Source organism: Zingiber officinale, chromosome 8B, assembly GCF_018446385.1.
Source record: "Zingiber officinale cultivar Zhangliang chromosome 8B, Zo_v1.1, whole genome shotgun sequence".
Taxonomy (NCBI): Eukaryota; Viridiplantae; Streptophyta; class Magnoliopsida; order Zingiberales; family Zingiberaceae; genus Zingiber; species Zingiber officinale.
Genome location: NC_056001.1, coordinates 36,107,056 through 36,178,079, shown reverse-complemented (window position 1 = coordinate 36,178,079; position 71,024 = coordinate 36,107,056). Strand labels below are relative to the sequence as shown.

Here is a 71,024-nt window from a genome sequence, read left to right as displayed (position 1 = left end):
ATTTAATGATGTGTAACACCATTATTGGCCACTTAATGCCAACTCACAAATGAGGTGGCATATAGTCAAGTCAAACTTGACTTTTCTTCTTCCTCTCAAGTCAAGTCAAACTTGCCATTATAACTCCCATGGTTGATCAAATCCAACCAATTGATTCAAGCCAATTTAATATAATGGATCTAATTCATTTAATTAAATTGATTCAATGAGTCATAATCTAAATTAGACTCATTGAACACATGAATCAAATTGAGTCCAACTCAATTAGTTCAATTAGGATTACTCTTAATCCAATTTGATTCATCACATGAATCTAATCCTCTTGGTTCATCATATGAACCTAATCTCCATCTAATTGTCCTTTGTGTGTGACCCTATAGGTTCTTGTAACGTTGGCAATGCTTCTAAACCCATTTAGAAGCATAAGTAATGAGCGGTATCTAGCAACACATCATTACTACCCAAGTTGAGATCCAACATCACCTTGTGACTCCTCACAAAATACGACAAGTGTCCTTCTATCATTGACATCTAGATTAATCAATGTGAGACATAGACCGTGCCATCCTCTAATCAATCTAAATCTTGAACTCTAAGTAGACTCACTCAATCAAATGAGCTCAACATCTCATATTGACTCATTTGGGCATGACCATGCACTTAGTGGTCTCACTCTATCAAGAATATCGATGTCACTCCCGTCATATAGGAGGGATAGATCCCATCTACATCACTCACATCCCTCCGCATAATTTGTTACATACCCAGTAATCGCCTTTATAGTCCACCCAGTTACGGGTGACGTTTGACGAAGCCAAAGTACGTAACTCCTTATGTAGGGAATCATGGTGACTTCAGGTCCAAGGACTAGTAGTCATACTAATAGCCACATGAGAAAGTATATGACACTCATATAACGATCCATGATACTTTCTCATGGCGGGTCATTCAGTATACATTCTCTAATGCATACTCATGTGTCAACTTGATATCTCCATATCCATGACTTGTGAGATCAAGTCATCGAGTTGACCTACATGCTAGTCTCGTCGCATTAACATTGTCCCTGAATGTTAATACTCGACTAGGAATGATTAAGAGTAGTGTTCCCTATATCATCTCACTATCGATTCAACCAATCGATTGATATAGGTAAGAATCTTCTACTCAAGGACGCTATTATACTTAGTTATTTGACACTAATACAAGTAAGTATAATAACCAAAACAAATGCCTTTATTTATATAAGAATATGATACAACGAGTTCATACAACAATCATCAAATGATTGGCTCTAGGGCTCTAACTAACAATTCTAACTCAGCATTTAAATCATTTTTAACTCTAACTCAAAATAAGAAATTAACTAAAGCTTGAGTTTCAAAAGTGTGTCTAACCACGCAAGTAGAATTCAATCAATACTATATATTAAAAAATAAAATTCACTACATAAATCAAAATAAATCAAATAATTCACTCTTAAAATCAAAAACTAAATCTTCAAAAATAAACTTAAACCTAAAGAATAAAATAAAATAAAATAAATAAAAAATTAAACCTAAAATAAACAAAAAAAAAACAATTTGAACTCAAAATATAACCAAGTTTATTATAACTATAAAGCAAATCGACACAAACTTAAAACCTAAAAAGTTCAGTAATTCAGGGGAAGATTCTAGATTAGTTGGCACCTCCAAAAATAATAAATTACCCGACTGAGTGATTAGAACTAAAATAAATAAGGACAGAAGTTTAACGGGTTAAACGGTACTGGAGAAGTTTTGGATGATAGTAGGTTAGGGAAGCTCTGCCTATGTATGTCTAGGAAGATATGACTTCGACCTAGTGCATTTGGTTTAGTGAAACTAACAGAAGCTACCCCTTACTAATTCTAACTGGTTAGACCAAAGTTTTGTATTAAGTTCAGTGGATAAGATTATTTGAAAATTTTTGAAGGCGTGGTTACTCTAATGATGTCCAGATAACTCATTACAACTTAGAAATTTATCCAAAGAATGTCTATTTGTTAAACTCAAAGCTAAATTTGAATCTAACACAAGTTAAACCAAATCTTGAAACTCAACTTAACTCATCTCACAAAATTATAGAATTCCCTTATTGAAAATATAAATCGGGTGAAATGACTAAGGATTTAAATTCAAAATCAAATTAAAATTAAATCAAATTAAGATTAAAATTAAATTCAAAATCAAATTAAAATTAAAATTAAAATTGAAATCAAATCAAAATTAAAATTGAAATCAAATCAAAATTAACTCAAGCTCAACTTTAAAACCTTTAAAATAATAAAATAATAAAATAATAAATAAGCGCCACCAAAGGCGCCTTCGATACAATTGGAGGCACCCTTAGAAGGGTAGGAAAAATTCCGTCCTAACCGATTGAAGGCGCCTTCAACCAATCGGAGGCAGCCTCGGAAGGGTAGGAAAAATTCCACCTTGATCAACTGAAGGCGCCTTCAGTCGGTTGAAGGCGCCCTCCATAACACATGGAAGACGCCTTCCATCATACTAGTTTATTGTAGTCATTCGGTAAACTTAGATTTGTGTGTCTAGTTTTACAACAACCTAGTTAAGATCGACGATCTGACATACTTCACTAGAGTTGGTGGGAAGAACTTTAAATTCTCCCCCACTCTTTTGTATGATAGCTTAGGACTTAAGAAGTCTGCTTGTCCATTTTTGTGTTACCTTAGTAGGGATTTGTCAACATTACATTGAATACTATTCACATGTACTTTTTTGGGGGAGGAGAGAGACTACCTACTGTGACTTACTTTAGGTCACTCTCTCTTAGGATTCAGGATTATGTCCTGTATCGAGCCCTAATCACCTATATTTTGTCGATCATATTTCACGATATTGCGATGATGCAACCCTCCCACTGATTACTGTATGCACTATGCCAGCGTTTAGACATCGATATTTGCATTACACATGTTTCATAATGTCGTTCATGCATCTAGTCTCGTCACTAAGTGACATGTTCATATGTCTATTGTCATATTTTGACGTACATATTTTCGACCAGGGGTAGATTCCCAGGGTACGTCCACTTCCCTTAGCGCGTATAACGAGATTGGTCAGTGTAAGCTTGAATTAGTGCATATAGACGTCACCGCTCAAGGGGGCTGACTTGGAGAGTGGGACCATAGCTAGACGTTCCAGGCGAGGCCAAGGATTATTTTCCACCCATCATTCCGCCGAGGGGGAGGAGTTGCTGACATTTACGGTTGAGGAGCTCTTTGGACCTCTTTCGACCCAACCTTCGAACTCAACCCAAGCCCTTGACTTTATTATCCGTCGAGGACCGACTTGCTCGACTTGAGGAGTCTTCCGCAAAGATTCGGCAGTCAGTCTCGGACGGATTCAACGCTATTCAAGGAGAGATGACCATCGTATTCTCCTCTCTCCATGAAGGGATAGCCACTGGATTTCAGCTGATTCTTTGGGCTGTGCGAGCACCTAAGCCGCCACCTACTACGATGACCAGACATGATTATTTTTAGTACACTATTATATATTATATATCTGGTTGACTTGATCTATACAGTTATCTACTGTTTGCCCCTTTATTGGGATAATCTAGGAAAATCTTTTTTAGATTAGGGCTGCTATTTCAAAAATAAATCAAATAATTTATAAATTTTAGGAAAAATTCTTTACTTATATTTTCTAAAATTCTCATTTCCTTAGTATTTCAAAATTAATTTTAGCTTTAGTCTAGATCAAATTCATAGAAAGCATGTTCATGTAGATCTAGGTATTAAGCATCTCACAAACACACTAGGTATACCTTGATTGTGTATTTAAAAACTTAGAACGACATAGAATGCATAAGTCTATTGGCAGGACTTCAGATGCTTATATCAGTGTATCAACACAAGTTTGAGTGAAAAATTCCAAAATTACAGTGATCAGATTTTGTAATCCATTTTAGTCAAATGAGATATATTTACTTAACCTGATTAACCAAGTGAATACTGCTATCTTCTGATAGTTAATTAGTAACTAACGGTTAGACATTTAAGACCAATTTTTAAATGAATATTTTTTTAAATATATCAGGTTCAGGGGAGAACAATTGAAAATAATTTTCAAATTAATTTAATTCCTTTCCTAATACTTGTTGCAAAAATCACTTTCAAAATTCGTTGCAAAAATTATTATACTTTTTCAAAGTATCTGTTTTGAAAATTAAAATGCAAGTGTTTTTTAAAATTATATTTTGAATAAAATTTTGAAAAATATTTTCAAAAAACATTTTAGAAAATGTTTGAAAAGTTGTATTCAAAGGTTATCTTTTCACTTTGAAAAATATCTTTGAAAAAACCTTGAAATATTTTTATTTGAAAACTAGATTGTAAATATTTCCAAAATTATTTTTGGAGAAATTATTTGAGACCACTTTCACATTTATTTTACAATAAATTGCAAAGTAATTTCAATTTCTATCTTGACAACTAGTTTACAGTTTGACAAATGGTTTATGTTGCAAAATCATTTTCAAAATGTTGAGAATCTTTTTAAACAATCAAAACTTTATGTTAAAATACTTTTTAAAAAATACTAACTTCTCCCTCCAATCGACTTACAATTTTTTTTACTTTGCACAAATTATTACATGCTTGTCTATTTGCAATTTGCCTTACCTATCTACATTTTTTTTTATGAATGTCAAAGGGGGAGGGTAAGAGTTAAGTAAGAAAAAGACAAATCTATTGATAATCTTAACCTTAAAATGATCAAGAGAATAAAATAAAATTTACTTGATTTTGAGTTCTCTTGAATCATGTTTATTTCATTCTTGCATATCTTTTTCTAATTTTAGCCGAGGTTGTCATCGCATCAAAAAGGGGGAGATTATTGGTACAATTTACATTGACGGTCTAACTCAAGTCTTGATGAATGACAAGTGAATTAAGTTAGGTGTTATCATAATCTAATCTTGTTACTGAGTGTGCAAGGTTGACTTACTTGATGGGTCAAGAGAATTTGACACCAAGAAGGAAGTCCAGTAGGGATGTTCAATTCCTGAGTAACGAAGTCCGAATGTGTGATTCTGGTAGGAAGACCTGGTGGGTCAGATTGACGTCAAGGAGTAACTTGACACATGATAAGTAAAGGTGAGTCACTGGAGGAGAGTGACTAAGTGACGTCCCGATTGGGGGATAGTAGGCGTCAGTTCAATTTAGATCCATTTCAGAAACCTAAATTGAGACTCTAACTAGGTCCTGGTCTGGAAGACAGGGTCTAAGTCATAATTAATCTTATTATTAATGTGCTAGTGTCGTTTTTCATGTTAGATATTGTCATGTTGGACTAACCTAACTTATAGGGCAAAAGGAGCAAAAAGGTCTTGGGTGAATAGTACCTAGACGCCTTCAAGAATTGGAAGACACCTTCGTACTGTTTATGGAAGGCGCCTTCGGTGTTATGAAAGACGCCTTCTAAGGGATAAAATTTAGATTTCGTCGCAGATAAGGAGCAACGAGGTTCAGGATCAGATTTGACACATTGGAGGTGTCTTCAAGGCTAAGGAAGGCGCCTTCCACACTTTTTATAAGGGTGTCTCGAGGAGCCTTCAACACACAACTTCTATACGAGTTTCTAAGCGTCCGATCGACTTTTCAACTGCTCTGGCTTCCTATTGTTGCCTTGCTACTACTCTACTATGCCCGACTGCTTTCGAGAAGTCGTCCAATCACCAAGCTCGAGTCGACCATCTATAAAAGTGTTTAGTAATACAATTTAATTCATGTACTTAATTTTTATAAATGAAAAGTGTAACTTGTTATACTCTTTTAATTCTTGTGTATTCGATCCCCTCTTCAGATAATTTTGGAAGAGGTTTTTAGTGGATTATCCATCGATAGGTCCGTGGGACCTTGGCCTTGGAGTAAGAGTCACCGAAAGCTCTGAACGAAGTACAAACCGATCGTGTACTTGTGTTTTTTGCTTGCTTTCCTGTTTCTTTTTTTCCCCGCTGCGCATACTTTGTTTTTAAAAAAGAATAAAAGAAATTTTTTTGAAAACCATGTGATTCACCCCCACACTTCTCTCATGTACGTTTCGATCCAACATATTTTTAGTTAGATGGTAGAGATTTTAATATTGTTGCTAGCCCAAGTGAGCATTCTGGAGGTTCTCTTTCTAAATTGGGAGCAGTAAATGATTTTAATAATTTTTTAATGCTAGCTAGTTTGTTGGATGTTGGTTTTGTGGATGACAAATTCACTTGGACTAATAACAAGATTTAGAAGCATCTGGATCAAATTCTTATTTCTTCATCTTGGAATATTCAAGAATTCTCTATTCGGGTAAAACATTTAAGCAGTGCTACCTCTAATCATTGCCCTTTGCTCATTTCTTTTCCTAATTTCTCTAAACCGGTGGCTTCCTTTAGATTCCAAAATATGTGGATTAATCATTATAATTATATTCACACTATTCACAACTAAATTGGATGTTACTTTGTGTTGGGTTTGGTCTGCACAAATTCCAATTTAAACTAAAGAGGCTTAAAACTCATTTGAAGTGGTGGAATTCTGATGTGTTTGGCAATATTCATGATAACGTTAAGAAAGCCGAGAAGAGTTTTATTGCTGCGGAGAAAACTTTGGATTTAGATCCTTCTAAAGCAAACAAATTAAAGAGGGCTAAAAGTCAGGCACTCCTCTTTCATACACTAAATATGGAAGAAACTTTTGGAAGAAAAGGGCAGTGGTGAAGTGGATTGGGAAGGGTGAAAAGAATACCAATTTCTTTCATGGTTAGGTGTAAAAAAGAAAAATGGCTAATAGGATTTTTAGAATATGGGATGAGGGTGTTTGTTTAGACAAACAAGAGCTTATTCTTGCCTTAGGTGCTGATTTCTTTGTGAAGTTGCTGACGTGGGTAGAGTATATTTGTGATTCTTTGAATATTGGCAACATCCCTTCTTTGGTTGATTCTAGGGACAACTCTGCTCTAACTGCTTTGCCTACTATTGAAGAAGTAAAGCAAATCATTTGGGATATGAGGAAGGATAGTGTTGCTGGTCCAGATGGATTTTCGGTAGAGTTTTATATGACTTGTTGGGAGATTATTAAAGATGATGTTTTGGGGGCTGTTATAGATTCCTTTCAAGGGAGTTTCTTTCCAAAGGGGATGACCACCACCACCATTGTTCTTATCCCTAAAGTGGAATGCGCACAGTAGTGGATAAATTTTAGACCTATTAGCTTGTGCAATGTCTCAAACAAAATTAGTTCTAAATTGATTGCTACAAGGTTGAGGCTGATTTTGGATAAAATTATTTCACCTTCGCAGAGTGATTTTGTTGCAGGGTGGTTGATCTCAGATAATATTCTTTTATCCCAAGAGTTAATCACAAATTAAACTACCATGTAAGGGGTGCAACTTTAATCTTAAAACTTGATATGGCTAAGGCTTACGATTGGGTTCAATGGGGATTTATATTTAAAATTATGGATGCTTTTGGGTTTTCGGATGTATTTATTGGTCTTATAAAATGTTGTGTTGCAGATTGCTGGTTTTCTGTTAGGATTAATGGTAATATGGCTGGTTTCTTTCCTATAAAATGTGGATTGAAGCAAGGGGACCCTATTTTATTTGTTATTGCTGTTGAGTTCCTTTCGAGAGGTTTAGATGCCTTATTCAACAAGTTCCCACAATTATTGTTTGTTTCTGGTTGTGATGTTAAGCTATCTCACTTAGCATATGCCGATGATATAATGATCTTAATGAATTGATCTATCAAATATTAAACGAGTTAGAGATTTTTTGAATACATATGAGGTTTGTTTTGGATAACATATTAATGCCGCTAAGAGTCTATTTTTTTCCCTCTAAGGAAATATATAGTGCTGGCAGAAATATGATTGTTGCTTCTACTAGTTTTGCTGAAGGACATTGTCCTATTAAATATTTGGGTATTCCTATTTTTGCTAGAAACGGGAAGGCATGTTGTTTTCAGCATTATTAGAGAAAGTTAGAAGAAAACTACTTGGGTGGAATATTCGGAGGATTTCACATGGAGGTCGATTACTTTTTATCCGGAATGTGTTGTCCTCATTACCTTGCTATCTTTTACAGGTTCTTCTTCCCCACGTCAATCTTTCATAAATTAGAAATGTTGTTAGCTAATTTCTTTTGGGGATCATCGAAATCAAATAAGAAAATTTCTTGGGCTGAAATTTGTAAACCGAAATTGGAAGGTGGCTTGGGTGTGAGGAGGCTTTCAGATGTGGCCACAACTATTGCTATGAAGCTTTGGTTTTGGTTTAGAGAACAAAAGACTTCTTGGGCAGTTTTTTTGGCCAGTATGTATTGTGGCGCGGTGTCACCGAGTGTGGTTTCATTGAAGGGCAATATCTCTCCTTGTTGGCGCTGACTTATGAAACTTCGCAGCTCTACAGAGAAACATATTGGCTAGATTCTTGGTAATGGGAAGCTCAAATTCTGGTATGATACTTGGTTGGATATTGGTCCTTTGTTTCAGTCGTGTGTGGTGGTTGGGAATCATGATTGCAAGGTTACTAATTTTATGGAAATTTTGGGATGGGATGCAAATAAACTCCATATAGTAGTGTCGACAGACTTTGTTGAAGAGATCTCTAGTGTGCAATTTTCTGCTTTGGTGGAGGGATCTGTTGGTGCTGAGCTTGTAGGAGTTGCACAATCAAGTGTTCCAGATAGTATTATTTGGAAACCAGCTTTAGATGGTAGGTTCTAATTAAAATTTGTTAGGAATTGTATTCGACATGTGGAAGTGGAACAACCGGCTGAAATTTAGTATGCTTGTTGGAGTAAATTGCTTGTTCCCAATATTTTTGTTTTTGTATGGCGATTTTTGAAGCGGTGCTTATCTATGGATGCTATTTTACAATAAAGGGGAGTGTGTTGTGCTTCTAAATGTCATTGTTGTGAATTGGAGGGGTCATGGGATCATTTATTCTTTCATGGTGCCATGGTTGTGGAGGTGTGGTCGTTTTTTGCTCAATTGTTTGGTGCGGACAAATTTTTCGTCTTTGAAAGTTGGAAGGTGGGTTTTGCCAGAGCCGTAACTTCCATAAGGTCAGAGAGGCAACCGCCTCATGGCCCAGCTAAATGAAGGGCCCATTTTTTTTAATTATACCTAAAACAAAATGAGAGGCATGGACCCTAAATGACTGCTAAACCTATTCTCACGGCTTCGAGGCGCGCACCGATGCACGACTCTTCTTTGAATGCAATTTCTTCTCTAGTGTTGCTCTTCTTTGCACGTGATTTCTTCTCCATCTTTCTTTTCTACCGATGCATGGATTCACTAAACAAGAGGTAATCCTAATCTTCTTCTTTGACCTTCTTCATCGTCTTACAACACGCGACACCAATTGTATCCTAATCATGCCACAACGGTCGTTTGTGCGTCCTAATCATGTCCATTCTCGCAGTGGCTATCTCACGCAACACGGGCTGGTGGTTGTTGGCCTTTGCTTGTGTGACCTAATTGCACGGCGCGATGGCTGTCGCACGCTACCACGGTCGCTTGTGCGAACGACAACCTAATTGCATGGTGGTTACTGCTTGTCGCCTTGCTACTATCTACGGCCACCGTATTGGTCTCAGTGTTACAAGATACACTAAATGAACTATCAATGTTATAGATTGAGAAAGAAATAGTCCGACAATTGGATTATTCAGATTTTATAAACATTTTTACCTCTAAAATAACTAGTCAAGTAGTGTTTATAATAATATATTATTTTTGATTTATTTATGTATTTAGTATATATATTATTTGTAAATTGAACTTTATCAATATTTATTGTAGTAAAAGGGTCATTTTTTAATATGCGCTTCAGGCCCCGACAAATACAGGTACGGTTCTGGGTTTTGCTTGGTCCCATGGTGGGTATGTTAGGGAGATTTTATCTTTCTTGATCTTATGGTTTATATGAACTACTAGAAATGATGCTAAACATCGTGGTATAAAATCGGTTACGCAGAAAATTATCCAGAGCATTATTCAATACCTGTTTTTTGGTATGGATGTTGGTCTTATTAACCAAAAGCATTGGAGGGAGTTTGTTTATGCAGCTCATGGCTTGGGGATTCTTGTGCAGGTTACAACTATAAATACCATTTTAGTAGTGCGTTGGAGAAAGCCGAATTTTAGAGGGAATCTGGGTTTATCTTCTTATGGGGTTATTATTCGAGACCATGATCGACATTTTGTGTTGGCAAAGCATGGAACTATTGGTGTGGGATCGAATGTTAGGACTGAATTGTGAGCAATATTAAAAGGATTGGAGTTGTGTATGGATAATCAATTTTTTTCCATTTGGCTTAAATCAAATTCTTTAGTAACTTTGAAGATACTTCAGTCATCCTTCTTGTCGTGGGAGTTTCACAATTTGACTCTCAAAATCTCATGTTTATAGAAAAGTTAATGTAACAGTGGACTATCTTGCAAATCAAGTTTTTGATTTTTCTACTGATAGAGTTTTATTAAATAATGATATTGATAGGTTTCTTTTTGGTATTTGTAAAGTTTAGAATTGGTTTACCTTACATTAGAGTTTCATGTAAATCAGTCTAAGTCATTGAAATAACTATATTAGAAGGTTAGGTTTGTCCCCCTTCTAATATGGTTTATCTTTTTTAAATACGACATGTGTAGGACTTTAAATACGTTACAGGGAAGAGGGTGAATAGTAATTTTTGAAAATCGAGAGTGAATTACGTAGCGAAATAATAAAAGAAAAAGACTAGAAGGAAAAAGGCGATTATATGCTAACACAAGTAGTTTTTACTTAGTTTGGAGCCTTCGATGACTCCTACTGCAAGACCTACATTTGTTGAGTACTTTTGTTGGGCAATCCACTAATAGCTCGAATGATTACAAAAGTTAAGTACAAGAACTAAAAATAATGTTACCGACAACGGAGAAAATAAGATCTTGATCACTGGTTGTCGTAGGAGCTTTACAACGTCGCAGGAGCTTTTTTAGAGCAACACGCAGGAATGAAAGTTGTAGAAGATATTGTTCTGAAGCTGCTAGTTGAAGACTCTTATATATGTCTATTCTGGGTGACTGGAACCCCTCCGGGAGCTTGGACAATGCTGATGTGGCTTGGCCAATTGATGTGCTCCAACTCAACTCCTAGATAAGTCTTCTGGTCTGGACGCCTGGACCAACTCTGGACGCTCCTACCGCTTGCGTGCTTGCGACACCCACTCGGGCGAGCTGGTCTGGATGCTTGGACTCCCCTTTTCTTCAGCAGTTTCTTTCCTGCAAAAAAGGTTAGTCCAGGCAACAGAAAATATATTTACCCTGTAAAACAGAGTTATCACAACACAATAAAATAGTAGTGATTTTTTAGTCAAGGTCTCAACATAGATTTTTCAAATGGACCTAAGCTGGACCGACGCCTACAGTTCCCTTAACAGGGAACACGTCCACATTGGATTTCTCCTACAGTTGCTTACCTCCACTTACCAACTGTAGTCGCTTGACTAGCCTTTGACCCACCAAGTCTTCTTGCCAGTTGTCAAGTCCGCAGACCCAACTGGATTTCGGCTGGTTGTCAGGTCCCGCAGACCCAACTGAACTTCTTACTAGATATCGGGTCCCGTAGACCTATCTGGACTTCCCACCAACTGTCAGGTTCCGTCGATCTAGCTGGATTTTAGCCTAGTATTAGGTCCTTCAGACCCATCAACTACTGCACACTTGGTAAAACAATTAGATCATAAAACATTCTAACTTTAATTCCCTTGTCATTCATCAAAATTTGAGTTAGTTCATTAGTGTAAATTGCACCAACATGTCCTTTTGAATTAAAAAAAACTAAAGCTTTAAAAAATACGCATCCTAAATACTATATCCTAAATCCTAAACTTAAAAAATAATAATAATTATACACAATTAATGTCACGCCCTGAGGGTAAAGTTGTCCGACGAAAATCGGACAATACCTTTCCTATAATAATGACAATTGAAACCTGATACATGGCCACACGACTGAACAAGAATAATAACATCAGCCCACACGGTTGGAAATAACCACAACCACGCAAGATAAATAGCAGCCCACACAGCTGTGAGAAAAAAATACAACAGAAGACATAAGGTAAACTACATGAACAAAACAATGGATTGCGAGCTGGCTCGGCTTGACACAACAACCATCAAACCGAACAAAAGACCAACATAAGATAAAAAACCATACTCTAGTTAATTATTACATGAAATGTTCGAAAAATCAAAATATGAGTAAAAGCAATAACATAAACAAAACTCTCGATGTGACATGTGACTGACAGGTAGGATCCTCTAAGTAACTCCATACATATATCATCTACCTACTACCTGAAGGAAGAAAAATACAATAGATAGTGAGTCCAAATGACTCCGCGGGTAATAGAAGATAGTACATGATAATAACATAAGGAGAGCAAAGGTATATAGTCTCAGGAAAATACTTACTATAAAAGTAAGTGTGCCACTATAATTGTCTGCTAACTAAAGCATGACCGACAATAATAATTCTCCACTAACTTGCTTAATTAGGTATGACCAATAAATCAAGAGTAGTACATTCCAACCTGCACGAACAAATACATGACCGACATATAGCAAGTATATAACAAGCACTGACTGCAAGAGAACGCTCTACCGCGAATAATCCCATGACAATCAGGATAGACAAATAGTCATTGTCTGTAAGTGAATTCTCTACCACGAATGATCTCGTGGGCATACAGGGTAAGTAAACAGTCATTATCTGCGGGCGAACTCACTACCATGAATAATCTCGTGGACAGACAGGGTATATATGTAGCTGTCTAGCTACAGACCGTACGTGAACTCGCTACCACAAATGGTCTCATAGGTAGTCGTATATATCATGATCGCTAACGACTCTTTCAACCAAAATGAGAGACAATAGTCGATAGGATATAGCAACGATTACTGACGACGCTCTCAACTACGAATGAGAGACAATGGTCGACAGGGTATAACAATGTAACAATACGTAGAAGGGTCTAATCTCACTAGTGTTTAGGCATGAGCCTAAATAACAGACAAGGTTAAGTAGGATACCCGATATCTTACCCTATGGTATGATCTTACAAATATACAGGCATGAATAAATATCAAGCCGGTAACTTAGTTTAATATGCTACAACTATGGTACAGTATAATATCGCTAGCATAATAGTACGAGCATAAATGATCATAAATAATATGCATAATAATGAGCCTGCATGAATATCAAAATAGAATAATATACAAGATTAAGAAATAAAAGATCAAGCTCAAGAAGTAAAAACTAATAGAGTCAAGGTAAAGATAACAATTATCTAAACATAGATCATGCACTAAGGTCAAAGTACTAAAGAAGTAAGGTAAGAATTATCCACCTTAAACATAGATTGTGTTGGATATCTTTATGTCCAAAAGGCCGCCTCAAATCCGAATCCAAATCCTACAATGTAGAATACATATCATAGCTATGTTCTATCGTACATCAAATAGAAAAGCATAATTCTAATCCAATTAGATAACTATGTTTAATTCTACCTAATGATCAAAATCTAATTAGGAAATCTTAATCCATCCCCCCCTTTCTCATCTGGATATCAAATGTAACCAATTAATCTACAAATCCTATAATCCCTCTCAATGAAGCAATTAAATCAATGCCCTAACCAAATTGATTCAACATCACCGATTACAACATTAGATGAAACAAAACCCTAATTGAATCCATCTAATTTTCCCATATTTCATTCACATTCTAACCTACATTTCCATAAGCAAATTAAAGAACAAATTAAAGCATAGGAAGTAAAAGGTTTAGTTACCAATGCTTCTCCTTTCTCCGACGACAGTTCACAGCGACAACGAATCATATACGCAATCAATTGGTTTTGTCTTAGCCCAACATATCCATTCCCTTAAAATGTGTCATATGTCCGTTTAAATTTCAAAAATTTTCTTAAAAGTTTCAAAAAATTCTATAAGGTTATTTCTCGAATAACACTTATTATTTAATTATCATATCTCATAATTAATATTATATCTTAAATACTAAATCTAAACCATAAATCTAAAATTAAAAAAAATAAAAACAAATGACCTTAAAAAAACTAAAAGAAAAATGCAACCAATATCCACACGCACAGTTGCACACTGTGCGACGCACATGATATCACGTGGTAACTCTATTGACTGTCACATGGGCGCATGCCCTCAGGCGTGGATGCTACCTCACACCGGGGCAAACGCAAACGCAACCGATCAACCCCCATACCACGTGGGCGGTGTCCTCTCAGGCACGGATGCCTTATTGTTGTAGGCATCGATGTAGGTAAAGTATCGAGTCACTATATATATAGAGAGAGATCATGAATCTTTAATTATGGAATAGTACGGACTTGTGTGGTGATAATTTTTTTTAAAATTTATTTAGCCTGTGATTATGCCATTGAGGATGTTACCTTTATGATTTAGGATTGAGCTACCTACGTAAAAAAGAAAAAAAAAATTAAGTGTATACAAAATGTACGGGATAAAATCTATGACGTATAAACATCTATAAAATAAATAAATAAATAAATAAAAGTCATATATTGAGCATTTACTTTAAGGAGAGCAGATCATCTGGACCGCAAAAAGTGGTCCAGGGGATGGCCCCTTGATCTGGATTAGTTCAGGGGATGGCTCCCATTCATAAAATAGATAGGGACTATTCATTCTCACCAATTTAAATCAAGAGACCATACTCTGAATCACTTTTTGCGGTCCAAAGGATCTGAGCTCTACTTTAAATGGGTGCGCGGAAGGAATTTAATATATTGTATTACTTTAAGTTGGTGAACGGAAGGAATTCAATATATTATATTTCATTACTTCTTAACTTTATTATATCAATTAAATTAATTTTGACCATTTACTTTAGGTTGGCGAGTGGAAGAAATTTAATATATTGTATTACTTTAAGTTGGTGAGAGGAAGAAATTTATATTAATTAAATTATAAAAATACAAACATAATTACGTATATAAATATATAATTTGTAATCAACGAAAAAGTGCCAAATGTTCAGTTATAATTTGTTTGAGACAAGCCACCAGATTTGAAGGGGTGGTGGTGACCCATTCAGGAGACAGCATACACCAAACCTTAATAATAAACAGTGGGCAGTTAATTAATTAATTTTCTCATTCATGCATTTTTTTAAAAAAAGAAAGTTTTTTAATATAAGAATCAATATTATTAATATACTTCTCTTTATTACCACTAATAGTATCAAGTATTAAATGGCTTATATAAATTTAATTGATAAAATTACTCTTAGTAATTAAAAAGGATAATTGCATGGTTTATTCTGTGTCTAATCTTGAGAAAATTATGAACTTTAATATTAAACTTGACTTAACCATGAAGGAATTCAGAATTATGATAATTCCAAGCGATTTGAAAATAATAGAAAGGAAGAAATTTGTATCCAAACATACACAATTTAGCAGTTTATTTATTCAAATAAATTTACAAATGTTTGCTAGTAAACAACAGGATCAACAGAGGGAGTGAATTCCGTGTAAATCATCCCGAGCAGCAAAAGAATCTCCTTCCGACGATTCTCATTTCATTGGTCAAGTTCATCCCAGATGATGGTGGAAGACGAATTCTCACAAGCCTCTTAGCTGCATAGAGTAAAACTAAAGTTGTCAAATAGGTCGTAAAATTTGATCTAGGTAGCAGTTTTTTCAATCAAACCATCAGATTCCAATTCCACTAATTCAACTACTTGGACCGAAATTGGTCTTTGGTTGAATCGGTTAGCTCAGTTTCAAAAACACGGGTTTAGAATGCATCAAAATGGTGATAGGTACCTATTTCATAAAAGAGTTCGTTGATATTCTCTGCTGTTTTTGCCGAAGTTTCAATGAAGAACAACCCGTGTTCTTGAGCATATTGCAATCCTCCCTGAGACGTAGTGGATCAGAGTGCAAATCCACTAGTGTTAGGATGGAATTGAGAATGGAACACAATGATTATTGTATTCTTACATTTGATTTCACTGAAATGGAATGAGTTCAAAGACATCGAACAAAGAGAGTAGAGTATAGATTCCAAAGATGTATAATTCCTTTGAGTTTCAAGTCATTTCTAATCAACTCAGTTTCTTGAGTTGACCTCAAGTTCCAGTTTCGTTACAAGAATCAAAAGTAGTCACTTTACCTCAGTCTCCACCTTCCTCTTTGCTTCCAAGTCAACCTTGTTCGCCACTAGAGCCATTATCAGATATGGATTTCCTAGAATGAGAAAGCTTTATCAAGACAGAGGGATTTCAGATCGAATCAGTATTTTGATGTACCAATCTATTGATACAAAGTATTTCGGATGCTATAACATAGTAGTCGTTTGACAAATCATGTTTACATACCGAATGGAAGCAAGAAATAAGCATTACTGAAATTTGAAGTACATTGCACATTATTCAAATTTTCGTGTATAAGCCATGTCTTAGATGATCTGAAATTACCTTGTCTTTGAAGTTCCAGAACCCACTTTTGTGCCCTAATGAAGGAATCCTGAGGAAGAAAAAGTAAATGTCTACTTAACAGAAAGAAAAACAGTTCTTGATCTCACAAGTTTTACTTATGACAAAGCCAAATATGACATGTAAACCACAAGAACTAGAGGCAAAGTATGTGCCATTGCAGAATGACAATTGGAACACAAATTGATATGAACATGAACAAGATTACACAAATAAACAATTTTAAACTGTAATATTGTTTTTTTAAACCATAAATATAGATTGATATCTTCCTAGTAGTTTAAGTTTTTTGTAGGCCACCCACAAATCTTTTACTATGCATAAAAATGTTCACATGGTACACCAAACTCCTACCTGTTCAACACAGAACATGGATGAAGTTTAATATATCTTAGTACCTACAACCTAAACCAAGAGTTCAAGAGCACTCTTAGAGTATATTTTGATGAACTGTTTACCATGCTTGAGATATCATAGACCACGATTGCTGCAGCTGCACCGCGATAATACATTGGAGTTAAACTATGATATCTCTCCTGTCCAGCCGTGTCCCATATATCAAATTTTACAGTCGCCTCATTTAGTGAGATAATTTGAGAGAAGAATGCTGCTCCTATTGTTGACTCCTGCAAACCGAGCATTCAATTGGTTAAGCACATTCCCAAAATACTCAAGCAAATAAACAAAAATAGTGAAGAAGTTATAGACCTGACAGTCGAAATATTGGTCTTTGACAAACCGTAGCACTATGCTTGTCTTTCCTGTTCCCATATCTCCAAGCAACACCTATGAAGCGTCCATATAATGACAATTTTGATCATTTCTTACTAGAACAACAACAACTAAGCTATGTGGATCCTCCTATGTCATTGGGTTTGATCCTCTCATATATCATCATTTATATTTAAATGAATTTTATCATTGCTAATTAAGTCTTCTTTGGTCGATCAATTGAATGCTCTAGAATCATCCTCTCTCTATTGAGATTGACAAATCTTTTCTAAACTAACCATATTGGTTGAGATCTAATCTCCTCCAAAGGCTGAACGTGAATCCTTCTCCCAAAAGAAGTTCCTATCCTTCGGCACTAGAAGGATCCCCTATTTGAAACCAGAAGAAGATTCCCAGAAAGAACATTAAAGAGCTAACTCAACAGCTAGAAGGTTGGGCCGATTGGAACAATCATCTCCATAAGGTCAAAGTAACTCAAGTGGATCCTTGATGAAAGTAACCAAGACCTCTCGAAGCCTGAAATGTTCAACTCAAAGGATTCAAACGACCGATATGGGGACCTCTCTTCCCTTCTCTCCATATCCCAAACATATTGTTCTGTTTACGAATAATTTTTCCCCCTTTTGCTCATTCTTGTGCAGGAAAAGTATTACCCCCTTTTGTTAATATTTGACCATGCTTACGATCATGATCCAAACACATGGACCCTCTTGTTGAATCCGTAAGCAAAGCTAGGGCCAGAAGACGACACAGCAACTGCAAGATCAACTAAAAAGGACAACTTTTGGGGGTTCAAGAACGAGCGCAAAGGGAAGACATACCCACCAGCTTGGCTTGGATGCTGTTGTTGGTCGCCGTCCTGGCCATGGCAGAACTCCTCCGACACAGGACGAAGCTTCAAGGGATCATCAAAAGGAAGATGAGTCGATTGCAAGTAGCATGCAACGGGAAGGAGAGAAGGAATGGTAGGTGCGACTCCAATGTTTGAACGTCTGTTGCCATGCGCCTTTCCTTCCATTCCTACTCTTCTTTCTGGGTAAAAATTGAATCCCTTTGGCTTCGAACTTCGCCATTTCAAACCCTAAATTCAACCGGCCCGGTCTGCTACGAACCGTTAAATGTGATATGAACCGTTTGGTTTCAAATAATCTTTAGTGTTTTTAAATATTATCTTACAATATTTTTTCAACATTTTGTATTATTATTATTTGAATTGTTTATTTTATATACTATTTTATGTAGATATTTATTTGTAGTCATTAATTTCGGACTCAGTGAGCCACTCTTGAACGGCCCCAACAAAAAAACCGAACCGGAATGTTAACGTTAAAGAGTCACTGTTGGACCACATGGCTTTTGTGCCTGCCTTTTGCAATCTACTCCACTGACATCCCTTTATTACGCTTCCAGGTATTTATTTTTTGGAAAGCTAAAATTGAAAAATAAAACTTATCAATTACATGAATTCATATTTTTAAAAAAAGAAAATATAGGTCACAATTGTTTATCTTAATTTTCTCCGAAAATTATTTAATTCAGCAATAAAATTTTAAAAAGAAAAGAATGAAAGTTCTAAGTGGTGAAAGAAATTTCTTCAGCTCAAGTTCAAAATTAAAATATTTATGGATGTATATGAAATATACTCAAAATTAAATGACCAACTAGAAATAGTGGTTACACCAACAACACTATGAGCTGTTTTGTCCTCTTGCCGTTTCACTTCTTTAGTTGTTTTTCGTCTTCCTACTCTAACTGCGTATCCTCGCCTTCCTCCTCTTCGAATCTTTCCTGGGATTGCTAGCTACAGAGATCAGCAAAGATGTTTGATTGCTTGGTCGGAAGCAAGTTCTCCTTCAAATGGTAACCGTTTGTTCTTTAATCACTTTCTCGCGGTCATCTGGTTGCTATTTGTTGCTTTTGTTCTCGAGGGGAAATTTTTTTGTTTTGCTGATCTATTAAGCATGAGTTCGTACGATTTTCGCCGCGTATGATCGCAGCAAGCACGCGGTGAAGTGTACAAGGTCGCGAATCGAGGCGATCTGGAAGAAGAAGCAGGCCATGGTGAGGTTCCTCAAAAAGGACGTCGCCGACCTCATTGCCGCCGGCCATGAGTCCAACGCCTTCGAAAGGGTAATTCGTCTGCCAATTTCCGTTTTTTTTTGTCGCCCTCTCCACGGTCAGTAGTTACCAGTAGCTTTAGAGTAGGGAGTTAATGCGGTTTAAATGGCATCATCTGGCGTTTTCTGCTTAAAAAAGATGAAAAATTTTCACTGTGCCGGTGAAATAGGCTTTTCAGTGGATCGATGACATTGGGGCTTCACATCTACTTTTGCTTTTACTTTCTGCGTTTTCATCAAAATGGGGGCAGGGATTTACTAGGGTTCCACTATTCAAAAATTATCATTTTTCCTTATGATTGTCCTAAGTACATTGTGGGGCATGCATGCTTTAATGGAGGTCTGAGTAATTGTTTCTTTTTCTGCTGCGTGGAACAGATGGATGCACTGATTTGTGAGATAAATCATGCGTCTTGCTATGAAATGATTAAACAATTCGGTGAAGTTGTCTTGAATCAGCTCCCAAGCCTACAAAAGCTGAGGTACCAAAATAATTCTACTTGCTGTACAAATACTATGCTTTTTAAAAAAAACACAGTTCTACAGTCTTCAAATGCTAAATAACAGCTTTTGGCTTAGAATTGATTCGTTCGTTTGATATTTTACTTCGATGTGAATGAAGGTCATATGGTTATTTTTTCCAGTTTCTTCATCTTCAAAAAAGTATAGCATAATAAGAATCACTAATATATAGCTCATATGGAGTTGGAATTCAAATGTACATTACTTGAGCCTAAATGTAACTGCTTATTATAAATGTTTTTATATGATATTCTCTGAGGGCTTCCCTAACTTCATTTTTCTTTCATTTTATTGATGGGTGCTTATCAGAAGATGGTTTTTGTTATTTGATTTACAGAGTAAAGTCAGGTTGAACTGGTTGCATGGGATGAATAATGATACACTTCAGAAATTGCATAATTGAGTTTGAAGAGCATTTTGAGATGGCCATGGTCTCGTTATGTTAGATTATGGAGGAAACAATAACAAGAAGTTATAGATATTGTTAATTGACATAGTGAATACTGTCGACACAAGTTGTAAAAGTGATGGCAAGCTGATGAGCTTGAGTATAGGAGACAAATATTAGAGTGGCATAACAAGTAATCGGTGTGATATAAAATTGTTGGTTTATGTAGAAACTGTAAATATTGTCAAGCAAAACTACAATGATTTTGATCCGATAGAATTTATTTGCTAAAATAAAATATTTATGCACATTTTGCACACTATGTTATATAGATAAAAAATATTGAGTAACCGGGCCAAATAGCTCAAATGTCAACCTTTCAGAATTGAAGAAATTTGATTGCTATTTTCTACATTTCATCAAACTTTAGTTGATATTTATATTCATAGGAAATGCCCTCAAGGAGCAGTGGAAGCTGTGTCAACTCTGATTTTTGCTGCAGCTAGATTCTCTGATCTACCAGAACTATGCGATCTTAGGCGTATATTTACAAATCGATATGGGGGTCCTATGGAATCATTCGTAAATGCTGAGGTTCTCAACTCTTTATGCTTTTCTTACTAAATATGTTATATTGTGAATTATGTTCTCATAATCTAGAATGGTTTTTTTCCAGTTTGTTGAGAAAATTCAGAAGAAAACATTTTCCAAGGAAGACAAGTTACAAATGATGCAAAATATAGCAGAAGAGTTTTCTGTTAGATGGGATTCTTGGGCATTTGAACATAAACCATCTAATTCCCCTCCAAGGAAATATGTGAGTTCTGATAGAGTAAAAAACTATTTGCCTTGCTAATAAAACAAATATCTGTTACAGTTTTTTTTGTTGGTACATTTGCTGTTTGACGCAAATTGCATTCCTATAATTAACTTAACGCTGCTGCTTTACATTTCAGGAACAACCTAAGAAAGTTGTGCCTCTTCATTCTGTGAATAATGCAACTCGGATAATGTCGACTGAAGGTACAAAGGTCCAATCTTTACCTAGGAAAAAGTGTAAGCTAAAGGCTACGACCATTGAACAGTGGCATCGGCAAACAGATTCGAAGGATAATCATATGATTTCAACTGTTAGTCCTAGCAATGCTCCGTGTGAGAAGGCAAGAAAGGCAGAAGCTATTGAGATTGAGAATGTGAAGCCATATCTGGACGACGGGGTAATGCCTCTGTATGATAATAAAATAAGCAATCAGACAGATGGAAATAATGAGACTAAAGGTGTTTGGTATAATAAGACAGCAAAAGTGCTGGAAAAGCTGGACCCAATTGCTCCTGAGAAGGAAGGAGTTTACTTAATGAAGCCTTTAAATGAGAAACAAGTCATCCCTCCATATGCCAAATCGAACTGGAGTAATAATTACCTCCAAGTGGAGGAGAAGATCAGAAATGGCTCGCAGTATGATTCTTCTCAAAGATACGCCGAAATGGTGTATCCCGGTGAAAAGAAAAGGCAACCAGCCAGTTTGGTTCCACCTTATGTAAAACCATTCAATGATGTTAAAGCCATTCAAAAACTGGATTCTACTTGTCCGACCAAACCTTATGTCATTTCTGATGATCGCAAGGATGAAATTCTTGGCAATCCGGCAAGCACAGGTAATTCGTTGCAGAGGAAGTTGCAGAAATTAACAGTCAGTGAGGCTAATGACAGTGTGCTAACTGAAATAATTGATAGAGCCTTTTATGATGAGAAGAACAGAAGCCGGACCCCAAGAGATCGAAGAAGATATACAAGAAGGCAAAGTGCCAGTAGCATTAACGATTACTATGACAACGGGAAAACAATAAAGAGATATCATGGTGAACCTATTGAAGGTGAAGTAGACACCAGAAAAGGAGATCAAGGCAGGCACATTGCAGGTGCCAATGCCGATTACTATCATGACAGGAAGACCAGCGGTAGACATCCAAGAGAACCAATTGATGATGAGATGGACAACCCAAGAAGACATGCAAGCTGGAAGAGCGGTGGTTGCATTGAGGAGTACTATGATGTGGGGAACACTGTTGATAGACATCCAACTGTACTCATCGACAATGAGTTGGACACCCGAAGAAGACGACATAGAAGTAGGCATAGTTCTGGTAACGATTGTGATTACTATGATGACGGGAAGACCAGAATTAGGCTTCCGAGAGAACATATTGTTGGCGAGAAGGACAGCAGGAGGCATTCTAGTTGGAAGAGCGTTGGTCATAAAGTTGAATACTATGAGGAGAGCCACACCAGTAATAGGCATGGAAATGAACCCATTCATCAAGAGTTAGACAACCGAAGGCAGCACAGAGGCAAGAAGAATGAGGATGACATCTGTGTTTACTATGACAAGGGGAAGATCACAACTAGATACGCAAGGGAGCCTTCAGAGGGTCGGATGGACAACCAGAGAAGACGTACAGGATGGAGAAGTGCTGGCACAATTAGTGAGTTTTATGGTCAGATGGACACTTCCGTAGACCACTGCAAACGTGCAGAGAGGACCCGAACACCAACACCAACTAAGTCTCGAAGAAACAAGGACTGGCAAGATGCTGCAAGGTGTGATGAGTACGACAATGATGAAATGGTCATGGATAGGCTCTTGATTCACTATAGCAGAAAAGGGACTCCGAGAGGATGCACCCACAAAACATGGACAAACAGGAATCCTCTGAGAGATCATGTTCTTGATTCAGATAGACCAAGAGCATCTGCACCTCCTCTAGATAGAACCACCTCGACGCCACCTGAACCGGTTGGGCAATCTGAAGTAGTTTCCAAGGTCTCTGCTCGAGTCGAATCAATGCAGGGCAACATGCTAAGTTCAAATGGCATTCGAGTGCATCCGAGACTACCGGAATACGATGAGTTGGTTGCACGTTTTGCCTCATTCTAAAAGGTATGAACCTCAATAGTAGTACCATACAGTTCCTGTTTTACTCACGTTAACAAATTTTAGCAACTTGAAACATTTGAAAGAACTTATATATGGCTATTATTCTATTTGAAGTTTCAGAACTTAGATGATCCATTGTACTCTTTGCTTTAAATGATGTCCTATGATCAGAAAAGCATATTTTCAGATTCAGTGTGCTATTTAATTTAGTTCAAAGCTATCATGGAAGGATCCCTAAGATTATTTTCCTGTTTATCAAACAAATAGAAACAAAGAATAAGAAGAGAACTAATCCTTTTGTGTAAATATTTTGATAAATTGTCTATACAAGAATATCTTGGTTGAAAGAAAAAAAAAATTGAGTAGACAAAAGAGGAATGAGTAGATAGAGGTGATGGTGGTGACAGTGCAATATTTGTTTGGTCACCATGCAAGTGGGCACCCAAGCAACTTATGAAGGGTCCTTTATCATCATCACCACCACCACCCAGTGAGCTTTTGCTTTCACATCCACTATGGACAATGAGTGATCTCCAACTAAACTTTCTTTGATTATAGTCTGAACTATCATTCAATTTTTTGCATTTGATATCGTATTTATGTTAGCAAAATCTTCTCTTTTTTCTTCAAATTCAAGCATGATTGCATCAAATGTTTTTTTAATCTTTTATTAGATTCTATTCTGAATAGCTATCCTTGATACTTGGAAGGACAAAAATCAACAATCCATTGTTATGGTGTTGCATTTCAAAAATCAGCATCACCCTATTTCGAAAAAACAAAATTTGAAAGGGCTAAATGGGGAGACAAGTACGTTTAAGTGTGTCTTTTACAAATTTCATAATTTTAAATTCATCTTATGGTCCATTGTTGGGAGACTAAAATGGGAAACAAGTATATTTTTTTTTGGAAAATTTAAAAATTAAATGTACAAGTACGCTTTTTATCAATAGTTGAACTTGTAATTTTATAGATAATATTTTAAAAATAAAATACTAATTTAGCTTGTCATTTTTTTTATTCCAAATCTTAATGAGTAATTTAACCAACAAGGTGGGCCACCCCCGCACCCCACTTAAAAGGGTGGTCCCACCTTCAATCCTTTCCCTCTTCTGTTACACTGAATTTAGAATCCCCTCATCTCTACAGCTCTACTCCTTCCTCGATCCTCTGCTTTCCCTTCCTTCCCGCATGGAGAAGTGCAGGTCGTTCCCGGACTCCTCCTATTACTCCTCCGTCGCCGGCGGTGGATCCGGCCACGAGAACCTCTCCACCTCGTACAGCTTCAACGGGCCGAGCGGGAAGGGCGAGGGCTTCGCCAGCGCGGCGGACCCCGAGCTGAAGCGGAAGCGGCGCGTCGCCTCCTACAACTCCTTCGCCGTCGAGCGCAAGCTCAAGTCCTCCTTCAGCAACAGCTTCAAGTGGATCAAGAACAAATTCGCCGACGCCCGCTACGGAGTCTAATCAACAAAGGCACGTATCAATATATCAATCCATCCATCCATCCATCTATCCGTCTATACATGTGTCCTCTTTTCGATTGAATCTTTTTTCTAGGGATTTGGCTTGTTCTGTTGTCTATCCTGTGTGGAAGTCATTAGCTAGGGTTTGATGGTTTGGGGTGGATAAAAATTGGAACTTTGCAGTTGCTCATGAAGCCTCTGTTCATCTTTGAGCTGCCTTTGTTCATCTTCGAACATTTTCCCAAATTCCAAGTTTCATGAATTTCTCTGTTTGCTTCTGAAAATTTCTCGCCCGTTTCGATATTCTCCATAATAATTCGCCGATTGTTTTCCGTCGACTGAAATCCTTGTCTTTTAGAATTTGTAATGTCTCGTTCTGCCTTTAGCAAAATGATCAGTTGGCGTTGTTGCCTTTTGCGTTTTGGCGATCAAAAAGTTCAGCTTTTCCTATTGCTCATGAAGTCTCTGCTCATCTCCGAAAACTTTCTTCAAAGATCTCTTTTTTATCATGGAAGAATCGTTTTCTAAGTTTCAAGTATTTGTCTGTAAATTATGAAACGTTTACATTACGTTGCAAGGATAAATCTATATTTGGTCCTAAAGGTAAAAAATATCCTTTCATAAGAATAATTCCACAATCAATTAAAAATATTAATTTGAAATTTAGAGTGAAATTTGATGATCAATTTGCAGTATAATCTCTTGTTGGGCATCTGAAAAATTTATAATTTTAAATATTTAGTTTAATGTATTTATATTTATTGATAAAAAATATTAATTTGAATTATTAAAATAGAATAATTAGTATCAACAATATTCTTGGGAAAATTTAAAAGAGTGCCTTTTTATTTTAATTATCATTGAGGGCATCTCAAATTAAATAATTAAAAAATATATATATTGTATTTTTAGTTTAAAAATATCATATTATAATACTTTTAACTATATTAAAATATTTTAAAATTATCCAATAATGCTTTCTCCATCAAATTGCTTTGATTCAACTTGTTTCAGGTCAAATATGAACAACTTGACCAAAACTAAAATAGTTTTGATAAATATTAAAAAAAAAAACAAATTTTGACTAACAATTTTAATCATTTTATTTTATTAAGAGGAACAATTTAGGAAAAAAATTAGGATAAAAACATTCTTTTTATATTTTCAATATGGAGTAATTTTCACCAACATTGAAATAACTTTAGAAAACTGATATATTCAGTGAAAAAATTTTAAGTAAATAATCAAGGATAAATACATAAAATGATGTGATCCATAAGAAATGAAATGATAAATTATAAATTTATGTGTCTATCCTGAACATTTCTATTTTTTTTTTTTTTTGGCATATCATTGTTTTAATACTTGAATATTTTTTTTTTACCAAATTTAAAACAATTTTGATCGACAATGTAGTAATTTTGACCATTAATTTGGGAATAAAAATTTTGATGAGATGTTTTTTTTATGTTTTTTTTCACCACGATTCTTGCCTAAAGAAATAAAAAGCAATTTGATAATCGTGAACTAAGGGCCTTTTTGAAAAGTAGATTTGAAATTCTCCATTCAATTAAGTAAACGTCTCGCCGCTGTGGTAACGATGACGGGCGGATGTGCACATAGCGTAGAACGCCTTCGCTGCGTCCTCTCTCTCGTCTCCGCCGCCCATATAACCCCCGATGCGAGGCGGTGGGGATGCAGGCGGAGATGGAGTCCGAGATAGAGCGGCTCCCGGTCGACCTCCTCGCCCACATCTTCTCTCTCACCCTCTCGTTCAAGGATTTGGCACAGTAACGATCCGATAAGCCCTATATTTTGTTGTTGTTGTCGTCGTCGAATCGAATCTTTCTGTTTCATTGGGGGGTTTGAACTTGCTAGGGCGAGCGGAGTCTGTCGGAAGTGGCGGCGAGGAGTGGTGCAGTCGCTGGCGAGGAAGGAGCGACTCAGCTTCGCCGGGTGGAATGTCGATGACGAGTCCGCCTCCAGGGTCGTGCGGGCTGCCTACAATATCACGGAGCTGGATGTGTATCGTCTTCTCCTTCCCTTGCCTTGCTCTATTTCGATTGCTTTCCGTCTGCTATTTTGCTTAAAAACACTGATTTTGGTCGTCAATTGAGGCTGAAGAGATCAAATAGTTGTTATATTTGTACTTTGAAGAATTTGCTCTTCTTCTTAGAAATTTGGAAACTTTTGCCCTCTTTATATTTAGCTTTTTAATTTGATGGAAACTGCTTTTCTGCTGTAGTTCCAGGAGTTGCTGGGGTTGCCAGATAACTGACCTAGGGCTGTATAAGATTTCACAAACAAAATGCGTTGGTAATCTATTATCAATATCGCTGTGGGGCGTGGCCGGAATCACTGACAAAGGAGTAATTCAATTGGTTAGTACTTCTCCCTTATGATTCTTGCAATATCCCATGGACCATGATTGTGTCTGAAAGTTCAAATATACATAAAACCATGTTTTCCTATGATCGTTGAGATAGTAGAAATATGCTAAATCGGTTGAGTGAAAGGCTTCTGCAAAAGATGAGTAGCATTTTCTTTTTTCTGGTTGTATCTTTAAGGTCATTTTTTAAGCAATGTGAGCAATTGCTCAAGTTGGACAAGTAACCTTGGAAGAACTATAGGTCAATTGTCTATTTAAGTGGTTCTGAGTTGTACGTTTCCTTATGTTGTTCTAGTTGACCCATCTTATTTTAGCTTACTTTTCTCATCAGTTGACTTTTTTTCATCATCATCAAGTTATCTTCCTTATTGAGATACCTATTGCTGGTACCAAACCATCTTTAATTAGGAAGATGTTGAGCAAGTTTTGACAATGTTCTGTGATCAACTAATAAGTTGATGCCTATCACTTCCATTATCCTGCTAGCCTCTTTCTCCATGATGTTACAATTCACAAACTCGAAGTTTGATCAGTGACCTGTAATTGCGCCATTTCAGTTAGGTTATGAACTCAATAAGGCAGACAACACAGATAAATTCATTGTTATTGTGTATGCTAATGCAATTTGTTCTTTCAAACTGACAGTTCATTTATTCATGTGAATCATGTCACATACCATTAGCATGATTGTTTTGAGTTCATGAATGTATTGTTTCGCCATACACATGGACATCCTGGACAATCAAATCTCAGCTACTAAAAGCATGACTTATCCAATGAGGTGCTCTCATTCTTGCAAATGTCTTCCATCGTTATTGAGTAATATTTTCTTTTGGATCCAATTTCTGACTCTGTGTTTTTGTAAATTGCATAATTTGAACCAGTAGTATCTTGCAAATTCTATCTGCGATCACTTATATCTGATTTTATTCAGGTGTCAAGAGCTAATTCCTTACAACACCTAAATATTGGTGGTACATTTATCACAGATGAATCACTGTATGCTGTTGCCCATAGTTGTCCACATATCAAGGTATTCTCCTAAATGCATTACTTGCTACTTGGCTATTTCATGATTCTCAAAATTACAGTTGGGAACTTAAGATCAGCTAAAAATTATTATCCTATCAGGTTTTCAAATCCACTGATTGTTTAAACCCTATTGTCATTATTTTTTCGTTCCTTCCCTTGTCTTACTGAATTTGCAACATCTGCCTTATGATGGATGGATTATACAATTGTGTTCTTATCGATTTGCTTTAGTTTGATGCCTTAGTTCCATTGTTCCATGAGTCCTACATGAATACATGCAAAACTAGTTCATACTAAACATGTTCTCCCACATGACTATCAGTACTTGAAATACAAAATTTCAATAAACAAGTCAAGCTGAGCCAAGTTTTGTGGTGTTCAAGCTTGTTTGATAAGATAATCGAGCCGAGCCGAACCTAAAATGAACCAAGCGGTTAAAATGATTGTTCATCTTGGCTTGGTTTCTTTTTTTATAAGTTTGAGCTTGGCTTAAGCTTGGTATAGATGTCATCGATCTCTCAAACTTTTTTGATTATTTGAAATTTTTACATTTTAAATTTGTATGATTAGTTATTAAGCTTAATAATACAAATTTGTTTGTTCATTTTGAAAGCTTCTTTATTTATTTAGTAAGTTGATGAGAGTTTTATTGATGAACGTTGTTCATGAACGTTAACGAGTTGAGCACATATGTGTTCAAGTTTGTTCCTTTAGTTAAAGGAGTTGTTCAAGCTTGTTCATTTAATTGATTTTGTGTATATTGAACGAATATAAACAAACTCTTATGAAACCAAACACCACGAATGTTCAGTTCATTTACAACCCTAAGCACAACGGTCTCATACAAAATTTTGATTCATTTCCTAGTTTTTCAGCGAGATGGAAACCTTGTTTTCTTTGACCAGCATATCATTCACAGGGAAACTAAATAATGTCTATGCAATCTAATTTTCGTACTCCTAATGGAATGATATTCATAATAATGGTGATGATTACTACTTTCCCTGACTATGTTTCCTTAAATTTTAGACTATTGTTCTATGGAGTTGTCGCCATGTCACAGAACATGGCCTCATCGAGCTTGTCAATAAGTGTCGTAAACTTGAAGCGATCAATGTTTGGGGTATGAGGGTGCCCGTGGATTGCTTTGTGAGCTTGCTTGCCATCAGCCCTGCTTTGAAGATAAAGCCTATCACCCAACAACTTGGAGTTGGGAGGATTTGGCCAGTAGCATAAACAACTTGACTAGGGTTGTTCATTCATTTGTTAGCCAATGTGCATAAATAAGTGTAATGTTTATTTGACATTCATAAATAAATACATTGTTGTAATTGTGAATAGACAGAAATTTAATGACATTGAAAAAACTTAATTGGTATAAATGGAAAGAATATATGGAGATTAAACACTTCAAGTGGTTTAATGGTGATTGTTCTTGCTATGTCGATCAGAATGCTCAACGGATAATAATGGATATAACAAGTAAAAGGTTAGTGTTTTCTTTAATAGATATTTGATGTTTTATGCTTTTGTCTTTAAATATTAGTTATGCTTCTTGTTTCTATCCTCCACAAATTCATTATGAAATCATGGAACAAGTATCTAGTTCTGTAGAGAAGGAACTTACAGATCTCGCTGCCTCAAAATGCCAACAAAATCAAATGATCTTACCCTATGTTTGGGAGGAGGTGAGTAAAGGGGAGGGAAGGGTAAACATGGGGAAAAAGAATTTTTATACTTGTTTGGAAGAGAGTGAGTCATGGAGGGGAAGGGGAGAGAAGGGTAAAGCTTCTCCTTGCATGCTCGGGAATCAGCGAAATTTCTTACACCCCAATTTGGGGTGTAAGGAAGGGGAAGAAGAAATTATTTTAATTTTATCCTTTTTTATTTTTTCACATGCAGATTTATTAAAAAAATAAGAAGATATTTTTGTAAATTTATATATTTAATCATCATTTCCATCCCTTTACTCTCAAATGAACTTTCCCTCCCTTCCAAACAAGGATAAGATAGATATATTACTTTCTCCTTCCTTCCCTTTCCTTTCCCTCCCTTCCCCTTACATTAATGAACCTTGCTCCACTCCATCCAAACAGAGGCTTAGTATTCTGGATCAAAACACACCGATAGTTCACTTCCACGGGAGGATTTTAGCTGTCATTTCTTGAACCAATCACGAAGATCATTAAAAAATTTCACCATGCTTAATCTCCCAAACCGTAGTTTTTTCCATTTGTTCTTTAGTATACAAGGATGCAGCCCAAGTATATGCTCCGGCATAAAATCATGCCTTGTCAATATGCCAACGATAGGCATCCCCTGCAAGAGTTGAAAAGGACATTGTCATATAGCAACATGAGCATCAAAAGACTGAATATAATCGGCGATACACTAAATGAAAGCTAGCATAAGTAACCAAACTCAAGAAACATACATAGAAATAGGCAGAGGCAAAGAGAGTTTAAGTGAGACGCATTTCGTACCGAAGTGGACTTCGGAATAACCAAGAGATGCCTCAGGCCGACTTCGCGGACAAGTATGAGAGCTTTCGCCAACGACATCGTCTCGACAACAGTATAAGGTGAAGTATTCGTGAACTGATGCAAATCAACATACATATTCATCTCTTCAGCAGTCAGCTCAATGGCATCGATGAGCTCATTTTTACCAGAACCACGCTTAGCGAAATCATCAGCTGAGAACTCTTTTGTAGTGTCAATACTCGAAATTGCTCGAGTATGAACAAACTGCTTCTTCTTCAACAGAACGAGTAAATGCGAACGGAGAATGAGGCCGAGAAGTACAGGTGAATCAGAAATGGGAGGCTCATCTACCACAGGGAAGCCATGATGACCAGTGGCCTTGAGCACATGAACTATGTTGCCGACTTTTTCGACACTGTTGAATACTTGCAAAGGGCCTCCAACCACATCACCGACCGTGAGCTGCCTCATATATGGCTCGGCATGTGATTCAAGGTAAGGCAGACCCTTCAACTTCACGATCAGGTCGTAGATGTTGGCAGTGAAAGCATCAGCTACGGTCTTCGATATCAGTGAAACCAGCATGAGCAGAGGAAGAAGTAGGAGATTGTTGGTTAGTTCTAGCATAATTACACAGACCGAAACAGTCATTCTCATTGTACCACTAAGAAGGGAAGCTGAGCCAATGACCGCAAAGAGACCATTGTTAAGAGTTGCATGTGAGCCCATGAGCATACCGGTAAGACGTCCTAAAGTTGCACCGGACAAAATAACAGGCACGAAAAGCCCGGAGGGAAGTGCCAAGCCATAGCTGATGATGCTAAGAAAATAAGTTGTCACGAGGAATAGAAAGACCGAAGATTTCTGGAACACAGTGTCGGTGTTGAGACTGTAGAGGTTTCTTATCGCATCATCGTTTGTGTTGAAAAATAAACTAGCTAAATCATTGTAATGGCCGGGAGCACACTGAAACTTCTTGAAATTTCCAGACCTGCCTATTGATGGACAAGCTTCTGCTAATCCAGCCGGGCAAGGCTTACAAGATGCGAGCCAAGGTAATCCAAATAGGCAGCATGAGGTGAATATGGAAACTGAAGCAGCTAGAAGAAATTTGTAGACATGGCCTTTCCTGAAGATGAGTAGAAGATATGGATGAATCTTCGCAGTCAAAGCAGAAGATCGAAGTGTACAATGTGATCTGAGAAGAGAGGAATACATACTGATGAATAAGAGTGTAGAATCTAAGAACCTTGTCGAGGAGGAAATTGTACAGGCTTCCGAAGATTCCTCCTATTACTCCTAGAATGACGACCAGAGTTAAGTCGACTAGGTGATAAGGGACATCCTCTGAAGTGACATCAAACATGATAAGGCCACCCTTCCCAAATAACCCACATTTTCCGCTTCTACAAATATTGATTAGCACCCTGAGCACAACCGCAACGACTGCTGTAGTGAAGAAGGCTCTCCATAGCAGTGCACTTCGCCACCTTCACAGACAAGTTATCACTTATCTATATATCAATTATGAGAATAGAACCAAAAGGCAGGCAATTGAAATTCTAAACTGATAATAGCACTAATGTGCCTAAAATTTTTATAATCCTTCATCAAATTATATGTATGACATTTGATCAGGGAGATAAAATCTTAATCATTGCACACAAACCTCAACCTATGTTTATCAACTTCTAAAGGAAATTTTCAATGCAAGCAAAGATAAAAGGCGGCATAAGGAAGATATGAAGTAGCATGATACCATGATGATACACATTCCAGCGCGAACAAAACACCACCAACTGGTGCGCGAAAAGCAGCAGCCATACCAGCACCAGCTCCGCAGGTGACAAGATCCCGTCGGTCTCTGTCGTTCTTAAAGTACCTCAACCATGTGCAAGTCAACTTGTACTTCCGAGACCCGCCCTGTCCAAGTATGGATGCAATGCAAGCACTCGTGTGCACCATGGGACCAGCCTTGCCCACATAGAGAGATGAGGAGACCGCAGCAATGCTACCTGCTACCTGTTGATTCCAGTGTTGCTCAATTTTATGCATCAGCAGGCTTTCAACAATGCATCAACAAAAGTGGACTTTATCTCATTAATAACTTCAATATGTCTCCCTTGATCAAGATAAGAATGCATCAATAAAACTCAACTTTTTGAAGCACCAGTGGATCAAAGTGAAAAAAAAAAATAGAAGACGTGAAGGTCAAAGTCAGAATAGTCAGAGGCCCCGATTCAAGAAACAAACCAATTAAGTCGAGCGACAGCATAGTCTGTCCGACCGGGCACAACCACCCGGTCGGCTCCAGTCAAGCCCGAATGCCGCTCTGGGAAAGCTCTCAATTAAGGTTGATAGCCAAGCAACATCTCCCCCAAACCGCTACTCCCGAGCAGGAGACATGTTCGGCTGGAGCAAGGATAGCTCTCCAACGATAGTATAGCCGAACGAAAAACAGGACAATGGTTCTATGCATTATGTCCAGACGGGGATTACCCGATCGAGAAGTGATTGATCGGCCACGTGTAATCCCACGAAATATCCCATAATATCCTCGTCCTCTTGGGAGTTTGTGTCGCTGACAGCAGCACATCGTACTTTAGAATCTTCTAGGCCGTCACATCAGAAAGTTGCACGACTGCTTAAGGAATAGTGTCAGGAATACTTTTTAACTTATCTTTTCCTACGACATCTAAGAAAATATGTCTACGCTTTGAGATGCGATCACGAACACTACAGTGACACTATAAAAGAGGGTTCCTATCTACATGTAGAGGTATGCGCAACTTCATTTTCTACACGCTCGTGCTACAGTTCTCCATTTTTCTACTCATCGGAAACTGACTTGAGCATCGGAGGGTCATCGCCGAGAACCCTTCTCAGCCCAACACTAACGACTTTGCGTTACAGGCTTGCATGGAGTCTTCGCTTAGTCAACTTTCCTGCCACATCCCTAGTTTGCCACCATCTCCGTTTTCGGACAGGATCACATTTGGCGCAGTCTATGGGAAGTTTACCTGAATCCGAGGCATGAAGATGGAGGACGTTGGACGACTTACTACGGTGACGCTAACACAAAAAGACTTGGAGTTGTTGATACAAGCCCGAGCGGCGAAGATGATGGAGCAGCAGTAGATAGCGGCTGGACGCTGAGCAGACGATCCCGCCGCATCAGGAACGGTCAACACGCTGAACCCAGAGCTCGAGCGAAAGGTCAAGCCGGCGGGAAGCAAAGCAGCAGGCCGACCGGCATCTCCCGAGACGCGCCCATCCCTTACCATTGTGTGTTATTCCGCACGCCATCAGAAGAGCAAGACCAAGCGGAACGAACACCCAGCTCCTCATCAGATGACGCGCCCGTCCAAGATGAGCGAAAAGTTAAAGCACCTCAACTCGATACCTCTCCCGAGCATATTAACCAGCAGTTCTCCCAAGAGATCCTCGATGACCAGTTGTCGCACCATTATAGGCCTTTGATGATCGGGGAATACACGGGGGCAACCGACCCTGAAGATCACTTCATCAAATTTGATAATGTGGTGACGCTCGACCAATACACTGATGGAGTCAAGTGTCGTATATTCCTCACCACGCTATCCGAATTCGTGCAAAGGTGGTTCAAGAGGTTGCTGATCGAATCCATCCAAAGCTTCAAAAATTTCCGATCGGTGTTTTTGCAACACTTTGCGAGTAGTCGTCGCCATCAGAAAACAAATGTCAATTTATTTGCAGTCAAGCAAGGGGCCAAGAAAGTACTGCGAGCCTATATCAAAAGGTTTAACCAAGTGGTAATGGAAGTTCCATCAGCCACACCGGAGATCTTGATAAGCTCCTTCTCCCAAGGACTCGTAGAGGGAAGTTTCAAGCCGAATCCTCGCCGAGTGGCTTCATCGAGATTTTCCCGCCAATCCCCCTCGCCCGATAGACACCATCACCGTCGAGTGGAAGGGCGGTGTGAAGAAAGGAGGTCGACAATTGAAGAGCACCGACAATGGCATCAGCATGGAGACTATCAAAGGCCTGCCAGAGTGTCTGCCGAGCGGGAACGCTCGTCAGCTTGGGAGGAAGAAAGCCGTAACAATGCCGCTTGGGGCATTAGGATGATTGCAGGAGGACCGACTAGCGGTGACTCTAACCGGGCTCGGAAATCGCACGCCTGACGATTAGAAATTCACGCCGTTGGATGCAGCAAAGCAGTGGCGGAAGGACTAGAGATCAGTTTTGGTCTCAAGACCTGGAGGTAGTAGAGGTCTCGCATGATGACGCCCTGATCATCAAAGCAGTAATCGCTAATTATAATAGTTCGGTGAATATCATTTTCAAAAAAGCTTTCGATCAACTGCAAATCAATCGGAACGAGCTACAACCCATGACAACTCCCTTATACGGGTTCATGGGCAATAAGGTATTGCCGATCGACCAGGCTAGATTGGCCATATCCCTCGGAGAGGAGCCATTCAAAAGGACGAGGACGATGAACTTCATCGTGGTGGACGCCCCGTCCGCCTACAATGTTATTTTGGGCGGAGTGGCGTTGAACAAGTTCCAAGCTGTCGTGTCCACGTTCTACCAGAAGATCAAATTCCCCGTGGATAACTTGGTCGGGGAAGTCAAGGGCGCTTAGCTGGCTGCTCGGCGGTCGAGATGGTAAAAGGCTGAGTCACGAGTTGTGCGGAAGGCTCCACGGCTCGAGGTAAATGCAAATCCGGAAGAGCCTCCTGCCCTAGTCTATGACGAGAAAGAAGAAGTCCAAGTGCACCCCTGCCGGTCAGAAGCTACGACTTTCATTGCAGCCGACCTGAGTGCGGAGCATAAGGAGTTCGTTGCCTATCTAAGGCAGAGTCACGATGTGTTCGCATGGGCAACGCATGAGCTCGAGAGCATCTCACCGCCCATCGCCCAGCATGACCTGCATGTCTGGTCGGTCGCAAGGCCAGTGAAACAAAAGAAAAAGGACTTCAGTTCGGATCAAAATCAGATAATCTTAGTGGAAGTAGAAAAGATGGTGGAGGCCGGCCACATACGCGAGGTACAATTCCCAAGCTGGCTGGCTATTGTGGTGCTAGTTTCCAAGATAGGCAATAAATGACGGGTCTACATTGACTTTCAAGATTTGAACAAGGCCTGCTCGAAGGACTATTATCCGCTGTTGCGCATTGATCAGATGGTGGACCCGACGACTGGATGTGAACTGATCTGCATGTTGGATGCATATCAGGGCTACCGCCAGGTCTGACTCACTAAAGAAGATCAGGAGAAGGTCAGCTTCATCACGACCGACGAGACCTTCTGCTACAATGTGATGTCGTTTGAATTGAAGAACGTGGGGGACACCTACTAGAGGATGATGAATAAGGTGTTCCGTGAGTAGATTGGTCGGAACATAGCGGTATATGTTGACGACATTCTAATAAAATCCCTCCGGGCCACTGATCTTTGTGCAGATGTCGAGGAGACCTGTCGTACGCTGAGGAGGTATGGAATCAAGCTCAATCCAAACAAGTGTCTGTTCGGAGCGAAGAGTGGACGTTTCCTCGATTACAGTGACCGAGCAGGGGATCGAGGCGAATCCAAATAAACTGAAGGCGTTCCAAGGCATGTCTCGCAACCTCAAGGAGGCTCAGCGGCTGACCCGGCGGATCACAGCATTATCAAGGTTCATCTCTAAGTTATCTGACCGGAGCCACCAGTTCTTCAAGGTTCCCGCCGAGCTACAAAATTTCATTGGGACGCTGAGTGTGATAAAACGCTGGAGGAGCTTAAGAGTTATCTAATCTCCTTACCTGCACTGGCAAAGCCCATCGCTGGTGAACCACTCTGGATGTACCTGTCGTCCACAGAGCGGGCGGTTGGCTCATCTTTGGTGCGACAGAACGACACTGAACAACAGTTGGTGTAATTTTTTAGCCATATATTGAAAGATGTCGAATGTCGCTACACCTGTCTCGAAAAACTGGCCTACGGGCTAGTCCTCACCGCTCAGAGGTTACGTCTATACTTTTTATCGCATCCTATAATTGTAATAACCAACAGCGCTCTAGAGTGGGTTCTTCTCAATCCTAAAGCGTCCTATCATCTCATCAAGTGAACCACGGAGCTGAGCAAATTTGAAATACAATACAAGCCCAGATCGGCGATTAAGATACAAGCCTTAGTCGATTTTATGACAGATGTACAGAATGTCGAGCCAGAGGTAACCTGGAAAATCTATATGGACGGATCATCCACCAAGAAGGGCGGCAGCGTGGGCATACTTCTGATATCACCACGGGCCAATCGAATGCAACTATCCATTCGGCTGGACTATCGGACCACAAAAAACAAGGCAGAGTATGAAGCATTGATCGCCGGTTTATAGGTGACTTGCATGTAGGAGCCACCCGAGTCCTTATCCATTCAGACTCTTAATTCGCACCACAGCAATTGTCGGGGACTTTCGAAATAAACAATGTCAAGCTAAGGTTATATGCTGAGGCGTTTGAAAAGTTGAAGGCCAGATTTCAAAAAGTAATTATCTAAAAAATTCCTTGAGCGGAGAATCAGTACGTGAACGGGCTGGCAAAATTAGTAAGTTCCTTGACCCCGTATTGCTGGATAGGCCGATCGAGCAGGTATTGTTGGTGGCTCATATCGAGAGGCCAACTGAAGGAGGGACCTCGAATGACTGGAGGACATTTTTGATCGAGTTCCTCCAGTTGGGCAATACACCAACCGACCGTGAGCAGGCTCGGTTAGTCAAGAAGAAGGTCGGGCGGTTCACACTAATTGGAGATTGCCTCTACAAAAGGGCCTTCTCAAGGCCCCTGCTCAAGTGCGTTAGAGCGAAAGACATCTAGTACATCTTACAAGAAGTGCATCAAGGTTCCTGTGGCAGTCATCCGAACTGTCGTTCATTGGCAAGAAAAAATCCTACTAATAGGGTATTTCTAGCCTACCTTGCAAGCAAATGTCGCTCGGGCAATGTCCACCTGCTTCTCTTGTCAAAAGTATCAGAACATACTGCACCGACCAACTGAAGAATTGAAGGCATCCATCGTGTCATGTTCGTTCGACTAGTGGGACATGGACATTGTTGTTGATACAGTCTGACCTGAATGTTATTTTGATGTTGACACTGATTTAAGTTTGAATCAGATATTAAATTAACTCAGATTAATTACTAATCAAGGTTGACTTGGTTAACCTGATTGACCTGATTGGGAAAAGTCCAAGCGAGGAGCTTGGCACGGGAAAGTCCTGGTGAGTGAAGCCAGGCAGTGGGAAAGTCCTAACTGGGATGTTAGGCAGTTGGAAAGTCCTGGTGAGTGAAGCCAGGCAGTGGGAAAGTCCTAACTGGGATGTTAGGCAGTTGGAAAGTCCTGGTGAGTGAAGCCAGGCAGAAAAAGTCCCGTGAGTGAAACCAGACAAAATCCAAGTGTGGAAGCTTGGCATGTATGGTCGGAGAGGGTTCGGTAGCGCTTGACCGTCGAGTGAAGCTTGGAAGCTTGACTCGAGACTCGCGACTTTGGATCGGTGCAGACGATCCGGTGGCACGATGTACGGTGATCGGTGCAGATCCGATTCTGATCGATCTGCGATCGAGGCACACTCGAGTGTATCTTGATCGGTCCGGGGCCGATCGAGTAACTCGATGACATCGGTGGATACCGATCGGTCCGGGACCGATCGGATGATCCTCGAGGCGAGTGGATATCGATCGGTCTTACGGACCGATCCAGCTGATCGGACCGATTAGGCTTCGATACCAGATTCGCGTGAAGGGGTGGATCGGTCTTGGGACCGATCAGACAGCACCGATCGGTCACCGGACCGATCGGTGACGATAAATAGGCGTGGATCGGTCTGCCGACCGATCCACAATAATGCGCTTTCTCTTATTGTTTCGATTCGCAATTGCTTTTACCTATTTCGTTTTAACCATCTGCTGTAAGCTTTCTCGAGTTACAGGTTACTGATTACTTGATGTTGGGTGAATTCAAATTAAGGATCATTAGTAGGCGACGAAAAAGCTTTCTTTGTGTCTCACAAACCAGTTTTGGTAGCGTCTCGTTCGATCTGCCGTTTGGTGAATCGACTTGACTTGTCGATAGTTCAAGCTCGAGGTACCGGTGGAAGCGAGGATGTCGTTGGTGGGGCCGAGACAATCGACAAGGAAGAAGCGTGATTGGCGGCGTCGTGGACGATTGCAGGATTCTGCGAGTTTGGCGGAGATCCGTTCTGAGCGAGGCGTATGAAGGTGGAGAGGAGAGGCTCTGTGATGCTTTTGTGCTCTTCGTGAAAACACATGGAGAAGAACTCTGGAAGATTGAAGCAATGTGCTTGTTCTTCACTGATTGTGGTGTGAGCTTCCTTTGATCATTTCACTTGAGCCACTCTTGTAAGTCTTGTGCTTAATTTCTTCCTGCTAAAGACTTTGTGGAGAGGTTACTCCACCGAGAAGGAGAATCCTTTAGCGGGATAGCTTCGGGGTGTGATCTACCGAAGATCAAGAGGATTCGTCCACCTTACAGACACGCCGAGTGAGCATTATCCCCTGAACCACTACTGTAAGTCTTGTGCTTTCTTGTTTTAGTTTTCTAATTCACTGTCTAACAAAGTTCTTGAAGAAATTTGTGTTTAGTGTTTTCAAAGAGGCTATTCACCCCCTCTAGCCATCTAAGGTCCTAACAAGTGGTATCGAGCCGGTGTTTCATTTCGCTTAACAACCCAAAGAGCAAAACAATGGCCATGAAGGAGGGATTTAGCACCAACCGTCCACCTTACTTCGAAGGAGCAGATTTTCAATATTGGAAGGGCCGCATGGAGTACTACCTCAAAACCGACATAGCCATGTGGTTCTCAGTCAAGGAAGGTTTCACACCACCAAAGGATGAAGAAGGTAAGGAACTCGAGTCGTCAAAGTGGTCTACCGAACAACTCCGCAAAGCACAAGCCGATGCCAAGGCTATGGTCACCTTGCAATGTGGAATCGCCAAGGACCAACTCGTCAAGGTAGGTCCGTTCGAGTGCAAGAGACCCATGGAACAAACTCATCGAGCTCCAAGAGGGAACTCGAGATTCTCGGATTGCCAAGAGGGACCTATTCTTGAATCAGCTCCAAAATCTAACCATGAAGGACAATGAAACGGTGAGTGAACTTCATGGGATGAACGGTCTCCACTCCGTGGATGAACGGGTAGAAAACCGTGACCTAGTAAGGTACGCTCTTAAATCTTTTCCTAGGAATGCCTTGTGGTCATCCATGGTAGATGCCTACAAGGTATCCAAGGATCTTTCCATTGTTAAACTAGATGAATTTTTCTGTGAGATGGAACTTTCTAACAAAGGTCAAAAAGAGAAGGGTATTGCTTTATTTGCGGGACCAAAGAGCGAGGATGGAAGAAGGAAGAAGGAAAGAAGAAAGAAAGGAGATTTCCTCATCCACCTCTTCTTCGAATCCGATGATGAAAGTGGATCATCATCAACCGAGATGGCGTCTATGAGGATTATGAAGAGGTCAAGATACAAAGGAAAAGGTAAAACTAATGATCAAAATTTTGATAAATCTAATGTTACATGTTATGAGTGTAGCAAGAAAGGACACATTCGGAGCGAGTGTCCGAAACTAAAGAGGAAGGAGGAACGAGCCAAAAGGAAGGAGGAAAGAGCCAAGAAGAAGAAGGCTCTCAAGGCCACTTGGGATGAGTCCTCATCAAGCTCATCGGAGGAAGAAGAGAAGATGGAAAAGAGCACTCATGGCAAGGGAAGAGTCAGAATCCGAGAGTGATGACTCAAGCGCTTCAACCACGGCTTCATCATCTTCGGATGATGAAGAGGTAACCTCTTCTCATATAGAAAAGTGTTATAAAACTATCACTCACTTATCTACATTGCTTAAAAAGTCAAAAACAGAAAATAAATTGTTAAAAGAAGAAGTAAAAACCTTAAGGACCCTTAGGGAAGATGAGGTCGATGACCTACATCTAGAAGTCCTTGAGGATGAGAACAAGGCTTTAAAGGGTGAGGTTGAGAAACTCAAGAAAATGCTTGAGAAATTCTCAACTAGCTCTAAGACTCTAGACATGATTCTAAATGCCCAAAGGGCAGTCTACAACAAGGCCGGGCTAGGGTATCAACCCAAGGAGTCGAGTTTCATTTCTCTAATGTCTAGAACTCAAAATAGTAGATCACATGTTTCTAGGGCTCATGGAACTAGGAAAGGTATGACCAAGGCATGGGTTCCTAGGTCTTTCGTTGTAGAAGCATTAGGTCCCAAGATTTGGGTACCTAAAACCTCTATCTTCCGTGTCTTGTAGGCATTGGTCGAGGGGGAGCATCTATCAACTTGGTTTGTTGATAGTGGATGCTCCAAGCACATGACCGGGAACAAATCACTGTTTACAACCATTCAAAACAAAAGTAGAGGTAATGTGTCTTTTGGTAATAATGGTAGCCTTAAGGTTGTAGGAGTTGGAGACATTCATATATCCGAATGTCTTCATATCAAGAATGTCCTTCTAGTCAAGGGGATGACTTTTAATCTCCTAAGTGTCAGTCAATTGTGTGATACGGGTTACACAATTGAATTTCATTCAAGTCAATGTTTGGTTAAACACATTGACACACTTGACACGGTACTAGTAGGCACAAGGGTTGACAATATTTATCAAGTATCATTTAAAAGTGCTACTAATGCTTTGATTAAGTGTTTCATATCGAAAGAAGAAGAGTCTTGGTTATGGCATAGAAGATTGGCACATGTAAACATGAAGAACATCTGGAAGTTGGTCAACCAAGGATTAGTGCGAGGCTTACCAAGCATCAAGTTCCACAAGACCAAACTATGTGATGCATGTCAAAAGGGTAAGCAAACAAAAGCTGTCCATAAAGGTAAAAGCAATGTAAGTACATCTACTGCTTTAGATTTATTGCACATGGACCTTTTTGATTGCAGTAGTGTAATATCATTGAATGGAAGTAGATATTGTTTGGTAATCGTTGATGATTTTACTAGATACACATGGACTTTCTTCTTGAAACATAAGGACAAACTATAGATATTTTTATTTCCTTTTGTAGAAGAACTGAAAATGAAAATCGACAACAATTAAAACCATTAGAAGTGATCGTGGTGGGGAATTTCAAAATCATAGGTTTTAGAGTTTTGTCAAGAAAAGGGATATAGGCATGAGTTCTCTACTCCAAGGACCCCACAAAAATGGGGTTGTGGAGAAAGAACCGAGTCCTGAGGTGCATGAAGCATGCTTGAGTACTCACTACCGAAGCTACTTGGGTCAAGTGAATCTGACTTGCTATGTCAAAATCGAGTTTTAATACATAGGTTTTAGGAAAGACTCCCATGAACTTTGGTTTGGGAAACCGCCTACAATTAAACATCTTAGGGTGTTTGGTTGTAGCGTGTTTATCTTAAACACCAAGGACCATCTTGGGAAGTTCACGGCTAAGGTTGATCGAGGGATATTGGTCGGGTACTCTCTTACCAACAAAGTCTCGAGTCTACAATGAGAGGACTAAATTGATTGAAGAGTCCTCGGACGTAGCATTTGAAGAAATCCCTAAATCAAATGATCGATCAAGGGATGTAGGAGAAATTGATTCGAACTTAGAAATCTAAGTTTGAATGATCAAAACATTGGAAGAGTCGAAGTTGACTCGAAGATGATGAGCAAAGGCAAGGAAGGGCTCAATCGATCTCTTGCCTGTGCCGAGTGAGACCACTCATGAGGCACCGCCACTCCAAGGCAATCTAGGATAGTCTCTAGTCATCCACAAGACCAGATTGTGGGAGACATCCAACAAGGGGTTAGGACTAGATCATTCTTCAGAAATGAGTCGAATGAGGTTGCTTTGATCTCAGAAATCGAACCTAAACTAGTTGATGAGGCATTGCATGATCCTGATTGGGTCATAGCTATGCAAGATGAGTTAGGTCAATTTGAAAGAAGCCAAGTGTGGGACTTGGTTCCTAGACCTAAGAAGACCACCATTATTGGAACTAAATGGGTCTTCAAAAATAAGTTAAATCAAAAGGGAGAGGTAGTAAGAAACAAGGCAAGACTAGTAGCCAAGGGCTATAGTCAAGTTGAAGGCCTCGATTATGATGAGACCTATGCTCCTGTGGCACGATTGGAGTCCATTCGTTCAATGCTAGCTTTTGCTGCACATAGAGGTTTCAAGCTCTATCAAATGGACGTTAAATCGGCCTTCTTAAATGGTTTCATTAAAGAAGAAGTCTACGTTGAACAACCACCGGGGTTTGTGAATACCGAAGCTCCAAACCACGTGTTCAAGCTCAAGAAAGCTCTTTATGGGCTAAAACAAGCACCTCGAGCTTGGTACGAAAGGTTGTCGACTTATCTATTAGAAAAGGGTTTTGTAAGGGGTCAAATAGACCCAACACTATTTCTTCGTCGAGATGGTGAAAATATTTTTGTAGCCCAGAGATGACGTAATTTGTGGCTCAAATAACAAGGGCTATTTAAATGAATTTATCACTCACATGGAAAGTGAGTTTGAAATGAGTCTTGTGGGAGAATTGACATTCTTCCTTGGACTAGAAATCAAACAAACTAGAGATGGCATTTATGTCCATCAAGCAAAATACACTCAAGAGATGCTTAAGAAATTCAAAATGAGTGATTCTAAGGAAGTATCCACTCCTATGGCGACGAGCACTCGTCTTGACAATGATGAGTGGAAAATCGGTTGATCTAACGCATATAGAAGCATGATCGGTGGTCTTCATATCTCATTAGTCGATCGGACGTACTCTTTCTTTGTGGGCGTATGCTGGAGTATCAGTCTGTGCGAGGAATCTCACTTAATGCGGTTAAGAGAATTGAGATACCTTAAAGGCCTGATTAGAGTAGGTCTTTGGTACCCTCGTCTTGAATCATTTGACTTGATAAGTTATACCGACTCAGATTATGCTGGGTGCAAATTGGATCGGAAAAGTACAAGTGGGGGTTGCCAATTTTTGTTCATGTTTAGTTAGTTGGTCAAGTCGGAAGCAACATTGTGTTGCTCTCTCAACGACCGAGAGGCGAATATATTGCCGTGGGAGAGAGTGTCACGGTTGTTGTGGATGATACACACCCTAGAGGATTATGGACTCTCTTATAAGGGTGTACAAGTGCTATGCGACAACATTAGCACAATCAACCTAACTAAAAATCCAGTCCATCATTCGAGGACCAAACACATTGAAGTGCGTCATCACTTCATAAGAGATCACGTAGCTAGGGGAGACATTGTGCTCACATATGTTGAGTCAAAGTCAAACCTAGCCGATATCTTCACAAAACCCCTTCCGGAGAATGAATTTAGTCATTTAAGGAGGGAGTTGGGAATGTGTTTGGCTCCTTAGGTCATTAGAACTTCACCATGATCAATAAGGACTATTAAGATGACAAGAGTAATTGGGAAACTGATTTGGGCAATTTGGGGACATCTCACACAAACGATAAGGTTTAACAAATTATTTTTGTTTGCTAGAAATGGGGTGAGATGCTAGGAACAACCAATTTATTCAAAATGTACTATGCATCCCTTGAATAAGTAGGTTGAAGAGACATAAATTGAGTATGGGGAAGGTCATTACATAATTCATGTGTATTTGACTCCTAGATCTTACTCATATATTCCAACCAAGGAATCTTGGTTGGACTTTTGTCTAGAAATTATCTAATCATGATTGATGTGTTGATTGATACTTTGGATTGGTATCTTTAATGATAAGATGAGTTGATAATGTAAGAATAGTAATTTAGGATATATTTTGACAAATTTGAAACTAAACATGACAGGGTTGGATATTTCAGGTTTTGAAACTCTGAAATGTCTGAAACTAACTTGTAACTTAATAAAAAAAACCTAGAATGTTAGGACTTTCAGAGCTTGCAATTAGGAAATGTTCTTGTTCGTAGATGTTTAAGTTCTGTGTTCTGAATTTGAGAAGTTCTGAATTTTCAGAATTCTCGAGAGAAACGACTGCGAAATCAGTTGCTCGAATTCAGATATCAGAAATCTGAATTATCAGACACTGATCGGTCTCACGACCGATCAGGAGACTCTCTGATCGGTCCACAGTCCGATCAGGGGTCCTCCAGATATCTTCGTGCTTTCTGTTGGCTCACTGATCGGTCCAGGGACCGATCAGGAGGTTCTGGCACGCGACAATCACAAATGATCGGTCCAGGGACCGATCAGGAGGATCTCACGCGACGATTCACACCTGATCGATCCGAGCACCGATCAGAGGGTTTCCTGATCGGTCAAGGGGACCGATCAGACCCTTTTTGTGTGCATTAAAATCGATCCTGATCGGACAGCCGTCCGATCAGATTACACTGTTGATGAGGATGTTGGCTGACATTCTCTATGTTTTGATTGTTTTGTTGATACTATGTCTTTGATACATTTATCTGAACTGGATGTTAGCTGTGTTTCTTATATTCATGCTATTTATGATGCTTCACTATTCATGATACACTTATGATGTTTCATATGCCATTGTTTTTCATATACCGTATTTTTTTATGTGGATTAAGATTGAGGCGTTATTGGTTAAAAGAGGGAGGTGCTTGTCAGTCTTATTCATTATTTTACACATTTTCGGTGTTTGACAAAGGGGGAGAGAATAATTAAGTTTAGAGACGATTTGACCTCTTTGAATCAATATAAAAAAAAAAGAGGAGAAGGTAACTGAGTTATATCCATCTTAGGGGGAGATCTTAATTTCCCTGAAATTATGGATATGAGAGTTTTTCTGATCTAAACTTAAATTGTGTTGTCAAACAACAAAAAGGGGGAGATTGTTGATACAGTCTGACCTGGATGTTGTTTTGATGTTGACACTGATTTAAGTTTGAATCAGATATTAAATTAACTCAGATTAATTACTAATCAAGGTTGACTTGGTTAACCTGATTGACCTGATTGGGAAAAGTCCAAGTGAGGAGCTTGGCACGGAAAGTCTCAGTGAGTGAAGCTAGGCGGGGAAAGTTCTAACTGGGATGTTAGGCGGTTGGAAAGTCACGTGAGTGAAGCTAGGCAGGCCTAACTGGGATGTTAGGCGGTTGGAAAGTCCCGGTGAGTGAAGCCAGGCAGTTGGAAAGTCTGGTGAGTGAAACCAGGCAATTGGGAAGTCAGTGTGGAAGCTTGGCATGTATGGTCGGAGAGGGTTCGGTAGCACGCTCTGGGACCGTCAGGGGTGAGGGGCAAGCTTGGAAGCTTGACTCGAGACTCGCAGCTTTGGATCGGTCAGGCCGATCCATACGTTCAGATCTCTTTGTCGATCGTTACTGATCGATCTGCGGACCGATCGAGGCAACACTCGATAACATCGAGTGTATCTTGGTCGGTCGGGGACCGATCGCAAAACTCGATGACATCGAGTGTATCTTGTCGGTCCGGGGCCGATCGGATAACACTCGATAGCAGTGGATACTTGATCGGTCAGGGGACCGATCGGACGATGCCTGATGGCGGATACCGATCGGTCTACGGACCGATCCAGAGTATTCTCGATCGGTCCGCAGATCGATGCCAGATTCGCGTGAAGGGGTGGATCGGTCTTGGGACCGATCGAGCCACTGATCGGTCACCCGATCGGTGGCGATAACAGGGGCGTCGGACCGATCCACAGTATGGCTTGTTTTGCATGCGCTTTCTCTTATTGTTTCGATTCGCGATTGCTTTTACCTATTTCGTTTCTAACCATCTGCTGTAAGCTTTCTCGAAGTTACAGGTTACAGATTACTTGATGTTGGGTGAATTCAAATTAAGGATCATTAGTAGAAGGCGACGAAAAAGCTTTTGCTGTGTCTCGCTGCGGACAAACCAGTTTTGGTAGCAACGTCTCGTTTGCGATCTGCTGGCAGCCGTTTGGTCGAAATCAGCTTGACTTGTGCTGATAGGTTCAAGCTCAGAGGTACCAGTGGAAACGAGGATGCCATTGGTGGGAGCTGAGACAATCAGACAAGGAAGAAGCGTGATTGGCGGCGTCGTGGACGGTTGCAGGGATTCGCGATCCGTTACAGAGCAGAGAGGCATATGAAGGTGGAGAGGAGAGGCTCTCGCAACAATGCTTTTTGTGCTCTTGCTGTGAAAAACACTGTGGAGAAAAACTCTCTGGAAGATTGAAGCAGTGTGCTTGTTCTTCGCTGATTGTGGCTGTGAGCTTCCTTTGATCATTTCACTTGAGCCACTACTGTAAGTCTTGTGCTTAATTTCTTACTGCTGTTAAAGACTTTGTGGAGAGGTTACTCCACCGAGAAGGAGAATCCTTTAGCCGGATAGCTTCCGGGGTGTGATCTACCGAAAGATCGAAGCAGTGTGCTTGTTCTTCGCTGATTGTGGCTGTGAGCTTCCTTTGATCATTTCACTTGAGCCACTACTGTAAGTCTTGTGCTTTCTTGTTTTAGTTTTCTAATTCCGCTGTGCTAACAAAGTTCTTGAAGAAATTTGTGTTTAGTGTTTTTCAAAGAGGCTATTCACCCCCCTCTAGCCATCTAAGGTCCTAACAATTGTAGGACCTTTTCCCATGGCGATCAGTCAGAGAAGATTTCTGCTTGTGACAGTAGATTCTTTTTCTAAATGGGTAGCGGCCGAACTGCTCGCCAAGATAACAGAGCAGATGGTTATCAAGTTTTTGTGGCAAAATATCGTATGTCAGTTCGTCGTCCCTTATAAACTAGTCTCCAACAATGGAAGACAGTTTCAGGGAGGGAGGCTTAGAGAGTGGTGTGCCGGCTATGACATTACACAGGTCTTCACTTCAGTAGCTTACCCCCAAAGCAATGGTCAGACGGAAGTCACCAACAGAGAAATTCTAAGAGGGCTTAGGGCTCGGCTAGATCACTTGGGAGGAAGCTGGGTGGACGAGCTGCCAAGAGTATTGTGATTTTATCGCACGACTCCCCGAGAGGTCACTGCATTACTCAATTTCACTTGGTGTACAAAGGACAAGTAGTGGTGCCAATCGAGGTGGGCATAGAGTCCGATCGACGACAACTATACTATGAAGATAATCCCGATCGACGACTTATGGAGTTAGATCTGATAGACGAAGTAAGAGATAAGGTTGTCGTCCGGCTAATGGCGTATCAGCAGATGATGAAGCAAAATTATAATAAGCGAGTTATTCCTAGATCATTCTAGGTCAACAACTTTATCTGAAAAAGAGTAAAGTCGGTCGACGACGTGACCAAGCTGAAACCACCATGGGGGGACCCTAAAAGGTGTTACAGAAGGCTAGCTCGGGGGCATACTATCTGCAGGACGAAGAAGGAACAAAGCTTGATCGACCATGGAGCGCGAACAATCTGCAGCCTACCGGATGGGATAGTAAGCATATGGTAGAATCGATGTAAATTGTAAAAATCATTTATTCTATGAATGCAGGAAGGTTAAAACAAAGATTTCCTAAGTATCCCAGACTCACGAGTCGTTCGGCCGTGTTATAAGCGAGCGTAGATCTCACGCCAAGTGTCAAAAGACTCTCGACCTGATCGGGCGAGTTATAAGCGAGCATGCTCTCACGCTTCAAGAATATTTACCACGGGGTTTAGACCGGGTGTGTTAAAGACTCACAAGCCGTTCGACTGTGTTATAAGCGAGCATAGCCTTCGCGCTAAGTGTCAAAGACTCTCCACCTGATCGGGCGAGTTATAAGCAAGCATATTCTCGCGTCTCAAGAATATTTGCTACGGGGTTCAAACCGAGCGTGTCAAAGACTCACGAGTTGTTCAACTGTGTTATAAGCGAGCGTAGCCCTTACGCTAAGTGTGAAAGACTCTCGATCCAATCGGGTGAGTTATAAGCGAGCATGCTCTCGAGCCTCAAGAATATTTGCCACGGGGTTCAGACCGAGTGTGTCAAAGACTCTCGACTCAATCAAGCGAGTTATAAGCGAGTATGCTCTCGTGCCTTAAGAATTTTTGCCCTGGGGTTCAGACCGGGCATGTCAAAGACTCACGAGCTGTTCGGCCATGTTATAAGCGAGTGTAGCCCTCGCACTAAGTGTCAAAGACTCTCGACCCAATCGGGCGAGTTATAAGCGAGCATGCCCTCACATCTCAAGAATATTTGTCACGAGATTCAGATCGGGCGTGTTAAAGACTCACGAGCCGTTCAGCCGTGTTATAAGAAAGCGCAGCTCTCGCGCTAAGTCTCCAAGACTCTTGACCGGAGAGGGCGAGTTATAAGCAAGCACATTCTTGTACCTCAAGATTATTAGCCACGGGGTTCAGACCGAGCGTGTCCCAGACTAACGAGTCGCTCGGCCGTGTTATAAGCGAACAAGCTCTCACGCCTAAGTGTCAAAGACTTATTAGGCGCTCAGCAGTGTTATAAGTGAACTTAATTTTCACATCTCATCATTCTTGAGTCGTTAGGCTCGGTATACATGGTAGAGCGGGCAGTATTGATTGCTACTTAAATTTTTTACAAATTGCTTTTAGGGAGCATACAAAAAGCTGGCGAGAGGGTGGCAAAGGGAACTAAACAAGGTAATCAAGCACGTCATCCATAAAGTGACTCGGTGATATGCTCTCTCTTTATAATCTTGCAAGGCAGATCAGGTGAGAGGTAGTCACCGTCCTTCAGCTGGCGGAAGTGTTGTCGATGCCCTAGTTGAAAAGGTGGGCGGTCCGGTCGGTAAGTATTTTATTGAAGGCGTCAGAGCGGAGATAATTTACTCTGAAAGACTCCAACTGGCAGAAAATGCTGTCGATGCCCTAGTTGAAAAGGTGGACGATCCGGTCGGTAAGTATTTTATTGAAGGCGTCGGAGCGGAGATAATTTACTCTGAAAGACTCCAACCGACCGAGTTCCTCCTCTTGATACCTATTGAAAGCCGCCCGAGAGGCTCACAACTTGGCTTTTAGAGTAGCCAACTCGACATCTTTCTCCTCGAGCTGGAGCTTGCTTGTTGCCTGCTCGGACATTCGGCTAGCCTGTTCGGCCTTTAATGAAGCTTCCTCCTCCTTAAGATTTTGTGCCAAAACTCGAGCCTCTTTATTTTTGATGTCGAGGTCTTCGATGGCTCGGAGTTTTTTGACATTGGCAGAATTTATTTTTGATTCAAAGTTATAAGCCTACTTGGTTAGCCGATCGAGTTGGAAGGTCTGCTCATGATTGTTGTTCTTCTCCATGTTGAGCACCCGTTCGGAGCCCAACAGCTATTCGGAGCTTCGCTCCAAGTCATTCTTTAGCTGGGCAACCTCCCCGGTGAGCTGCTCAACCCGAGCACGCGAGGTGTAGGCTTGGCCGGACGGGGCTCACAGTTGTTGGTTCTCATGCTCCAAAAATGCCAGCCGCTAGCAGAGTGCCAAGCTCTCCACCCGGAATTGCAAGACAGAACAGGTAATAAGTGTCGATCGGGGAACGCAGAGAAAAGACTTAGTTAAAATTTACCCATGTAGATTTCTGAGTAAAGTCGTCAGCTAGCTCCCCGGGCGGAAGGGTTGCCACTCTTGCCCGGGCATTTGCCCACGTTTGGGCAAGGGGACCTTGAATAGTTATTTGGTGGCGAGGAGAGAGTGACTAGGCATCCTCCGAGTGATGCCACTCGTCAGTAGGCAGGCGAAGGATGTCCTTGATGCTTTGCCGACCGTTCGGGGCTGATGGCTCTGAAGTGACCGGGCCTTTGGACTTAGATATGGGAGAGGAGCGAATAATGGATATCTGGCCGACTAGGCTGGTGGACGAAGGCGGCAGTAAGACAATCGGTGATGCACATACCGTCCCAGTCGGCAGCGCGGACAATGAAGGTGTCCGATCGGATGATGGAGGTGTAGGAAGGGAAGCCTCTCTCTCAGTAACTGCTGAGGATGAAGCTTCGCCCTGATCGAATGGAATGCGGGAAGTTGAAGGAGCGGAGGGTTGTAGGGCCGAAGTTGCCGAGCGGGAAGAAGCCTCCGCTCAGTGCCTCTTGCGGCGTTGGATTAGCAGCTCACCGAAAGTGGCCGACTCCAAGGGCACCGCGATCGGCGCCATAGATTGCCGCTAGGGTGGTAGCTCGCCAGTGGTTGCCACAGCGTCACTACCGGCCACGTGACTCCCTGCTTCGCCGGCCGGGTCATCCGAGTGCTCGACCGGTAGCAAGCCTTGACTCTCCAGCTCAGTGACGCCTTTGGCATTAATCTCTGCGTCGGTAAGCTTGCTCTTGCCGCTCAACCGTGCCCTCAACATGATTTGGGCTGCAAGAAAGTACGAAAAATCAGTTAGATTCAAGGACGACAGGAAGAAAAATGGCATACCTAGGGAGAGGGGCAACCGTGTCCAAATAGGGCTTAGCCCAAACACATACATGACCCCCTCCAATAATAGCCGTTGTATGTAATATTTCTGACTGGCCCATCTCACGGCTACTTGTAGGTAGTCCGAACGGTCTCGATATCAGCCGACAGGAGGAGACTTCGCCAGTTCTATTTGTCGGTAGAGAATTCGGGCCGAATGGGGAGACGGATGTAGAAGTAATGCTCTCTCCGGTGCTTATTCGAGGAAGACATTTTATCGAAGTAGAATACACCCACTCATGCTTGAAATAGAAAGGCGCCCGACTCATATAGTTTGGGGTAGTATAAGTAATGAAACACACGCGGAGTCAAAGGAATATCGTATAGGCGGAACAGTACGACTACCCCACACAACAGTCTAAAGGAGTTGAACACTAATTGATACAAAGAAATATGAAAATATTTATAAACTTCGGAACAAAAGGGGTGAATGGGAAATCGCAGGTCGGCTAGAAACTAGTCCTTAAAAAAGGGCAGAAAGTCATCGGGAGGTGTATGAGGACGATCGTAGGCAGACAGGATGATAATCTTATAGCCCTCGGGGAAACGATATGTTAGCTGCATCTGGTCGACCTCGTCGCCGTTGAACTTAGATTTGGTGGAGGTATACCAGAACCCGGGGATAGCCGAAGGAGGACGAGGAGATTCAACCATAGAACAAAGAAAGGGAAGGAAGGCAATGATTCAACTAGAAGAGAGGGCTTACTGCAAAAGCAGATCGCCGACGGAGAAGAAGAGAAGACGACAGTAAGCACGAGGGAAACGATAGGGCAAAGGAACAAGATGAAGGCGTAAAAACCTGAAGAACGATCACTTTGAACTGTTCGATCGAGGTCTTTGGAAAATGGGCATTCATCGCAACCGTTGAATTCAAAAAGGCAGCTGTCACATCAAGCCCAAACAGTCGTCTGCCATATCTCACAGGCGGCAACATGCAGAGGTGACACGTGGCATTCTATTACAATTGGCATTAATGATAAGGCAGAAAGCATGATTACGAGATATGAGCAAGTGTGCTTAGCATTAATGGGTGAAGATTTGAACGACTCTCGAGAAATTATGATGACAACAGCAACAATTAAAAGGCGTTACGGTCAAAGCAAAGATCAACGACAAGTACGAAAATTGGCTAAGTGTTGCGCACGATAGAGCTGAACAACAACTATAAAACCGTGTGGGTTCGACATCAATAACCAAACGACAGTTATAAAACCGTATGGGTTTGGCATCAATAGTCGAACAAAGACTATAAAATCGTATGGACTCAACATCGACAGCCGAATGACGACTATAAACCCTTGAGCCAAAGAATGTTGAAAGCCAAATGGCGGCCATCGCCATGGGAGCAGTAGACATCACAGTCGAATGACTCCAGTCAGTCGGACTTGCAGCCTCCTTCGACTAAATTTGAGGGAAAGGCTTGTGATGCAATGAGTAAGTGGGCCCCACCAGTGGGTCAAAGTGGAAGAAAAGCAGAAGACGTGGATGTCAAAGTTAGAATAGTCAAAGGCCCCGACTCAGGAAGCAAACCAATTAAGCCGAGCGATGACATAGTCTGTCCGGTCGGGCGCAACCACCCAGTCAGTCCCAGTTGGGCCCAAACGACTGTTCTGGGAAAGCCCGCGATTAAGGTTGATACCCAAGCAGCAACTCCCCCGAACCGCTTCTCCCGAGTAGGAGACATGTCCGGTTGGACCAAGGGCAGCCCTCCAACGGTAGTTCAGTTGAACGGAAAGTAGGACAATGGTTTTATGCATTACGTCCGGACGAGGATTACCTGACCGAGCAGCGGTCAATCGGCCACGTGTGGACCCACGAAATATCCCATCATATCCTCTTGGGAGTTTGTGCCGCTGACAGCATAGCATGTCCAATAGGCAAATCGTACTTTAGAAGCTTCCAGGCTGTCACATCAGAAAGTTGCATGGCTACTTAAGGAAATGATGTCAGAGACATTTTTTGACTTGTCTTTTTTCCTAGGATATCTAGGAAAATGTGCCTACGCTTTGAGATGCGTGCACAAATATTACAGTGACACTATAAACGAGGGTTCCTATCTACAGGCGGAAGTATGCGCAACTTCGTTTTCTACATGCTCTTACTACAGTTCTCCATTTTTCTACTCATCAGAAATTGACTTGAGCGTCGGAGGGTCATCGTCGAGAACCCTTTCTCGGCCTGACACTAATGACTTTGCATTGCAGGCTTGCGTGGAGTCTTCACTTCGTCAACTTTCCGACCACATCCTCAGTTTGCCACCATCTCCATTTTCAGACTGGATCAGCTGTCTTGATTCAGCCATAGATTGGTGAAACCAAGTACTACTATTACACTCTGTTTTATTTCCGTACAAGATGAAAATCATGCACAAAACTTGCTTTTTTAGTTCTTAAGTATAAAGAGTAGATACTCATCCATGGAATTGCAATCTACCAATTCTATAAGATGTGCAGTTCAATTGAATTGAAGTAGTTGTTAACACTGAAAGAAAGAGGCAAAACTTCTTTTACTAAAAAAGGTAGATCCGTTATCTTAACGGTCTCCCTAGTACCGGTCCCACGGATATGAAGGGAGGTTTATGTAGGTACACAGGCCATAGGCATATGGTGGCAAAACTTCTTTTACTAAATTCTATTGATGATTGAGATAGATAAGTTTAGACCAATTCCAAGAATTGCACCTTGACACATAGCGTCTTCAATGAGAAAATCTGAGGAGCATCAACGCCATTCAGATAGGCCTTCACTTCCGGAATCCCAGATCCGGCTGCCGCTGGCGAGATGAAGGCTGTGATGGCCGAAGCAAAGATGACGAGGAGAAAATTTGACCCCACAAACACACCGAAAGCCCGCCAATACCTAATCCAACCAAAGTAAAACATCAGTTAGCCAAGAAGAAACAGCGGAGCACAACTAGATCGCATGCGTCCGTACTTGCGGTCGAGCATCATATTGGAGGTGACCACGAACTTGACGCCGGCGATGTTCTCGATGGCGAGGTTGTTGAAAAAACCGACGGCGCCGGAGAGAGCACCGACGAGGAAGCAGAGAGTCCACTTTAGGATGACGTACTGCACGATGCGCGCCGCCCCCCTGCTGCGCCAGTCCTGCTTCAGGAAGTCATTCTCGATCAACCTGCAAACCCTCTTTTAGACCTCCGATCCCGTCTTGCCACGGGCCAAAGTTCAAATTTTAAAAAATAAAATAACATAAAAATCATATTTTGCAGCATCCAAAAATCTCAAAACTAGGGCAGGTCTGTTTTTCTCCTTTTTTTTTGTTTTTCAGGGATGAAAGAGCAAAATCAAAATGCTGCCCCCTTTCTTTTCAGAAAGAGAGAGGGAGATGTAGAAATCGATTCTTCAATCATCCCCAGATCTAGAGTTAACAAAATCCTCCCTTTAGCCACACTACGAGCTTAGATCGAGCAGCAAAGGAGATGAACAGGAATGATGAGATGCAAAAAGAAGAAAGTACTCGTAGTCGAGGCTTTCGATGGGACAGAGGTTGGAGCCGATAATGGCGAGCTGCGAGGTGGTGTTAGAGGCGAAGCGGCGAATGCTGCGGGGGTGGTGGTGTTCCTCCAGCTGCGAATCGACGGAGAGAAGAGCAGTCTCAAGGTCGTCGCCGTCGCCGTCGCCGTTAACGAGCTCTTCCGCTTCCATCGGTAACTGCTCCGCGGCGCACACTCGCATTTGCTTACTCTACCCTTCTTTTTTTGCTTTATATAAATTCAAAGAAGAGGAAAGGAAGAGGGAACTGCGGCCGTTGACTGCTCGACCAGATTGAAGTTCATGCGGCCTTTTTTTTGCTAATTTGAAAGTACAAGGACTATGTTGCAAAAACAATAATAAGACACAGAAGTCTTATCAAGCTACAACCCTTTAAACATGTAAATAAATAATATAAACTATTAGATACGGCATAGAATTATAATTTTGTTAATTTGGAGGTGGACAATTGAAGTTAATAATCTCTTTCAATTATTGTGCCAATCAAAATGTCTCAACAAACAGTCCACCATTTTCCCCATCTAATTATTTGCATGTGTTGGAGCAAACATTAAATTATAAATATTAAATGAAGTTATTTTTTTCAAATAAGTCCTCCAATAATTGGGCAGTATTGGGTCAAATTGGGCCTAATCATTGGACGGTCTCCGAAAGATTATGAGGAAATCGGGCCATGCTTGTTGCCCATTTTCGACAATAATAATTAAGTAAATTAACCAGCATTAGACAGTTTAGATGTCCATGATTATAATGCAGCAGTAATATATTTAAATTGTCATAGATATCTATGGTTATCATCTAAAACATTCATATCAGTTTCTATATCTAAAATTTAAAACATCCATATCAGTTTGTATATCTAAAATTTTGAATAAATGATCAAATTTATTAAATTTAAATACATTTTTCATTACACAATATATCAAATACCCTAAAAAAATTTCATCATCCTTAATTTGTTATTATTTTCTTTTCTTTCTTTTATTTTTTATTATTATATTTATGGAATGAGTAGAAGGAGAGAGATTAAGTGGAAGGAGAGAGATTAAAAAGAAATATTATTTTATTTTTAGGATAAAGATTTTATTCCCTAAATTTAGAGAATCATTATTTATCAAATCTAAATTTAGGGAATGGATAGGATAATCAAAATATTTTTAGTTAACTTATCCAAAATTTAGGATAAAAATTTTGAATAAGATAACTGATGTGAATGCTCTAACTTAGTTTATATATTAAATGAGTTTATGATGTTTTGGGGTTATAGTGCAGTGGTAATCGTAGAAATTTTTGTAGGACCGAGTCGATCCATCCAAATTTGATATTATTTAGTCTGATTTATCATTAAATGGGTTTACGATGTCAGGGGTATAAAAAATATTCAAGTGTAAAATTGTTTAAAAACATTTAAAGAGTATAAAAAATTTATGACACGAGTTCAAACACTTGGCTAAATATTCAAGGTTCGAATTTGAAGTATAGCAAAAATCGTGGCTGTGGGCTGCTGAGCGAGGAGTTACCGATGAGTCTTTAGAGTTTAACCGTCTATCTCCCAAACTAATTGGATAGAAGGTCAGACTATATATATTTATTGTGTTTATTGATTATGTTAGCAAATAAGAAGTATTTAAATTGTCTTTTCTTCTTAACACCGCCAAATGGATTAACTAGCTTTCGAAGAGTTTTTTATTCGCTAAATAATTGTGGTTTTTTTTTTCTTTCAAGTTGGCATCATGTATTATATAAATGAAAATTTTTCATTAGCTACTAACCTAAATTAGGAAGTGTTTACATAGAAGGGCATATCAATCCAATATTTTTAGATTAAAAACTCGTTAAAAAAATATTTATTAATTTATTGAAATTAAGATTATTCTTAAATATAAAAAAAATTAAAAAGACGTTACGCCATCGTTGCCCAGTGAAAAAGCATTTTTCATTCGTCGAGTGGTTGCCAAATTGCTGTCGCAATTAATATTTTATTTTAAAAAATTCCAAAAATATATTTAAAAAATGAGCATCGTCATCACGCGACAATCCGTTAGGTCAAAGCGCAAATTGTGTGGCCCATCGCAAGCTCCTGCGATGGATTATATATATATATATATATATATATATATCTGTTGATAATATATTGTGTTCATAAATTTTAAAATTAAATAGTTATTTTAATTTTTTATTTTTAACTGTAAAATTTAATAAATCGAATCTCTTCCTCACTAATAGCTTCTTTCAAATTGTTAGATTTTTTAGGAATTATCAATAATTTTTAAATTATTCTATTCTCATATGCATTGTATGTGAGCCTTCACACATCATTTGTCATGATATTGTATTATATTTTATTTGACTCAAAACCACATAAATAAATTTATCAACTATTTTTTAAAAAACTCTATTATTATATTATTTTTCATTTTTTTAAATCATCGGAACTCGATGAACGTGTATACTAAACAATCAAGTTAAAGCAGGTCAAATCAACATGAATGATAAACTACTCCAACTCGTATGCAACTTTATCAATCTAATCCAAAATTTAACGAAAGAATAAATAATAATAGAAAATTATGGACGTAAATGACATGATCAATACTCTCCCATCCAGGGCAGTTCAATATTTGATTTATATTTTTTCATCTGATCGACGATGAGTTGTTTATTATTATGATGATGATGATGATGATGATGATGATGATGATGGTGTATTCAAGATGAAGTAAAGATGGCGTAACTTTACTTTACTTTTACGGCTTAAATAATATATATAAACATATATATTAATTATAGAATCACTAGTTTTGAAAGTGTCTTTTCGTTTACTCTTCTTCTTCTTCCAGTTATGAAGTCACGAGCGTGCCTCGGGCACAGCACAACTATAAGAGGCACCATAATTTATGTATGTATTTTGAGAGTTCGATTAAGGATAATAATAGGAATGCTCAAACTACTGGGATAGTTTGAGGTTAAGAGTGTCAATTTGAATAGATCAGATTAGATTCCGATCAAATTATTTTTTTAGAAAAAATATTTAATTTGAACCTGAACGTCCTAAGTTCGAATCCGAATTCAACTAGAATATTCCAATTCAAAATGTTTTTTTAAACTATTTGTCCTTATACTTGTTTTACTTTTATCTCAATGTTTAATTATTATCGTATTATTATTGATATTAATAAATATAAAGATATTTTAAATTTTAAAATAAAATCTTATTTAACAAAAAACATCACTAAACTTTAAATTTGGATTAACTCGTCGCGTCAACTCGGATCCAATCTAAAAACTTTCTAATCTAAATCTGACCCGAATCCAAAAATTCTTAACACAAACCCAAAAACTCACAACCTAAACTTAATTTTTTCGGATAAACTTGGATCTTACATCTTGAATCGGATTTATTTTTCACACTCTTATCATATCTATATGGATTAATAAAAAATTATATATGAATTTTTATAAATTTATAAATATGCCAACGATAATTAGGACGTTTTTAAGTAAGAGCATCCACATCAACTACCATATCCAAAGATTTTACCTTAAAGTTTAGATTTTTCCCTAAATTTAGATTTGATAGATAGTGATTCTCTAAATTTAGGAAATGAAATCACTACCCTAAAAATAAAATAATATTTTTTTTAATCTCTTTCCTTCCACTCCATCTCTTTCCTTCCATTCATTTCATAATTATAATAATAATAAATAGAAGAAAGAGAAGAAAATAATAAAAAATTAAGGATGATAGAAATTTTAGGGTAGTTGATATAGTGTATAGTGAAAAGTGATTGTCTAAATTTAATAAAGTGAGTCATTTATCTTAAATTTAGATATAGTAATAAGGAAATTGGCGTGATAAATAAAATTTTAGGATTATAAATATTTAAAATATCTGTATATAGTTTTGTCCAAATTAATATATATGTGGTCGCAGGAAACTGCGACAGTTCTATAATCGCTTTTCCGCTCCGCGTCTTCGTCGTTTCGCCGATACGAGAAACGAGAGGGAAAGCAGAAGAAAAAGAAGAGGGAAGAGGAGGAAGAGGAGGGGGCAGAAGAGGTCGTCTTCTTCCATCGCGTATAGGTTCGAGTTGTTCGTGATCTCGGCATCGCCGTCCGGGTTCCGAGTGGCAGTAGGAGCGGCTGCGGCAGCAGGCTAGATCTCGATCCAGAAAACTATCTTTCGCGGACAATTGTTCTTCTCACTTTCTTCCTTTCCTCTCCCTTTGCGTTTTACGGGGTGATTAGTCGGTGGAAGAGGCGGGCGGCGATGGCGAGCTGGAGGTACAAGGCCGGGTTGTTTCTCATCCTCACGGTGGTCGTTATCTGGGTCGCCTCAGCCGAAGTCACGCAGGTTTATGCTGAATCCCTTGCTTAAGTTCTTTGGTTTTCAATGTGAAAAAACTTCCTCTTTTTAATCTTTCATGTCTTGTGATGCCGTTAACTATACTTTAGGTATCATGAATCCTGAAAAATTAGGAATTTTTTTTTCTACTCATGAGGAAGCATGTGTTGATTTACATTATAGCGCGTGTTTGTGCTCAATTTATGGCCTATAAGATGGTCTTTTGAAACTTGTGAATTAGATCTAAGGACTTCTATCGCTGATCCTTTGTTGGACTAAAAATGCGTTGGCTGTTGAATCACAAATCCTAAGGCTCTTTCTCCTTAGCAAGCAGGCTTTATCCCGAGTTTATTGAAAACTTGACTTGGGCATGAATTACCTAGTGACCGTATTCCAAAAATCAAGAGAATACGATGTAATGAACAGTTTAGTCTGATTGCATTTGTGTTTTCATACTTTAGCCGTTGTTATGTTATTTTGTTGGCTGAAGTGACTGAGATAGATGCTGCACTAATTAACAAAGTAGAAATGTCTATTTGGTAGGAGCCTAGGAATAGATAAGCGCACAGTAAATATCTACGATCACAAAGTTGAGGTGCTGACGAAGTGCAATTAAATTTTCAATGAATTTTATGAAAGGAAAATTGTGTCACTACTTCTAATCAACTGAAATTTGAAGATGTGGACAAAACTTTCAGTAAAAGCTTGATCTTTTGTTGTAGCATCTAACGGAAGAGGTACCAAGTATGTATATCACAAGTCTCCCTACACTAGACAGAATTTCTGCCTATGGAGAAATGCTGGAGACATAACTTTTGAGCTTGTTAATATTAGACTGGTGATGTCACATAAGTTCATGTGATAATCTGTGATCACATAGTAAGAGAGAAAAGAGGGAAAGGATACTACTATCAATAAAATATTGACTTCGCTGATTGATTCATTCTAATTATCACAATTCTAAATAGCCCACATAAATTGGTGATAGAAATACATCATTCATTGTGATACATAAAGCTAATTTGCAGATTGGATGCTTTAGATTGACATCAGGATGCTTTCTTAGGGAAATATGATCAGCCAATATGAATCTGGAAGGAATATTTTAATTTGTGATCTAGCAGTAAAAAAATGACAATCTCTGGGTAGGAGCTGTCGGCCCGACTAGTTTCTAACAAAATGATTTTGGAATTTCATCTAAGCATATGACCCTTTTTATTAGCCCATAACACTACATTTGGGACTAAACAACGGTGCCATATTCAATGTTGATATGTCTGCAGTAACATCTTGTCAATTTTTGGACATGACTTTGTCAAGGCTGATGAGAACTTTTGTTTTAGGAAGGCAAATATTTTCTTTCAATTTAATTAATACTTTGTTCGGGTATTCTGTTTTTATTGAAATTTTGATAGAACTAAAATCAATTTTCTTTTGTATTGATTGTGTTTTATTAATTATATAATAATGCAACTTATTTTATATTAATTCATCTTTAATCACTGTGCAACAGGGTATATTTACTGATTATCAACAACCATTTGCTGTCACTTACTTGGGAGCCTCCCTTATGGTTGTTTATCTGCCATTATCTTTTCTCAGAGATTGGGTGTGTAGTTTACTGAGAAAACACTCTTCCAGAAGCAATAAGTCATCATCTGGAATTAACTCTTCTCCAAAGAATAGTCCAAGGATTGTAGAAATGGAAGCACAATCTCTTTTAGCAAAAAAAGACAGTGAAATTGACCTTTCAGCACGAGAAGAGGAACAATCACTAATATCTCATATTAAAGATGATGTGAATATTGAAGTCCTGAAGGAAAGAAAAGCAGTCACCACTAAGGAGATCATAACATACGCAATCTATCTTGCCCCTATTTGGTTTGTGACAGAGGTGAGATATGTAATTTTGTGGTGGACTTTTAGTGTATTTGACTATGCTCCATTCGTGCAATTACTGACCACAGAATAAAAGAAAAGTTAATATTCGTTCTAATTTATAGTTTAAAAATGCATTAGTTGTTTAAAGTTCCTCTCACATGTTTATCCTTTTAAAGGGTTTTCAAGTCCATGATCCCCAGTTAAAAGTTGCATTCTGTTTTAATCACATTAATTTTGTTTTCATCATTTGTGATGTCCTTAATTGGAAAATATATATTTTAGTGTGCCACGACTATAATCCAGTAAGTATTTTCCTTTGAAATGTGTTGTGCAGTCACCTCTTAGTTATGGATGTCTTCGGAAATTTTGAGTGGTACTGTGCTTGTTGATATGCAGCTATGCTTATACTTGGATGCTTTAATTTGAAAAATATATTCTTGGACGTTGTTAACTGGTAAAAGAAAAATGTACATTGTTGAGTAACCAATATAAATATCCTTTTAGCCAGGTAAAATGAAGACTGCTCAAACCTATCCTGAGCATCAATAGTTCCGTGCATCATTCTGATTTTCTAAATTTGTTTGATTGGTTTTTCTTGTATGCTTCTTCTGCTAAATAAGAAGATGAAGCATTATCCTTTAACATGGTCATCATTGTTATTTAATCATACAAGCATTCTTAATATTTGAATTTTATGGATGCAGTACTTATCAAATGCCGCACTTGCAAGAACCAGTGTGGCAAGTACGACTGTGTTATCATCGACATCAGGTCTCTTTACTCTTTTTGTTGGCGTATTTCTACGACAAGACTCCTTGAATATGTCCAAAGTGGTTGCTGTATTCATTTGCATGGCTGGCGTAGTGATGACTACATTTGGCAAGACTTGGGCTACAGATGAATCAGATCTTAGTGCCGCTAGGTATCATCTATTTGTGTGTCCTTTGGGGGGTTGGTTGTGGGTGTATACATATTTTTTTTTCCATTTCTAAAAGAAGAATATCTTTACAAATCATATTTGTGGCAAGAATGTTTATCAATTTTGCCTTCATTTCCTTTATCTTGTCCAGAGTGTTTGGTTACTGCTAGCCATTATGTCTGATATGAGTTAGGGTTTTACTTTCTACAGCAATGGAAAGCGGTCTCTCGTAGGGGATCTTTTTGGTCTTCTTTCAGCTATGAGTTATGGTCTATTTACTGGTTTGTGGAATTTCAACTTTCTTCTTCTTTTGATAGGATTAACTTACAATTTAGTACTAGTCTAAACTTAAATATCCCATTTCAATGTGTGCAGTGCTTCTAAAAAAGTTTGCTGGTGAGGAAGGAGAAGGAGTCGATGTCCAGAAGCTGTTTGGATATGTTGGACTATTTACACTCGTAGCTTTGTGGTGGCTTGGTAAATTTTGCTCTTACAAAGATTAATGATATATACATTTCCAAGAAGGCAAATCAAGCTATTAACGTACACATCCATGTTATACTCTTTTTCCTGCTCTTGTGCAGTATTCTTTGGATATTTTGTTTTTTATTAGATTAGAGATTCGTGTTTCCGTTTATGTTACAATCATGCTAGATTTTCTCGATAAAGATAAAGTCAGCCAAGTGCCCACCGTAGTATATTAAGTGATTAGTCTTTTCTTGTTTCTACAATATTATATTTTTAAGTTTTAACCAAAAGCTTTCAACAATTCCTCTACTTGCGTACATGTTACATATTCATCACAAAATATATTGCTGTTTTCTTCTTTTCAGTGTGGCCATTGACTGCACTAGGGATCGAGCCCAAGTTCAGAATACCACATTCTGCTAAAATGGACGAAGTCGTGCTTGCTAATGGCTTTATCGGAAGTGTTCTTTCAGATTACTTCTGGTACGTTTACCAGAAATAGTGAGTCATTATGTAGGCTGTGTTTCTGACATAGTTTGTTGTTCATCAGGGCACTTTGTGTCATATGGACCACGCCGTTGGTAGCTACATTAGGCATGTCACTTACAATACCACTCGCTATGGTAGCCGATATGATGATTCACGGTCGACACTATTCGGCAGTCTACATCCTCGGCTCAACTCAGGTAATCAATCCTATTTTTTATCAATAAGCATGCATCTGTTTCCACTTATGATTCTGCTCGACTGGAAAATCAATCCTGAAATCCAAGATGTTTCTATTTGTACAACATATTGACAACAAAATGCATCTTGTCCTGCGACGATTGAGTTTTAGCACGATATCATATTGTTAGAAGACTCATCTCATTTGAGATCCCTTCTAATCTTTCTTTGCTCTTGCTCTTGCCTCAGATCTTTCAGTGTAGTTGATTCGACTTATATCGGTTGTCTTTATGGTCTACCAAATTCAATTACATTAAATTCAATTCAACTCTCGACTGAAGTCCACTTTTTTCTTCTCATATTCACAGGTTTTTGCTGGGTTTGTGATAGCCAATCTGTCTGAACGACTATCCAGATTCATAGGTTTCTAGCATTTTTACAAAAAAAAAAAAAGGAAAAATGGTCGCGATAAGGTGATTCTTTACCAAGGAATTCTTTGTATTCATATCGAGAAGTCAAGAAATTGGAAGTGACCCACGATTACCTCTCGCATTTGGTTTTGCTTCTGCTGAAAACAATTGTAAACGCTCTCATTTTGGATTTAAGTTGGACAATTGGGGAAGAACTAAACACAAGTTTATCAAGAGGTTTGTTATGCTGTTCTCAATTTCCAGTACTGTAGAACTCTATTTTCTTCAATGTATATAGATTCCATGAAGGATTCTATGTAAGTTTAAATAGCTTTATTTTTTGTCTTAAATTATGATTCGCCTGTGCAAGTTGGAAATAATTAGTATTTTTTAATCAATTTTTAGAATTAATTGCCAACTATATTGTATTTTGAGATGTATAGATTCGGAACTAATGGCTCAATCTGTTCATAAATCATAATTACACACTTTCTAGAATTATTTTGTTAAAGGTACATAGATTCCACGGTGGTTTTTTTTATATCTATATTTTGCTAAATCTATATCCGATTAAATATTTATTATTTATATCCATTTAAATATTTTGCTAAATCAATATCCGTTTAAATATTTATTATTTATATCCATTTAAATATTCATTCCAAATGATAAATCGATGTAAAATAAATAAAATATAAAAATATCTCGAATAACTGCTTATTTAAAATAATTTAAATTAAACCCGAGTTTGATTTTTGGTATCTTCTATATAATTGCAGAAGTTGTAAGTTAATTTTTATAATGGGGTGGTAAAAAAAAAGTAATACGTTAGTCACAGCGTTACTGTCAATCTGTTTTAAGATCAACACAGAGGAGATAAATCATGAGCGACTACTAACCTTTTAAATAGTAATTAGCACATAAGGAAGGTATTTATCTCGATTTCCCGACAAACCTGTTACAGTAAGACCCGCAGAAACACGTATGGGTTCATGTAAGGGATCCCCCGAATATTGGGTATCCGTTGTTAAATCAGGTCGAATACTTTATAAAATGAATGGAGTATCTGAAATTATAACTAGAATAACTATTTCACTAGTTGCGTCCAAAATACCTATACGAACTAAATTTGTTAGGATGAAGATGTAGAACTAAATAGTATATTGAGGATGAAAAAACAACTGCAAATTTATTTATTTTTGGATAAATTTTTTATTTTTCTTTCCTTCATCTCTTCCATTAAAATAACAGATTCCAATAAAATGATTTATTTGAAATATAATAAATTTATTTGAAATGTAATAAATATGATGTTATTGTTATAAAATATTATATTAATTAATTTATCATTCAGATAAATAAAATTAAAATAATATGAAATCATCATGATATAAGTTAACTTCTATAACCATGTAAAAGTTATATGTTAATTTTTACACGATTAATTATGATTAAATAATATTCATTTAAAATATAATAAATATCCTAAATTTCTCATCGTTTATTTAATTTATTGAAATATTATTTTAATTATATTATTATTTAGAGAAATAAAATTAAAATATAAAAACTCATTGTTATATAAGTTAACCATTAATTTACTGCAACTAATTTTTATATGGCCAAATAATGTGATAATATAAAGATATTTTAGATCATTCATATTAAAGTCCGTTTGGTTTTAGTATGAAATGGGGAGGCCGTGGATGATTTTAAATGTGTGCCCTTTTAAATTTTGACTAATATGAAAGGTGAGGAAAAATATAAGAAAAATGGATTTGTCCATGTGATCACTAGCAACGCTAAGGATGAGGATTAATTAAGTGGGATAGTCTAGTCTCATCTATCTTAATTTGTTCCTGGATCAAGGATAGTGATAGGTAGAATTCAATGATCTCTATTTATTTAATAGGTGGAGATCATTGAATCCATCTATCACTATAATGGATCTGAGTCTTGATCCACTAAATATAGATAGAAAATCTCTGCTCAAATTTAATAGATGAGAAATGTGTTATCACATATCATATTCTCTTTCCATCACGCACTCAGGGGTGTTTGGTTTAGAGGAATAAGAGTGGAGAATGAGAATGGAAATCATTGATTGTCATTATTAATGTTTTGATTATAGGAATAGAAATACAAATAAAGGAATGAATCCTTGAAATTGGGTAATAACACATTCTCATGTACCTCCCCTTCAATGAGTCATTACCCTATTTTCATCAATCAAAATATTTTCTTATTCCAAATATACCCTTGACCTAAAATTAAAAATTTCTCCCTTAATATCAAATATCAAAATATATATATTTATTTATTTTTCTTTCATATCACTTCTCTCTCCTTGTTCTCTCTCATCATATTTTCTCTCTCATCATTTTATCACACACTTTCTCTCTCCTTAATCTCTCCTGTCACACTCTCTTTTCTCTTTTTTCCTCATTACACTTTCTCTCTCCTTAATCCCTTCTATCACACTCTCTTTCCTCTTTTTTCCTCATTAGACTTTCTCTCTTCTCAATTTCTTCCATTGCACTCTCTTCCTTCTTTTTTTCTCATCGTATTTTCTCTCTCTTCAGTCTCTCTCATCACACTCTCTTTTCTCTTTTTTTCTCATCACACTTTCGCTCTCCTCAATCTCTCTTGTCACACTCCATTTTTTTTTCCTCAACATACTTTCTCTCTCCTCAATCTCTCCCATCACACTCACTATTTTTTTTTCTCATCACACTTTCTCTCTTATCATACTTTCTCTCTCATCACACTCTTTCTCCTCATTTTTTTCTCATTACATTTTCTCTCTCTTCATCCTCTCTCATTATACTTTCTCTCACAACATATTTTCTCTCTCATCTTCTCTCATCATGCTCTCTCCTATCACACTCTCTTTTCTTTTTTTCTCTCATCACACTTTCTCTCTTTTCATTTTTTCTCATCACACTTTCTCTCTCATCATACTCTCTTTCTCTCGTAATTCTCTTTCATCATATTTTTCTCTCACATTCATCTTTCCCTCACATCTATTTTTTTTTTTAATTTTCTTTTAAGGGTAAAAAATGAATTTTTGATTTATTCCGATAGAAAATATGAAACTAACCAAACATTACTTTTAAGAGTGATATTCATGCTCATACCTATTCTCATTCCACAATACAATGATTCTCATTTCAGTTCCTATTCCTAGGAAAGAACCAAACACTCCCTTATATTTATCTATTTATTAGTCCCTTTATCTCTACTAACAAGTAGAAACTGATTTGGTTCTTTCCTAGGAATAGGAATCGGTATGTGAATCATTGTATTGTAAAATGAGAATGGGTATGAGCATGATTATCACTCTTAAAAGTAATGTTTGATTAGTTGCATATTTTCTATTAGAATAAATTAAAATTTCCTTTCTTACCCTTAAAGGAAAATAAGAGAAATGAGAGAAAGATGAATGTGAGATAAAAATATGATGAGAGAGAAAGTGCGATGAGAAAGAATGAAGAGAGAGAATGTGTGATGAGAGAAAATGAGAAAAGAGAGTGTGATAGGAGAGAGCATGATGAGAGAGAAAATATGATGTGAGAGAAAGTATGATGGGAGAGGATGAAGAGAGAAAAAATAGGAGAGAGAGTGTGATGAGAGAGAAAGTATGATGAAAAAGAGAACAGCGAGTGTGATGGGAGAGATTGAGGAAAGAGAAAATATGATAAGAGAGAAAGTATGTTGAGAAAAAAAGGAAGGAGTGTGACAAGAGAGATTGAGGAGAGAGAAAATGTGATGAGAGCGAAAGTGTGATGAGGAAAAAAGAAAAGAGAGCGTGATGGGGGAAATTGAGGAGAGAGAAAGTATGATGAGAAAAAAGAAGGAAGAGAGTGCGATGGAAGAGATTGAGGAGAGAGAAAGTATGATGAGAGAGAAAGTGTAATGAGAAAAAAAAGAGGAAAGAGAGTATGATAGGAGAGATTATGGAGAGAGAAAGTGTGTGATAAAATGATGAGAGAGAAAATATGATGAGAGATAACAAGGAGAGAGGAGTGATATGAAAGAAAAAATAAATAAATATATTTTGATATTTGATATTAAGGGAGAAAATTTTAGTTTTAGGTCAAGGGTATATTTGGAATAAGGAAATATTTTGATTGATGAAAATAGGATAATGACTCATTGAAGGGGAGGTACATGAGAATGAGTTATTACCCAATTTCAATGATTCATTACTTTATTTGTATTTCTATTCTTATAATCCAAACATTAATAACGACAATCAATGATTCTCATTCTCATTCTCCACTCCTATTCCCCTAAATCAAACACCCCCTAAATAAATAATAATACAGACATAACAACGAAGGCAAAATTTAATTTAATTAATTTAAAAATTCAGTTTATTTTAAATATTCATTTTATTTTCTAATTTATGTGATTTAATTTTAAAATCCACTAAATATTTTATATTAGTTTGATTTATTCAATTTTAATCATACAATTTTATTGATTTGTTTTAATTTCTCTTAATAATTTTTTAGACATGTTTATAAAGTTTTTTTAATAACCGGTTGGCTAAAAAGTTTCTATAATCATCACCTCATGATTACTTCATCACTATTTTTAATAACCGGTCAGCTTCCACATCATCAAAATTTTGAAATGAAATCCAAAAATTTGAGTATGGATGAGACCCACCCTCTCCTTTTGTGTTTTGATAGAATAAGAATAATAATTAAGTTTTGGACGAAAATACCTTTAGTTTCACTCTCTCTCCTTGTTCTCTCTCCTCATTCTATCATCATATTTTCTCTCTCAACATACTTTCTCTCTATTTATTCTCTCTCATCACAAATTCTCTATCATTTTATCTCTATATTCTTTCTCATTATTTTTTCTCTTCATTCTCTCCTCATTTTTTTCATCATACTTCTCTCTCATTATACTTTTTCTCTCCTTAATCTCTCTCTATATTTTATCTCATCACACTTTATCTCTCTTCATTCTTTTTAATCACTCTCTCTCCTTATTCTCTATAATCACATATTTTTTTTTTGTCATTTTCTCTTTGTATTTTCTCTCATCACACACACTCTTTCTCTCATTATTTTCGCTCTCTTCATTCTCTCCTCATCTTTCCATCTTGCTGTTGGAATGTACACTATAAGCCTAGCTTTTGTATGAACATCTATTTTGAAATATTTTGAAATGATAATCACTTTGGTAAAATGTCTGCATTTTATATTTCTATATATGTCAATGCAGTTGCCTATTTAATTTATATTGTAGATAACATGGTGTGTGGTATCACACAGAAGATCATGTTATCGGTTCCTTATAAATTATAAATAGTAGCCCACAACCAAGATAGATTGAGACAAATCATTAGAATGATTATAGTGTAATTTGGTATTAGTCTGTCTTGACTATAAAATTACACTAATACACTATGTGTGTATTGAGCATGACCGTCTGAGGTTGTTCGATTTGTACTGACTATATAAAAGAACAGAACCTCTGTTATTATGGATGTGTATCCTCTTAATCCCTATATAATAACAAGCACGTATACTTAGTATTTATTTCTTTAACTTATCAATGAGCGAGTTTTATTTGTTAAATAAATAAGTCCGATGAGTTGGGAGATAATATTATTTATATGGTGTGTTGTTGATTATAGAAGGAATCTGTGTCCTAATTATTTAGGTTGATGATGTCCCCTTGAGGAGCTCATAAGGATTATCATGTAAACCCTGCAAGTAGACTTAGTCCGACATGATAATAAAGTTGAGTGGTACTACTCTTGGAATCAGATGTTAATTAATTAGGTTGTCAGTAACTCAATTAATTAACAGACATACGATATCTTAAACACGGGGAGATTAACACACTCATGATAAGAAGGAGCTCATATTGTAATATGAGATTGGTGCGATAGTTTAATAATAGCCCTTTAGTGGTATGAGTTATTATTAATGGACTTGGGTTGAATGTTCGAGCCGAACACAGGAAGCTCAAGCCCATCAGGAGGCCTAAACCAATTCTTCCTCTAGGTCTCTGTTGTAGCCTCTATATAAAGTCTCACATCCACTCATCCACAACTTGGTTTTGGTTCAGTTTTTTCTTACCTTCCGAGGGCCGGGGACAAGGCTATAAGAAGGAGTAAGTGGTGTCCCATAAAATCTAATTTTCCCACAATTCTCTTCTCTCCTCCTAGGGCGGCGACACACATCCTCCTCCTTGTGGGCGGTGCCCCTCACCTCCTCCCTCCTTATGGTCGACGCCCCTCACCTCCTCCCTCCTTGTAGTCGGCGCCCCTCCCCTCCTACTTGCTTAGGGCCGGTGCCCCCTTCTCCATTGGTGGTCGGCGGCTTTAAGAAGAGGAAGAAGAGAAGAAGGTGCCCCATCCTAGAGCTTTCCTTGGTGGCCGACGGTTTGGAAGAGAAGAAGGGAAGGGTGGTTTTGTCTTGGTAGATCATCGCCCACACGACGTCCAAGAAGAGAAAAGGAATACGTCAGAAAATCAAGAGGTCTTTTAGCTACAAAGGAAAGGTACAACTAGTTCTTTAATTCCGTTGCGTAATTAGTCGAGTTTTCTTTGTATCGATTTTGAATACCAACACAAGAGGCCAGCGATCTTATACTTCGATGAAGGTGTGCTTTGATCCATCAAGAACTTGCTTGATTGATCAAACACATGTACGATCGAACATACGGGTGGTCAGGAAATGTTTTGTATTTGTACAGGGAAATTTAAACTGAACGGAATTCCAGCGCCCTTCACATACTTTCTCTCTCACAATACTTTCTCTCTCCTCAATCTCTTTTACCATACTCTTTCTCCATATTTTCTCTCATCACACTTTCTCTCTCTTCATTCTCTTCCACCACACTCTCTCTCCTCATTTTCTCTCGTCACACTTTCCCTCTCTTCATTTTTTATAATTACACTTTCTCTTCCCAATCTTTCATTTTCTCTCATCATACTTTCTCTCTCTTCATTTTTTCCCATCAATTTTTCTCTCTCAACACACTTTCTCTCTCATCATACTTTTTCTCTTCTCCATCTCTCCTATCACACACTCTCTTCTCATTTTCTCTTCTCACACTTTCTCTCTCTTCATTTTTCCATCATACTTTCTCTCTCATCATATGTGTCTCTCACATTCAACTTTCTCTTACATCTAATTTTTTCTCTTATTTTTTTCTAAGGGTAAAAATGAAAATTTAGATTCATTCCGATTGAAAATATTCAACTAACCAAATGTTATTTTTAAGAATGATACCTAAACTCATACCCATTCCTATTCCTATTTCATAATACTATGATATTCATTTTCATTTCGATTCCTATGATAGAACCAAACATCACCTAATTTGTCATAGACGTATGTTTATATGCGGTTATTGTAATATATTAATTAGGAAATTTTTAATAACTGTTTTTATTAGATGGGTTAGTTTGCCAATACTTTATAAATCGAAATAACGATAATTTTAAATTTTTTATAATAGGGATTATTTTAACTTTAGAGTTAAATGAAGAATTCCCTAATTTTAATGAGTAATTACCAATATTTTTTTATTTGGGTTATTCAAAGAAGAAGCGACGGCGAGGGAGCGTGTCGAGCAAGCGACCGCTACACGTGGACCCCCATAAGTTGGCTCCGCTGTGCTTATCCGGACACAAACCACCATTTAAATATAAATATTATAATAAAGATATACTTTTTAGTTTTTATATTTTATGTAATTTGATAAGATTCTATTTTTTTCTATTTATTTGACATTGTATATTTTTAAAATTTTAAAACAAATATTTATTATTAATTACGATAATAAAATTGTATCGTTGAAACTCTTTCATATGACCCGAGAACCGGTCGTCATTACGAAGATCG

General features: G+C 38.5%; 6 protein-coding genes across 8 annotated transcripts; 4 read left to right on the top strand and 2 right to left on the bottom strand.

Moving 5' to 3' along the window:
* Window positions 1-15,472: 15,472 nt before the first annotated feature.
* On the bottom strand, window positions 15,473-18,363 carry LOC122013347 (ras-related protein RHN1-like). The gene is made up of 7 exons (XM_042569601.1): window positions 18,140-18,363; window positions 17,291-17,368; window positions 17,041-17,208; window positions 16,565-16,613; window positions 16,261-16,334; window positions 15,912-16,005; window positions 15,473-15,722 (listed from the first exon to the last, which is right to left on the bottom strand). Exons 1-7 carry the CDS (start codon window positions 18,179-18,181, stop codon window positions 15,622-15,624), a joined length of 606 nt encoding a protein of 201 aa, XP_042425535.1. The 5' UTR covers window positions 18,182-18,363; the 3' UTR covers window positions 15,473-15,621.
* Window positions 18,364-19,017: 654 nt separating this feature from the next.
* Window positions 19,018-23,463, top strand: LOC122014821. Its single transcript, XM_042571259.1, has 6 exons — window positions 19,018-19,174; window positions 19,312-19,444; window positions 19,810-19,913; window positions 20,791-20,935; window positions 21,018-21,158; window positions 21,298-23,463. Exons 1-6 carry the CDS (start codon window positions 19,134-19,136, stop codon window positions 23,275-23,277), a joined length of 2,544 nt encoding a protein of 847 aa, XP_042427193.1. The 5' UTR covers window positions 19,018-19,133; the 3' UTR covers window positions 23,278-23,463.
* On the top strand, window positions 23,169-25,024 carry LOC122014823. Its single transcript, XM_042571261.1, has 2 exons — window positions 23,169-23,280; window positions 24,427-25,024. Exon 2 carries the CDS (start codon window positions 24,469-24,471, stop codon window positions 24,739-24,741), a length of 273 nt encoding a protein of 90 aa, XP_042427195.1. The 5' UTR covers window positions 23,169-23,280; window positions 24,427-24,468; the 3' UTR covers window positions 24,742-25,024.
* Window positions 25,025-25,862: 838 nt separating this feature from the next.
* Window positions 25,863-29,582, top strand: LOC122014822 (F-box protein At5g67140-like). Its single transcript, XM_042571260.1, has 5 exons — window positions 25,863-26,530; window positions 26,619-26,765; window positions 26,986-27,121; window positions 28,064-28,162; window positions 29,191-29,582. Exons 1-5 carry the CDS (start codon window positions 26,436-26,438, stop codon window positions 29,395-29,397), a joined length of 684 nt encoding a protein of 227 aa, XP_042427194.1. The 5' UTR covers window positions 25,863-26,435; the 3' UTR covers window positions 29,398-29,582.
* A 442-nt stretch (window positions 29,583-30,024) lies between these two features.
* LOC122016770 (putative chloride channel-like protein CLC-g) lies at window positions 30,025-54,725 on the bottom strand. 2 transcript variants are annotated; one of them, XM_042574165.1, is made up of 7 exons: window positions 54,424-54,725; window positions 53,881-54,081; window positions 53,628-53,805; window positions 32,404-32,666; window positions 31,865-32,134; window positions 30,596-31,773; window positions 30,025-30,480 (listed from the first exon to the last, which is right to left on the bottom strand). In XM_042574165.1, exons 1-7 carry the CDS (start codon window positions 54,639-54,641, stop codon window positions 30,446-30,448), a joined length of 2,343 nt encoding a protein of 780 aa, XP_042430099.1. In that variant the 5' UTR covers window positions 54,642-54,725; the 3' UTR covers window positions 30,025-30,445. The 2 variants fall into 2 exon arrangements, with proteins under 2 accessions (XP_042430099.1, XP_042430098.1); XM_042574164.1 differs by having other exon boundaries at window positions 30,645-31,773; window positions 54,424-54,721.
* A 3,682-nt stretch (window positions 54,726-58,407) lies between these two features.
* On the top strand, window positions 58,408-63,497 carry LOC122016798 (uncharacterized vacuolar membrane protein YML018C-like). 2 transcript variants are annotated; one of them, XM_042574198.1, is made up of 9 exons: window positions 58,408-58,613; window positions 58,707-58,812; window positions 60,317-60,697; window positions 61,389-61,606; window positions 61,814-61,884; window positions 61,979-62,080; window positions 62,437-62,554; window positions 62,622-62,757; window positions 63,106-63,497. In XM_042574198.1, the coding sequence occupies exons 2-9, from the start codon at window positions 58,729-58,731 to the stop codon at window positions 63,166-63,168; spliced, it is 1,173 nt and encodes a 390-aa protein (XP_042430132.1). In that variant the 5' UTR covers window positions 58,408-58,613; window positions 58,707-58,728; the 3' UTR covers window positions 63,169-63,497. The 2 variants fall into 2 exon arrangements, with proteins under 2 accessions (XP_042430132.1, XP_042430131.1); XM_042574197.1 differs by having other exon boundaries at window positions 58,409-58,812.
* The last annotated feature ends 7,527 nt before the right edge of the window (window positions 63,498-71,024 follow it).

Coding starts and splice junctions, on each gene's coding strand:
- LOC122014822 (XM_042571260.1), top strand. CDS start 26,436: ATGCAGGCGGAGATGGAGTCCGAGATAGAGCGGCTCCCGGTCGACCTC. Junction 26,531..26,618: donor TCGTTCAAGGATTTGGCACA/GTAACGATCCGA, acceptor TGAACTTGCTAG/GGCGAGCGGAGTCTGTCGGA. Junction 28,163..29,190: donor ATAGTTGTCCACATATCAAG/GTATTCTCCTAA, acceptor CTTAAATTTTAG/ACTATTGTTCTATGGAGTTG.
- LOC122016798 (XM_042574198.1), top strand. CDS start 58,729: ATGGCGAGCTGGAGGTACAAGGCCGGGTTGTTTCTCATCCTCACGGTG. Junction 60,698..61,388: donor CTATTTGGTTTGTGACAGAG/GTGAGATATGTA, acceptor TTATGGATGCAG/TACTTATCAAATGCCGCACT. Junction 61,607..61,813: donor TCAGATCTTAGTGCCGCTAG/GTATCATCTATT, acceptor TACTTTCTACAG/CAATGGAAAGCGGTCTCTCG.
- LOC122016770 (XM_042574164.1), bottom strand. CDS start 54,641: ATGCGAGTGTGCGCCGCGGAGCAGTTACCGATGGAAGCGGAAGAGCTC. Junction 32,667..53,627: donor TGAAGACGCTATGTGTCAAG/GTGCAATTCTTG, acceptor TGGAATCAACAG/GTAGCAGGTAGCATTGCTGC. Junction 30,481..30,644: donor TTATTCCGAAGTCCACTTCG/GTACGAAATGCG, acceptor CAACTCTTGCAG/GGGATGCCTATCGTTGGCAT.
- LOC122014823 (XM_042571261.1), top strand. CDS start 24,469: ATGGAGAAGTGCAGGTCGTTCCCGGACTCCTCCTATTACTCCTCCGTC.
- LOC122014821 (XM_042571259.1), top strand. CDS start 19,134: ATGTTTGATTGCTTGGTCGGAAGCAAGTTCTCCTTCAAATG. Junction 19,914..20,790: donor CCAAGCCTACAAAAGCTGAG/GTACCAAAATAA, acceptor TTATATTCATAG/GAAATGCCCTCAAGGAGCAG. Junction 21,159..21,297: donor ATTCCCCTCCAAGGAAATAT/GTGAGTTCTGAT, acceptor TTTACATTTCAG/GAACAACCTAAGAAAGTTGT.
- LOC122013347 (XM_042569601.1), bottom strand. CDS start 18,181: ATGGCCAGGACGGCGACCAACAACAGCATCCAAGCCAAGCTG. Junction 17,209..17,290: donor ACCAATATTTCGACTGTCAG/GTCTATAACTTC, acceptor CTCGGTTTGCAG/GAGTCAACAATAGGAGCAGC. Junction 16,006..16,260: donor AGAGGAAGGTGGAGACTGAG/GTAAAGTGACTA, acceptor ACTACGTCTCAG/GGAGGATTGCAATATGCTCA.